At 42.1% G+C, this 72,089-nt stretch overlaps 1 long non-coding RNA gene across 1 annotated transcript; it reads left to right on the top strand.

Moving 5' to 3' along the window:
• The first annotated feature begins 11,540 nt into the window (after positions 1 to 11,540).
• On the top strand, positions 11,541 to 68,019 carry LOC142436592 (uncharacterized). The gene is made up of 4 exons (XR_012782018.1): positions 11,541 to 11,717; positions 12,012 to 12,054; positions 62,747 to 62,892; positions 67,907 to 68,019. It is a non-coding gene; the product is annotated as an uncharacterized LOC142436592 (long non-coding RNA).
• Positions 68,020 to 72,089: the final 4,070 nt, after the last annotated feature.

Raw genomic sequence — 72,089 nt, 5'->3', positions numbered from 1 at the left:
CGCAGTGGTACCCAAGCCCACAAGTCCAAGATTAACCCTCATGTCTGACACCAATCCATTAAGTCCTCCTCCACCTCACAAAATACACACAATGACTGGAGGAAAGCCAAATCAGAGAACATGTAAACATCTCAGTGCTGGAAGGGGTCTGCCACGGCTGCTCCAGGGCTGTATTGGGGTAGGTCCATGCGACTTCTCCTTGGGGATGTCTTGCAGGAAGTGAACCTTGTCAGCTTAAGCAGAGAACTGGCCAAGGCCGCTGCACCCTGGTCCGACCATCACAACGCAAGAGACCTGGGAACTAGAAAGGCAAGGCTCACCGAGTCATTTATCCCTCGGCCCTTCAAACAATCCCACATGTGTTTATCGGCCAGGTAGGCACAATAAACTAATTACCTTGAGTAGTTCGACCTTCAAAGGGGTAGCGACCCTCCAAGTTGAGAACCAGTGCTCTATAGGGTTTATATCAGTCTTAAGTGACTGGACAGATGTGAATTGTATGTTTGGGGTCCAGCACCTGAGATAGACCCAAGGTAACAAGGACAATCACAGTTAGCCATGTGTTCAAGAGGAGCATCTCCCCACTCTCATGTCTGAATTCCTAAGGTACTCTCCTCTGGAAACAGCTCCCAGAATGGACTCACTTGATTTGATTTTTCTAAATATAAATCAACCAGTTTTTAGGGAAGAGGCTGAAAAGAATTTATTTCTACATAAGTCCAATGGTCACAAATCATAATATGCTTCATAAAGGAAAGGCAGATGAACCACTCAAGAGAGATTTGAAAACAGTTTCCCCTTGCAAATTAATGGATTGAAACCTGAGGACACAGGCTTGAATGACCCAGCAAACTATAGTGAAGAGCAGTCATTGTGAACTCCAATGAGGCTAACCCTACTCTCTACCCCTGGTTTTTCCAGCTTTCCACCTGACCACTTTTTAGCACTTATTTCATGGAATATATTTGTTTTCCCTTTCCACAACGTTTTACCTTATGCTACTATTTCCTTTCTAAAGCTTTACAGCAATCCCTTTCTCGTTGTTGTTCTACTAATTCTACTACTTCTGCTTCATCTTCGTTTTCTTTTACATTAAGAGAAAATAGAATGGTTCCTACTGGAATTCCTACTAAATCTGTTGCTAAAATCCAAATTTTGTTTGAACAAAATAAACTAAAAACCACAGCAGACCATCCTATTTGTGCTCTCACTTGCACCTACTCCTGGATCCTGGGCCTGTGCTTTTTGGGCCTGAGCACACCCATTACCCTGAATTCCCTTCAGGTCAACCCCAACCCTGTGCTGCAGGGTGGTTTATATGGGAACTCACATTAACTTTCCCTCACTGTGTCTTCTTGCACAGTCATACGCAGCCGGGTCCTCCACGGCCACAGTGCTCAGGTGCAGGGAGAACTGGTTCTTGGATGTGTCTGGGTTGATGAATAGATGATCTCTGAAGGATGGTGTGTATTCGCTAAACCACTCTTACCTGTAGAAGCTCCTTCCTATCCACCCAGGGCCTCTCCCAGGGCTGCCTGATCTGCTCCCAAATAGCGCTGGTTCTGGAGCCTGAGTCCCCAGTGATGGTGCAAGTGTGCGTGAGGGTCTGTGATGCCCTCACCACCTCATGGTCTGACTCCTGCAGCTTCACTTTGGACGGGACACAAGGAGACTTACAAAACAAGTATTAAATATCCCACCTGTCATTAAAACTGCTGTGACCTACTGTATCTCCCTGCCACTGACACAATGGGAGACACAGTACCATCAAAATGAGAAAAAGAATGCAAGCAGACCTTTCTGTATCAGAGTCTCCCTGGTACAGCAGGCTCTGGAATTCTGCTGGTTCCAGAGGGGAATCTTGAGGGTGGGGTGGGTGTTCATATCATTTAAATAATAAACCACACCAGGCTTTTGCTTATGAGTGTTACTGGCTGTTATCAGGGGGTCAGAGGATGACTATTAAGAGTGTGCTAATTGACAGGGCTCACAGCTCCACATGGAAGCTTCTCCAGAGCTGGTTCTTGAAGCACGTTGTATGGCAGTGATATGTAAGCAATGAGAGTGGGGTGGCCCACAGGCATACACTGAATTTATACCCTCCCAGATCCTAATATTTGCAATCATAAAATTATCCGAGTTCCAGTGTACCTTGTATTGTTTGATTTGAAAAAATGCATCCACTAGTGTGTGCATTAATTTATTCATTTGAGTTCTGAGAGCTATGAACACGCCAGACATTCTTCTGCACTGAGGGAAAATCAGTAAACCACGCAACTGAGCTAGGAAATGAATGATCTCTTCCTCAAAAACTAAACCCACTGCGAGTGCACCTGTCCTGATTCATGGGAACCTTATAAGATTGATTAAAGCTGCTCATAGAAATTCTCTGACTGTAAATAATAACAGGAAAAGACAACCTCATCTTACTTAGGAGGAATGGTTGGCTGGTTTGTGGTGAGCAACCCAATACTTATCCCATTACATCACCACATCTCTGTATATCTTTATACTAAGAAGCCCATATTAAGGGCTTTTTAAATGTCACTTTGAGAAGCCAAGTGGTGATACTTTCAATATTATTATATGAATATGAGCCCTGGACTATGAATAAGGGGGTCCATAACCAAATTTATGGCCATTCACTTACCTTTTGGAAAAGAATGTTGAAAGTACCATGGACTGGGCTATCAATATAACAAGCAGATCTCTTGTGAGGGAAACATAGCCTGGGAGTTCCTTAGAATGAAGGATGGTGAGACTTAGTTCCATGTACTTGAACATGTTATCATGACACCAGTCCATTGAGAAAGACATCATCAATGATAAAGGGGATCAGTAAAGAAGAAGGTGATGGACTGACACAGTGGCTGTAACAATGGGCTCAAACATATTTATTGTGATAATGGTGCTGAACTAGGCATTATTCAGTTCTGTTTTGCGTTGAATCACTGAGATTTGAAATTGATTCTGTGGCACTTAACATCATCAAAATTAAATGAAAAGACACAATATTCTTCCAAAGTTGAATGACAGTGCTAGGGAAAGGATATATGTTTTATTTTCCGTAGCAAAAGGAAATATGTAACAGACTACACTCTTTATAATTGTTCTTATGTGGAATTTCATTTTGCCTTGGTTAAATATTGGTTGCAAAAGTCTTGTCTTCGTATTTATAGAACATTAAGCATCCAAGGTTGTTTGGGTGCAGGAACATAAAGACTCTTAGTGACCCTACATGAAAGAGAACTCTCTGAAAGGATTTTCTTTTCTGTAATAATGATGGGATAACCTTATCAGGTCTTTAACCAACTGAGTCACCATGTGGTTTTGAACTGCCAACCTTTTGGCTAGAAGTTGAGCATTTAATCATGCCCACATAGTTTTGTGGTCCAGGTTCTACTACATATAATTTACATGTATCTACTTTTACTTCCTACAGGTGAATATTTATGTGTATGTTGACTGGTCTTAAGACATTATGTAGAGTTCTTCTAGGTCAATACTATTACTATTATTTGTTCCTTGAGTGTTTAATATGGGATTCTGGCCAATGCATTGTGTGATTTTAGTAGTAACCCTGGGCACCGTCTTCAGTGCCAGAAACACCTCCCAGAATTGTGAAAACTAAGAGTGACTCCTGTAATGGCCAAATACCCCATAAGACATATCAAGGAATTGATGCATTTGGGTTATGTTGTGGCAGTTTCATCATCTCTTGTCAACTTGGGAAGGGATGGAGTCTAGCCTGTCAATGAGATCTCAGCTTGATGACTTCATTTGTAGGTGCAAAGGAGATGAATATCTCCCTGGAAGCCAGACCCAGATAGCATCTCTTCTTGTTGAGACATTCCTGTTTACAAAGCCACATGGAGCTACACTGATGCAGCTAGAGCCCTGGAACTGGAGGGGCCATGTGCAGACCCATGACAGTGCTGAGATGCTTCCATCACCATAAGAACCAGAAGACTTTCCACCCACCGGCCTGTTATCTACATCATTGCATGTGTTTCATGAATCTGAAGAAGAATTTATAGACTGATATCAGACATAGGGGCTAATATTGGACTTATGGACTTGATCTGAGCTGGGATGTTTTCTTAATATACAAATACTCTTTGATATAAAACTCTTTCTTACACACATGTGAGTTTCTCCCTGGATTTGTTTCTCTAGTATACCCAGAATAGCACATGGTGTTAGAGAATAATATTAAATCTGTCATGGGCTGCCTGAAGGACAAGCAGGTCTGTCTTGGAGTAAACACATCTTGTTTAATTCTTGTAATCATTCAAATAAGATTGTAACTCACTTATTTGGGCATGACATTAAGGAGAACCAGAACCCAGAGAATGATCTTGTACTTGGTAAAGTAGAATGTCAATGAAAATGTGAGAGACTTTCAATGGGACTGATTGTCCTAAGGCTGCAATGATGAGTCCAAAGAGAGGGATGATTGTAAGGATGGCGCACTTTCGGGCAGTATTTCATCCTGTTTGTATTAGTCTGGGTACTTTAGAGAAACAAATCCAACGAAACTCATATGTATAAGAGAGTTTTATATAAAGGCAAGTGCACATCAAGAAAACATCCCCAACCGGTGCTGCGCAGGCCCACAAGTCCAACATTAGCCCATACGTTCAACACCAATCCACAAAGTCCATTTCCATCTCAAAAATACATGTATTGACATCGACTGCAGGAGGAAAGCTGAGTCAATTAATGTGTAAGCATCTCAGCTCTGGCAGAGGTCTCAACATGGCTGCTCCAGTATCTAGGGTGCATTGGGGTGGGTTCATGTGGCTTCTTCTCAGGGATGTCTTGCAGGAAGTAACCCTTGCCAGCTGAAGCAGGGAACTGGCTAAGGCAGCTGCACCTTGGTCCAACCATCAGAAAACAAGAGACCCGAGAACTAGAAAGATGAGGCTCACCGAGCCATTTAGCACTCTGCCCTTCAATTAACACCACGTGTTTATCCGCTACATTGCACAATAAACTAACCACCTCACTGTTGTTCATGTGATCACTGTGAACTTAAGCCAACTTAAAGATCCCTAACAAAATATTATGCAGGTTATTGTAAGTTAAAATTATTACATAAACATATATTTGTGAGTATTCACTGGAATGAAAATATTGGACATGCAGCTGATGGATTGGAGAAAATTTGAGGCTCACATAAGAATTTTATACTGCATTAATATTTTTATAAGGAGTTTTGGTGGCATAGTGGTTATGCATTGTGCTAAGATTTGCATTCACCAGTTTGCAACTACTAGCCACTCCATGGAAGAAAGACAGGGGATTCTACATCAGTAAAAATCAGAAACTCACTATAAATTGGCATTGAAATAATGGCAGTGGGTTTGGGTTTGGTTTTCTTTTAATATTTTTAACTTGACAACAAATGGCACTAGTTAGTATCCTGAATTGTAAACTGAGATCTGAGTACATATTGTTGTGAAGTCTGCCTTTGGGTAGATGGTAAATAAAGGCCATCCCTATAAAAAGAAGTATGGTCAGATGCCTGGAGATTCCCTAGAATCACACTCTGCACAATGGTCCCTAGAGAGGTGCTGACAAGGCGAGGGAACCACAGCTTCTGAGAGGAAAGCATCACTGACCTAAGTCTCTTGCATCTGCTTAAACCATGACCTGATGTACTAAGGTTTGTGTCTGGGCTCACACTGACTTCCCATCACTGTGTCTCTAGCACAGTAATACACGGCTGTGTCCTCAGGATTCACAGAGCTCAGTTTTAAATAAACTTGGCTCTTGGAGGTGCCCAGGTGATGCTGACTTGGGCCTGGAGAGCTGGATTATAGTCTGTGCTCCCATCACCCCGTATATCACCAACTCACTCCAGTCCTTTTCCTGGGGCCTGGCAGATCCAGTACACACCATAGCTGGTTAAAGAGAATCCAGAGACAGTACAGGTGAGAGACAGGGTCTGTGAGGGCTTCACCAGTCCAAGACCTGACTCATAATTGCACCTTGGCCAGGATACCTGGGTATAAAGACAAACACAGTGAGTCGTGTGCTCAAATGCTGTAATCTCAGACTTCATGTACGAATCTCTGAAGCACTCACCTCCCAGAGTTGCCACCAGAAACAAGAAAAGCCATACACAATTCATGTTCATGTGGCTGAGATTCATGATAAAGGAATGCTCTCCAGGGTGAGAAGGCATATGACTTTAAGTACATGTATGCTGTGGTTTCATCTGAATGCATATTAGGTATTTGCATGTGGGAGGTGCGGTTGTATGTAAAAAGGTGGAAAGGGCAGAATGGTGGTGTCCAAGTGTGTAATCTAAAAAGACTTTTCCCCAGCTTTGTCTTCCCTAAAAATATGCCAAACATTAGAGGCTATTTGCCAGCGTATTGTGGGAGGTAATTGTTTCCATGGAGAGCCAGAGAAGTGGTCAAACCTGCTCAGTGACATCCAAAGTTAGGCTGCCATCCTGAATCTGAGATCCGTCCATCTTGGCACAGGTATACCCCAATCCCTCCCCTTCCTATTGCCTGTATACCCCTAGATTTTCATCCTCTCATTACTGTATTACCTATAGTATGACCCCTCCCTGTGATGTGTGTCTTTACCTGAAATTAGGGGGCTTGCACACCCTCAAAGGTATATAAATCTTGGTTAGAAATAAAGAATCTCTCTCCCGTGGTGCTCTCCTCTGCGGTCCTCGCTTCCGTGTCCCCTCTCCCCTTGTTCTCCTTCCCCTCACTCTCCTGCCCTCAGGTCTCCCATCTCTATGGGAATCACCGAGCGGGGCTACGGTGAGCATGCTAACATGAAATTTGTCTGATTCCATCATTTTACTCTTTCTTCTATCGCCTGTATTTCTCTATGAGTTTACTATAATCTTTAATTATTATCACTGTACAATTGTGCCTACCAGACCTGGGATGATTTGTGAGGCGCTGGCTACCCTGACAGCCATGGGAGAATACAGTCTTCTCCCTGAGGTCTTCACTCTAGCAATCATACAAACATCTGTGCAGATTTCATGTTTAATGTAGCTTTATGTCATTTCCATCAAAATACCCAGATGTTCTATTGAAATTAAAGACAATCTCTATCCTAACGATGTTTAGGTAACAAGACCAGGCCTACCTGAATCTTTCCATACATCTGAACACATAGGGAAACAAGAGTATGTCATCCATAAAGCTCCTTGGCCCTATGATATTTCAGAATATTTAGAAAGGAGTAAAAATACTTTAACCCTATGTTCTAGATTTAGAGTTGGAATAAAAGGTTTCCTAACAATATGGTTATTGTGTGGTTAAAAGAAACCACAGAAATAAGAAAAAGTGCATTTATCCTCTCATGAGTTAGTACCGAGGGTGGGCATTGGGCTCAGTGTATTTTGAGAGGCGCCTGCTAACAGCAAGAGGCGTTTCCTGGACTTACACTGTCTTCCACATCTGTGGGTACCTCAGCAACATTCTTTTCTGGTACTGAGCTTTCAGACTCTTGGTCAGGAGTATTACCTGGAGTTGTCTCTGCAGGTTTCCTGCCATGGGCAGTAGAGCTACCATAGTGGTCAGCACAGCAGTTCTAGCTGACCAGGCACTGCAGTCCTTACCCAGACTCCTGTCTTCACTTCTGTCTTCTCTTGGTCCAGAGCTGGTGGGTCCTTAGCATCCATGCAAGTCTGCTTTCTCCCTGAGACTGGTTTTCTGTCTGGACTCACACTGACTCTCACTCACCGTGAAAAGCTTGGGCCATAGAGAATGATACAAGTTGCGAACACTCTGAATTGGTTGCAGTGAAATGAAGTGAGATCGATTCATGTAGATATTTATATAGATATTGTTATGAGATATATGCCACAATAAAATATCAATCAAGAAAGACATTTGCCTGAAAGACAATCAAAGTATTAAACAGAGGTTAGGGTTCATTCTGTCCACAGAAATAGGAACCATACTTAAAGCAGATTTCTATTCAAAGTAATTCAAGCAAGAGAGTTATAGAGTTATTTATTCCATGTTAAGGAAGAAATTGTCAAGTGAGAATTCTTTTTATGGGTTTCTGTGATGCTTTTGGGAGGGAATTTTGCAGCTGTTGGTAATTGTTGAACACAATAATAATCTAATGCCATTTGTGTTAGTCTGGGTACATTAGATAAATGATCCACAGAAACTCATATGTATAAGAGAGTTTTATATAAAGGTTAAGTGCACATCAAGAAAACATCCTAACTCAGTGGTACCCAAGCCCACAACTCCAACATTAGCCCATATGCCCAACACCAATCCACAAAGTCTTCTTCCATCTCACAAAACATGCACAATGAGGTCGATGGCAGGAAGAAAGCCAAGTAAGAGAATGTGTAAGCATCTCAGCACAGGCAGGGTCACCCCTCAGCTGTTCTAGCACTCAGGGCTTCATGGGGGTAGGTCCATGCAGCTTCTCTTAAGGGATGTTCTTGCAGGAAGTGAGCCTTGCCAGATGAAGCAGTGAACTGTCTAAGGCAGCTGCACCCTTGTCTGACCATCAGAAAACAAGTGACCCTAGAACTAGAAAGGCGAGGCTCACCAAGCCATTTATCCCTCGGCCCTTCAATTGACCCCAAAAGTCTTTATCGGCCAGGTTGGCACAATAAACTATGTACCTCTCCATTGAATTATGTATGAGAAGAATGTTGAAAATATTATTTTGTAGCACATATATGATAAAAATAACTTAGAATATGACATAGTTTTCATTTTTTACTCACAATTAGAAACTGATGGAGAGTGTTGCTGGTACAACATTTCAAAAGACTAGCTAAAATATTCAATCAGAAAAGAGATTATGATATAAGCCAGAAATTTGAATTTATAAAAAGTGTTAGCAATGGAATAAATATTCTTTATTTAATATTTTATTTATTGTCTCACTTTTCCTCCAAATCTGTTTTATTGGGAGCAAATGCAGTTGTCATATCCATCCGTAGTTCAAGTGCATCAAGCAGTATTATACAACTGCTACCCCAATTAGCTTGAAAACATCATCTTCCTTTCTCAACTAGTGGCACCATCTCCCTTTATTCCACCACCACCACCACTCCACTGTAGTCCCAGAAACCCTTATTCTACTTGCTGTCTCTTTATGTTAATCAATTCTGGCTTTCATCTACCATCAAAAAGAAAAACATATCGCTGAAATTCAAGAATGCTATCCCCCAATGACAAAATACATGAGATAAACTCCAATAAGAATTTAAATTGAGGAAGCAGGCAGTCCAAGTGCAGTCAGCAGCCCTTCCTCGGAATCCATAACAGACCTAGGTGTGCTTCAGATGTGTCAGTCTGGCTACTGGAATGTGAGGATCTTGTCAGTTGACTGCCTTTCTCAGGATATTCTGGATCCAAAAGCACTCTTTAGTAGCTGGTGTCCTGCAACACGCCCTGTGGCTCATGCTGAACACGCAAACTGCTTGTCATATGCATGATATTGAATACAGCAAGAAACAACAAAAAACACCTACTCCCTGCCTTCAAGGAGATTTCAGCTCACAGCACAGCCTTATTTCTCTATGTTTGCTGTTCTTCAACTGCAGCACAAAGGAGGGATGCTTGCAAACCTCCCTCCCTGCACTGGCCACAGAGTGAAACCACTGGCTGTGAGGACTGCTGCCTACTCTGATGGTGAGCCGGCTCTGTCTCTTCTCTGTGAGCAAACTACTGTTGCACACAGAGCCTGTGTGTGAGCTGAGCTTTTGTCAGTGACTTCCGACACTGGTTTAACAGAAATCAACAGTTATATGTGTGCAGTACACAAGAAGGGGAGTAATTCAACTTGAAGGGAGAATAAGGTTATTTTTATAAAAGAACCTTGTAAATTGGAGCACAATCAGGAAAAATATATTTAAAAGGAAAACCATTAACATGTTAAGAAAGATTTTTAAAATAATATAAAAGATGTCACAGAAAAGGATGATATAATTAAAATGAGAATACGATATATGAAGTTTTGTGGAGACCAGGATGATGGAAAAAATAGAACAATTTTTAAAAATAGAACAATTCCTGATAATAATATGAAGTATGATTAAACACAATGCAGAATACACAGAAAACAAATTAATGGACATAAATAAACAAAACAAGATGCAAATTCAGAAATTCGATAACTATAAGCCATTGGCATCGTTGAATCCCGAATCACAGTGATTCTAGGACAGAGTAGAACTGCTCCGTAGGGTGTCAGACACTGTTAATCTTTTGGAGGAGCAAACAGCCTCATCTTTCTCGCTTGGAGGAGCTGGTGATTTCAAACTACTGACATTGAACTTTGCATCCCAATGTAAAATAGATAAAAAGATGGCAAAATGAAAACCTGTGCCAGGGGAGGCTAAGAGTTAAGTGAGAAAGCCCTAATTCCAACAGGAAATCCTCCCTGTCATCCATCTGTGCCTGTCTAAGGCTGGGTTCTCTGCGCCCCCTGCTGCCCAGTGTCTTCCCTGCAGGGGAGGTTTGTGTCTGGGCTCACACTGACTTCCCCTCACTGTGCTCCTTGCACAGTAATACGTAGCCGTGTCCTCAGCGGTCACGGAGCTCAGCTGCCGGGAGAACTGATTCTTCGATGTGTCTCTGGTGATGGAGAGTCGGCTTTGGAAGGACGGGTTATAACCTGTATTACCACCATAATCTATGCACCCCATCCACTGCAGCCCCTTCCCCGAGGTCTGGCGGATCCAGCTCCAACGGGTAACCACTGCTTGTTATGGAGAAACCAGAGACAATGCAGGTGAGGGACAGCTTCTGGGAGGGCTTCACCAGTCCTGGACCCGACTCCTGAAGCTGCACCTGGGACAGGACGCCTGCAAATTAAAAAAAGAAAATTCCATGTCAGTCACAACTATCTCCATAGACCCAGGTCGGATATCTGAATCTCTCACCTTGGGGAACTGTCACAGGCACAGCAGAACACACAGCAATAGCATCTTTAGACCACAGCTCTGTTTCCCAAGAGACCCACAGCCCTGTCTGAAGAGAACTGATAGTTTTCCCACCCCAAGGGTGAAATTGTACCCTAGTGCCTGAAAGATAATTTGCATATGAGGGAGTCCTGTCCTTATAAACAGAAAGTGATAGAGGCCAGGCCCCCCTTTATCTTCTGAGCCCATGGTACGGTAACTGTTTGAACTCATATGTTAAGCAGGGACCCTCAGTTCTTGCTTCAGCCCCATTAACACTTTGGCAGAGTTGGGGGTTTGGGTGTTTCCAGTTTGTTAGGAGGATGCACATCCACACCCAACGTACATGGTTCTATCTCAACCATGTCACCCATGCACTCCCTCTGCAAAGGGCCAAATTACTGGTGCCTCAGCCATTGTTATCTGAGTCTTTGCCGCTGGAGTTTCAGCCACAGGTGTGGACCCTTTGGCGTGGACCGCCTCTCTCCTCTCTGGCTCCTCCCCGAGCCCCGCCCCAAGCCGGCCAGGCCCCGCCCACCCCCTCACCAGGCGCCTGTGCTGGCATCTCAGCAGAAATGGGCGGGGAAAGAGCTGCCTTGAGAGGAAGTGAAGGCAGACCCCTACCCCTCTCTGACCCCGCCAGCTCCTCCCACCCCGGGTCACGCCCAGACAGGGCCGGAAGTGGCGGTGTCTTATTCTGAACTGCAACTCACTGCAAGGATTCCACTGTCGGTGCTCTGCTTGCGGTGCCAGAGAAGCGCCCACAGCCTGAGCACCCTGTTGCCGGCGCTCCCAGGTGGGAGGCTCTGGGCTCCGGGACATGTATGTGGGCGGAGGCTGTTTTAGTCCAGCTGACTAGGGTGCAAGCGCCCTTTCTCTCCCCCAGGAACCCTGCCAGCGCTTCTCTTGGTGAGAGGTGGGCGGGTGTCCCCAAGGCCGGTCCTATTTCCCTGCTTTCAGATTGGTTGTGGTTCATGGTGGGAGTCCCTGTTGGAGAAAGGGGATCCCGGCTGGGGTTTGGGGCTTCGGGGTTCCCTGATTCTCTCTTTGCGGGTCTCCTAACCCCCCTCCCTTGTTTCCTTCCGCACAGCGATGCCTCCTCCCGAGACTCCTTGCGCCTCCTCAGCTCAAAGGTGAGCCGGGGATCTTGTTCTGCTGACCTCTCTCTGGACCCGACCAGAGTCTGTTCTAGGCGCAAGATCTCTTGCTGGTCCGTGACAGAAACGTCTTCCCTGGCTTTAAAATATTGGTGGCCGCCCTTTCTTCTTACTCTTTGTTTTTATTTCTATCTATATATTACTAAGGTTTTTAAAATCATTCCCATTTCATTTCCTTTCTATTCTTTATTGTTTCTGTTGGGTTCAGTTTGTGAAGCACAAAAGGAGTGGATGCCTAGAGATGAAATAACATGCGAGTGTCTGTAAGGATGCCTGGGTGGGGTCGGGGTGGGTCGCTGGCGGAGTTGGGGAGGGTGAGGGGACTTGGGGAGTAAGAATGAAGGATTGAGGGGACTGAACACTACAACTGAAGGTGACTAATAAGTCTGCTTAAAGGCGATTTAATCATAGTGGGAAAATAGACGATGTGAAATCGATTGTGGTAATGATTGTGGAATGCTTAAGATGGCTGAATTGTGGGATTATGTGGGATATGTGGATTAAGTGCCCCAAAACATGTTAAAAAGAAAGAAAGATGCTCTCCATCACAAAAGTAATCTAACTAAACTATGCACAGAAGAATCAAAAACCAAACTGAAACAAAGGAACCAAAAACAAGGTAATGTTAAGGTGTTCAACCTCTATTTGGGGGATGAAACTGGAAGTGACCCTGAAATGGGCCCTTGGCGTTTGAACGTTGTGAGGCTGAAGGACAATTTATTTGGGGCTGGTGTAGTGGGCGTTGGCCCTGGGGCCCTTGGCCAAGGCGCCTCTGCCAGCTGTCCAGGCAGCAGCAGGCTCATGGTCACCAGGATGTCGCAGGCTGTGATGGTGGAGTAGTTTGGAAGGTGCCAGTTGAGATGCCTGGTCGGCGATGTGCCCAAAGGTGTCTTTGATCAACGAGTGCACAACGCTCATGGCCCTGAACGAGATACTGGAGTCTGAGTGGACCTACTGGAGCATCTTGTGCACATAACACACAGTAGGTCTCCTTGCCGCTGCATTGGCATTTCTTGCTGTGCTCCCTTTGAGCCTTAGCTGCAGCCTCCTTGGGACTCCTCCCTGGAGCAGGCAGGGACTTAGCAGGGTCAGGTGGGTTGTTTGACTGGGACGGTACACCTGGTAAAGGTAATGTAGGTGTCCTAAGGCGAGCTGAGGGAGGACAGAAACCTCCCCTGGAGCAGAAATTGTTGAAGCTCACTGGATCTTGATTTTTAGTAGGAATTTAGACCATGAAAGAAGGACCTCTAGATCCCTCTGACCTGTTGGGGTTTCAGCAGGAAGTGTTGGAAAAGTTACCACAGGGATAACTGGCTTGTGGTGGCCAAGTGTTCATAGTGATGTCACTTTTTAATCCTTCAATGTCGGATGATTTGATCTAATCTTCCTTGTAAGATGGGGGTGGAGGGGTGAGGGGCAGGAGTAGAGGAGGGAGGACAGGAGAGAGGAAGGAGGTGAGAGGGAATGATTGGAGCTGCCTCCACACTCCCTGATCGCCCCTAGCCTTGAACCCCGGGCAGCCACCTGCTGGAAAAGGTGTGTAGGCCAGCCACTGAGTGGGGACTTGTTTTTCTCGACACTACCTAGGTGGTCAATGAGGAGGTCCTGTTAGGAAAATGGGTTGGAGATGCTCACATTGTGCACTTGTGTGTCAGCATGCCGTTTGGATCCCTGGCCCGCTGTCGGCACTCTCCCACCCTGGGGTCCCCAGGCTTTCCCACCTGTCTCACAAACTTGAATAGTTGAGTTGGATCCCATTTTATTTTTGTAGATCTTATCATTGTTTCAAAATGTTTCACACACACAAAAATCTATTTTCAATTTCATTATTTATGTGATTTTGGTGTGTACATAAGTGCATGTGTGTGTACCATACACGTTTTTGTAGTATCCTTTTTGATAACAACTAAGGATGTTTACCAGTAGTTTTGTTAGGGCAAAATGTGTGCTACCTGCTAACTGCATATATAAATCTCCTAGTACTGCTTTTGCCCATTTTAGCCCTGCAGGCAGGCTGGCCGGCTCTCCCTGCTCTCTGGCAAACAGCATCACCTCCTCCTCCTCTTGTGTTTTAGAAGGGTATAGGTGTGTTTGAAAGATGGTCAGCATCTTAATATGTAAGGGTTAATGGTTTGGGAGTTGGAGATTAGCAGTTTATCATTAGGGATTTAAGTACCAAGTATTTTTGTGTGTTGAAATGTTGCCTAGAACATTTTAACATTTACTACCTATATATAGTATTTATGACCTATTTGGCAACTTTTAAAAAATTTAATAAATCTTTTTATTGGGGCTCATACAACCCTTATCACAATGCATAAATATATCAATTGAGTAAAGCACCCTTATACATTAGTTGCCCTCGTTATTCTCAAAATTCTCCTTCCACTTGGGTTCCTGGAATCAGCTCGTTTTCCTTTTTATCCCTTCCCTTCCCTCCCCGCTCTCCCCTCCCCCATGAACCCTTAATAGTTTATAAATTATTATGTTATCTTATACTTCCAGGCCTCTCCCCTCACCCACCTTCCCATTGCCCATCCCCCAGAGATTAGAGGAAGGTGATCACACAATGATGGTTTTTGTTCTTGGTGTCTGCCACCTGGTCCGTTCAACACCTTGTATTCGCTTAGGTTGCGCACTTCTCTGTGGGCTTTGTTGTTTCCGAGCTAGATGGCCGCTTGTTTGCCTTCAATTGGCAACTTTTTTACATGACATCTTCAATTTATGATGAATAAGGAATTTTCTTTTCTTCTTTTTGGAAGTCATTTTCTTCTTTTTATTAATTCTTTTTTTCTGATCAATCTAGCTAGTATCATTTTTAATATGAGTGGTGAAAATGGATATGTATGTTTATCCTGATTCTGCGATGGGGTGAACTTTTTTCTCTTTCTCTTACATGTGACATTTTCAAAGTTTTTTTTACAAGAATGTATATTAGCATATTGAGTTTTACCTATTTCATGTTAGATTTGTAGTTGTTTTTTTTTAACATGAAAAGCTTTTTACTTTGTTTATTATTCATTCTGTGTCAATTTAGATAATTGACTTTTCCCCCATCACTAGGCATATTTGAGTGTTCATTTTCTTGTGTTAAATCAATTCTGGGATGAATTAGAATTAATCTTGATGCATGCTTATTTTAATATATTGTCTGACTCAGTTTCCTATTTTAAAAATAACTTTTTCATTCAGATCCATTATCAACACTCGTCTATAGTTTTCTTAAAATATCGTCATCTGACATGGGTATCAGGTTATTTCTTGTCTCATAGAAAATGTTACTAAGTGCTCTAAAAACTATTGTTATGTTGGAACCCAATAAGTTGAACTTAAGCAACAAAACAGTAAAAAAGTGCTTATTAATCTTATGTGAATACTCTAGCTGCCAGAATTTTTAGTTTTCATCTATCTTACAGTTAGGCTGGAAGTTTCTCAAGAAATTTTATTTTGATTCAATTGATTATAGACCTTCTAAGCATCCTGCAATCCAGTGAGTAATTATTGTCAGTCTCTTGCTCTGCTGGATCCTCTGAACTTCCAGCTGAACCCTCAGTGTACAGGACTGCATGATTTACAGTTTCCTAGACAGACAAATAGCTGCTCACCACTTAGTGAGTGTGTTGTTTTAGACTAGAGCCCATGTTCCTGAAAGTACTCTGCCACCTGGCATGCTGTGAGGCCCTTAGAGAACTGCCTTCAGCTCACCAAAAGAATGGACTAATGAGGGGTGGAAATGCCTCAGTGATTTTGTTGTCACCTTGTTTGTTCCAACTTTTTTTAACTGAAGAAACCTCTTCCCTTTTTTTCATGAGAGAAATAATATCTTTTGTAAACATAACACACTAATGTCTTTGTGTTTGCGCTGGGTGTATATTTGTGGTTTCTGAGACTGTTGTCATATCATCTGTCATTGAGTCAGTGCCATCTCACTGGGACCCATTGCACAACAGAACAAAACATTGCACTCTCCTGTGCCATCCTCATAATTGAGGATGAACGCATGTTTTTTAAAAATTTATTTATTTTAACTCATTTTATCAGGGGCTTGTACAGCTTGTATTACAATCCATGCATATATCAATTGTGTTACACACATTTGTACATGTTGCTATCATCACTTTCAAAACATTTTCTTTCTACTTGAGCGCTGTATCAGCTCATTTTATTCTTCCCTCATGAAGCCCTGATAAATTATAATTTTTTATTGCTTTTTCGTGTCTTATACTGTCTGATGTCTCCCTTCACCCACTTTTCTGTTGTCCATCCCCCTGAGAAGGGGTTATATGTAGATCATTGTGTTCATTTCCCCTTTCACCCCTCACCTACCCCTTACTCTCCTGGTATTGCCACTCTGATTATTGGTCCTGATGGGTTTATCTGCCCTTGATTCCCTGTGTTTCTAGCTCTTTTCGGTACCCATGTGCATTCTCTGGTCTAGCCAGTTTCGTACAGTAGATTTGGGGTCATGATTGTGGGGTGGGGGGAGCACTAAACAACTAGAGAAAAGTTGTATGTTTCATAGGTGTTATACTGAACCCTAACTGGCTCATCCTTGTGACCCATTCTGATAGGTTAGTTTATTGTGCCAACCTGGCTCATAGGAACATGGTATAAATAATGTTGCAGTTTGATTGGAGGGCAAAGAGATAAATGGCTAGGCAAACCGTGCCTCTCTCTCTCTTGCACTCTTCTCATCAGATCAGGGTGCGCCTGCTAGTTCTCTGCCACAACTTGTGAGCTACACTAAGTGTTGGCCTAACAACCTGTGGATCATGTCGCTAGAGCTTGAGGTTCCTTTGAGAAGTGCTTCATCATGTTGCTGATGTATGCATCACTTGAGCTTGGGACTGTTGGATCCTATCTTCTTGCTCTTTGTTGATGATCTGCCCTTTGTTTGCTGCCTGTGTCCAGACTGCCTGCATTGCCGTACATAAGACTCACCTGTCTGCTTCCTTGACCTTGGACCCAGTGGCCCTCATGAGTTGAAGGACTTCCAGTATATTAAATGTTTCACGGAAGTGAGTTGAACTGAGCACTCTGGACAGCTGTGTGAACAAATTAGCTGCTCTATTCTTTTGTGCTTTATATGTCTATCCATTATATAGAATATATAATAATATATAATGGTTTTATATATAATGATTATATATTGTATATGTAATAGATGTATGTATGCACATATCTATATATATTCACAAGTGTCCTGGTTTTGTTTCTGTGTAACACACCCTTCTGTAAGGGGGTGTCCAATTGCCTACAGATGGACTTTGGGTCTCACTCCACACTACCCCTCTTTCAAATTGATAGGATTTTTTGTTCTGTGTCTCTGATGCCAGATACCTGATCCTATTGACACCTCATGATCACACAGGCTTGTGTGCTTCTTCCATGTGGACTTTGTAGCTTCTCAGTTTGATGGCCTTTAGGACCCCAGAAGCTATATCTTTTGATAGCCAGGCAGCATCAGCTTTCTTCACCATATTTGCTTCTGCACCATTTTGTCTTAATCGATTGTGTCAGGAAGCTGAGCATCATGGAATGCCAGGTTATTAGAACAAAGTCTTCTTTCATTGAGAGAGTACTGGGGTAGAGGTCCAATGTCTATCTGCTACTTTTATACTTAAAATTTAAATATATTTACATAGATATGTTACCCTTTTGTCATATATATGTGTACATATGTAAATGACTGTATTTAGAACTCTATAAATGCCCTTTGTCTCCTACTTCTTTCCTCTATTTCCTTTTACTTTCCTCTTGTCCCACTATCATGTTTGGCCTTCATCAGTTTTCAGTAATTCCTCTCATTACATTGCCCTTGATCACGCCCTACCAGGCATCCTACACTCTCCTCAACGTCGATTTTAGATCACTTGTTGTGCCCTTGACCCCAGGCTTACAGCCACTTCCTTTCCCCCACTTCCCTGTTTCCTTTATCCCCGCCCCCCCCAGAACCATCAGCCCCATTGTTGTCTCCTCTGGTGTGTTTATCCTGCCAATCTTATCTAGATAGACATGCGGAGACAATAATAAGCACAGAAACAAGACAGAACAAAATAACAACAACAAAAAAGGAAGCAACCACCGGAAAAAAAGAGAAAAGACTTAAGAATCATTCCAGGTTTGTTCGTTGATCATTAGGAGTATTTTACTGTTGGTTGAGTCTGATGTGGTACCATGCCTTGGCCACTCAGTCTGTTTTTTTGTATTTCCCGGGCACTTCATTGCTTTGCTCCTCTTGCTGCTCTGTTGCATGCCCTTAGAGTTTTGCCCCAGTGTGGTGAAGTCAGATCGAGCACATTTCCCACAGTGTGCCACAGTGTTGTCCCTCATAGCGCTGTGGGTCATTAAGGGATGCCGTGTCTTGTGATTGGGATGGCCCTATGGTCCTCTCTGTGCATTAGGCAATTTGAGCAGGAATATAATTCTTCGGGTTTGGTGAATCATTTGTCGCAGTCACTTTGTTAATCCATTTGGTAGTGGGATTCATGTTTTTCACTGCCCGTCATCTTTACCAAACAAAATATCCTTTTCGAGGAATGATCTTTTCTGATATATGTCCAAAGTATATAATATGAACTCTCACCATCCTTGCCTCTAAGTAGCACTCTGACATTACATCTTCCAAAACAGACTTGTTTGTCCTTTGCATGTCCATGGTATGTGGGACATTCTTGTCCAGAACTACAATTCTAATATATTCATTCTTCTTCAGCCTTCCTTTGTTCATCTTTCAAATGCACAAGAGTCAATTGACAATAGCCTGCTTTGGTCAGGTGAAACCAGTCCTCCAGGTAATATCTTTTCCTTTCAATACTCTAAAGAGGCATTGTTCAGCAGATTTATCTAATGCAATGATTGATCTCTTGACTGTTATACTTTCAGTATTCAGGATATTTGTTTGTTTGGTCTTTTTTCTATACACCAACCAATTTTTTTCTGGAAGGAGTTAAAATTTACTCAAGCTTTAGATGAAGAATTTTGATCAAGGAGGGGCTGTCGTAGCCAGCTCAGGAGTCAAACCGTCCTGAAAGAGGGGGAATGATTATTAGGGTAAAAAGAAGAGATTAAAAGTATTGGGAGGGCAACAGTGAATACTGAAGCTTCGGGTTTGTTTTACATACTCCTTTTATCCATGCAGAAACAACCCGGGGTTTATTATCTCATTGTTAAGCAAGCACATTTGCTACACATAGCAATTTTGTCTTCTGCCAAGGCAGACATCCCTGAGAAAATTAAACAACGTATCTTCCCAGACTTTGCATACTTTCTTGTTCTTTTTTTTTTGTTGTTCTTGTTCTTAACAGTATGTTCAAAACGTAAAGTCACAGAAGAAATCAGCAAACACTGACACATAGTTCATGAGAGTTATCAGCTGTTTCAAAGCTGAGTCTTAATGGCCTTCAACAGCCCCCGCTTTTTTATTTACTGAAGACGTCTTTACTCAAAACGTCAGCAGATCACTGTGTCTGTCTTAGGTTGTGAAGTCCTGAAATCGCCCTTACCCGTCATCAGTCACTGTCTGCAGGAGACTATGACCTGTCTTAGGTTGGAATACTCAGACTCGATTTTACCCGTCTGACTAACCAGCCTCTGCCTTATACTCCTGTTTGGGGAGGGAGTGAAGTATGCAGGTGTACTTCCTGTAATTTTGTTCCTAAAGCCAATAATTCAACCATAACCTTGTGCAGTATCATAGGGAGTATGCATAAGATAAACAATACACACACTCCCGCTGTGACTAGAGAAAAAGCATGTGAGGTAGGCCTCTGAGATTTCCTAACGAAGGGAAAGAATCTTGAAAATGCTGGAGCCAATCCTCAGCAACCTTGTCGACATCAAAATAAAGAGACTTAGCATCTTTTATGGCTAATATTTCTTGATGGAGTTGTAATCAATCTAAAGACTCATTAGCATTGTGCCAAGTACCTTGAAGATGATTCTACACTTTAATCCAGCTATACTGACTGTTAGTGTACTATTTAGGTGTAACACAGATCCATGTATGTACAGCATGGCACTGTAGACTAGACCTGGCCTTAAGCCCCTGCACCTCGTCTCCTAAATACATGACCATGTCATAAAGAGCATTTACTTTTTGTTCTAACTTCCTGTCTATATCTTCTTGAGTACCCAAAACATTAGTCACATCTTTGGATAATTCATTTCCACAGTGGGCAGTTTGTAAGATTTGTGAAAGTACAATTGCTGCAGTAGTAGCAGTAGCACCTAAACTTAATATAGCTAAAATACTTGCTATAAGCAAACCTACAAAACACTTAAATCTGGTTGATGCTTTTTCAGTCTCTTCTAATACCTGTAACCCTCTTTCTGAATACCAAGGCCCAGTAATATTCACTGGCAGCATAACAAAAGAAGGTTGATATAAAATGGCGATGACAATACCTTCAGGGGACCAGGTAATACAATTAGACAAATTGCAGTTATTACAAGACCTGTTAAACTTAGAGTCATCATGATCTATAGTAATATTCCCTGCCAAAAGTACATAAGGCGATGGTACGCAGGCAGTAACATTTCCCTGTGGTCTGGAGGTAGGGCCCATAAGCTTCATGTCCCCCTAAGCAGCCCCTATTTTCCACCACTGAGTTTGTGGAAAACCCAAATCTGACCACCAAAGCCCTGCAGACAGCCCCTTTTCCCATTTGGCAGTGTTTTTTTTTTTAGTATTGTCCTGGTTAACAGACCAATCGATGATATATCTCTCTTTTGTGACGTTATACCTGATGGGCTTGTCTGTGAGACACGATCTCCACAATATGGTTTTATTATTCTTTTGAATCTCTAGTCTACATGAGGAAAAAGACTGTGGAGTGGGTGGAATAACATTTCCTTCACTTTGTACAGGGAGGGCGTGAGTCATTAACCCACATCTTGATTTCCAGACCTTCCCAGACAGCAGGAAGTAAGAGTGGTGGATCAGAAACTTAAGCCTAGTACTTCTCACTGAGCCATGTCCCCAGAAGCACTCTGAGGCAAATTACCATCTGCATGGTTTGCAAACTGCACCAACCATTCAGGCAGCCCCCATGCTCCATCAGCATCCTGTGTAAAAACCCAAACATGCCCTCCTCCCCATATTAATAGCGGGTTGGGGCCATTCCTCCAGGCAAAACAAGCCAATGATATCTCTTCATAGGCTCTTTGAAGTTGGTGGAAGGGACACTAAAGGCAAATCTCTTACAATATTTTGGATCCAAGGGCGTGGTATAAAAACAATCTTTTAAATCTAAAATGATCTTATATGTATTGGCTGGAATAGCAGAGGGGGAAGGGAGCCCAGCCTGCAGGGCTCCCATAAGTTCCATAGTATCATTAACCCTCCTTTACTGTTTTTCCTTACAAAGCAGCTGCTATCGCAAGCCCCTGAGTAAAGAAAGGTTCAATGTCTGAGCATAGTCTGATATAATCGGACAGGTTGCCCTTTTTTCCAAAAGGTCTCAGCGCTGCCTGGCAGGCAGTATTTGCATTTTCAAAAGCCAATTGTTTCCATTCTGCGGCGGGAAGCACCTCGAAGGAAAGTGTATCTAATAAAGATTGAGTAAAAGAGGCAGTTGGGCCATATTGGGCACAAGCAACCTTGAGTTCTTTTAGCTGTTTGAAAGGAATAGGAGTAAGCCCTCTCCAATAGTTTGTGTTATTTTTCATCAGTTAACCTTATTTAGAGAGCTTGAACCCCATTCTCTGGGCAAAGATGATGGAAGATAAGTCATCCTTTTCCTTGATCCATCTCATTTACCTTTAAACTTCTGCATTCACGTTGGCTCTTGGCATCACCCATGTACCTACAACTAGACATCCTTTGAGTGTAGCGTGCATTCTTTTACAAAGGCTTTATCATTGCCATCCATAAACACAAGAGCTTCAGAGAGGAGAAAATAAACATCCCTCTGGGCCTGTTTCCTAGTTAAGGATGTCTCTGCATTGACTAGTTCACCTCTAGGATTTGCTGTTCATGTCCTTCTGTTTCTTATTGTCCACTTTAAAAAGAAGTTTCACGGATTAGCGTACTCTGCTGTGCATATTACTATGGGCCTCTAATGGATTCCCCCATGCTTAGTAATTTCTTAACACTCAATAAAGTATTTTATTCAAGGAGATGTGAGCTCATAAAGTTTGAAGAGCTCACATGGGTTGGACTGAACACACGCAAGCAGGAAACTCACATAATGACATTTGTGTTTTAACAGTCATATTAACATACACATGCCTACTATGAACAAATCAGCACATATACTAGAACTAACAAATCTTCATACAATACCCTCAGATTAATAAATATACATGCATTTACTTAAGAAAAAACCCACAAAGACACACTAAAATATACTAGAATTATAATAATAGAATCAATGCAGAACAGACTACAAGTTCTGTCACATAGTATAACATATTAAGGCACAGAGTAGTTCATGTGTACTAGCACATACAAAAAAACAGACAAAGTGCATACAAGAATATACACACTGAGCTACAAGAATGTGGAGGTGTGTGGCAGAGACATTTTCTCTGCAGGTAGAGGAAATAGGTACCTAATTTAACTAATCCTTCTTAGGCTCCTCTACATTTCTCCCCTGAGGGTCCCTGTTATCTGTGGGCTTGAGTGACCCCTGAGCCCCGCCCTCTCCCTGTATGGGTGTATGTGTCTGGGTTCCCATAGCCTTTCCCTCTGTGTGTGCCTGACTCAGAAATATGTGATCATAACTACAGCAGTCACAGTACTGATTGACAGAAAATCAGTCCCTGGGCATGTCTCTAGAGAAGGATATTCTGACAGAACTTGAAGGGAACCTGTGGGTGCCCTGTACAGAATAGGATGCTTATAGCCCATGCACAAGGGGACATAGGGCAGGAAGGGAGGTGAGGTCTGTGGAGGCATGTTGAGACTAAGCATAAAATGTGTCTTATCTCCCTTTTCCTACTCTTGTATCAATATGCACAACTGCTAAATTAAACAGCCTTTGGAGAAAAAAACACTGACTCTCAAATTAGCCTGTGGTGGACAAGGACAGACAGGAGCTGTGAATGAATAAAATGAATGAACTCAGAGAAGAAAGTCTCCATTTGGATGAATGGAGAGAGGTGACTTGATCTAGGATTGGGCTACTGGTGGTAAGTTCATGTAGTATGTTGTGTGGAAATATATATATATATATACACACACACACACATACAAAGATAATAAAGTGAGATCCTTTGCACAGCAGGGACTGTTATCCCGAGGAAGGAGGGAATACAGGAGGGTTATTGAAAGCAAGGGATAAAGTTTTTGATGAAGCCGATGATTTGAACAGAATTTGTCCTAGATGCAGGAATTACCAATTACATGGGAAATTTGAGACAATTCAAGGGAAAAACGAAACAAGCTAAGTTTGAAATCATCCTATCATCAGAGGGAGATTGGGTGAGTGTTTCAGAAAGACGGGAGGAGATGCACTGATTCCCTGAGGGATGCTGAGAAGGAGAAGAATCCCCAGACACAACAGGAAGCCAGTAGTGAAGCTCCATTTGGACCTGCTCCTGGGTCTGAGTCCTGTGCTCTGCAGATCCTGAGGGGTTCCTGCAGCCTAACCTCTTCCACTAGGGTACATTCATGTCTGGGTTAACTCTGACTTCTCCTCACTGTGTGCGTTGGTCTGGGTAGACTAGAGAAACCAATCCATAGACACACGTATATTGTGTATAAGAGATTTAATATAAAGGGCAATTGTACATTTAGAAAGCATCTTAACCCCAGTTAGGGCCAAGCCCATAAGTCCATTATTAGCCCATGTGTCGGATACCAATGTATAAATTCCTCTTCATACTTATGAAATACATACAATGATCCAGAATGCAAGATGGTCACAGGCCAGTGGGCAGAAAGTCTTTGGATCCAGTGGCATTGTAAGCTTTTCAGCGGAGACGGGTCTCTACATGTCTTCTCCAGAACCCAGGGCTGCATGGGGTAGGTCCATGTGGCTTCTATTCAGGGATGTCTCACAGAGAGTCACCCTTGTCAGTAGGGTGTCTCCCAGGGATTAGAGAATCTCTCTTCCACCTCCAAGATGGAATACGGGATTTCCCAGAATTCTCAGAAGGCCATGCCCACGCAGAGGCTTCATTGGCTATGATCCAATTGACAGACTCCAACCCTTCCCTCTTTATCCTCTGAAGTCCCAAATTCACACCAGATTATGTAACTACCATACTGTGCATCTTTTGCACAGAAATACAAAACTGTGTCCTTGAAGTTCAGGTTGTCCATTTGAAGTTATAGTATGTCCTTACCATTGTCTTTGGAGATGGTGAATTGGCCCTTCGGAGAGTCCTACCAACACTATTCATGTATGAAACCCACTGCTGCCCCTTCTCTGGGGCTAGGCAGATCCAGTGTATATTATAAATACAGGCAATGAATGCAGAGACTGTACGGGAGAATATCAGAGAAGCCTCCGACTGCCTCAAGTCTCCCTCAGATGCCATAGCTCCACCTCACACTGGACACCTGCAAACACACAGACATCCTGATCCTGAAAATCATATTTACTGCCTCTCACTCATGCCCCCTCATGCACACTTTCTCTGCATCAAAGCGTCTTTTGAAATTCCAAAAAGGAAAATTGAGCTCAATAGAGATTCCATTGTGACTTGATTTGTTCAGTCTTGAATGGGGGTACCTTGGAATTCCAGAGGTGGAGCAACTGTCCAAGAGCTTCAGAGTTGGGACTTGGATGGTTTTCCTCAGCAGGGGAGGGGTCTATTTGCATACCTTCTGCCTATATAGTCATAAGTAATGTTGAATGACTTCTAAGAGAGTCACTCCAAGAGTAGATAAGAATGTTCTAGATATCTTGGAAAGCCCTGCGTGTGGGGTTCATTATGCAGTGTGCTGCTAAATGCAAGGTCAGTCATTCTAAATCTCCAATGGCTCTGCAGGGGGAAGAATTCTCTACACACCCATGAAGATTTATAGACTCAGAAGCCTACAAGGGCAGCCCTATTCTATAGGGTTGTTAAGAGAAAGAATTGACTTAATGGAAATGTCAACCTACAGTTAGAGACAGTGCCTTGAAATGTGCCCTCCTCCTCTCCACCCCTTAAGTGTGGTGCTTATTCATTTCTTGATGCAGTTAAATAAATATTCCCCTAGAAATATATATTTAATCTGACACAAGCTTCCCTTGTCTAATTCTCTTTTAAATTATCTTTTGGAAAAGAAAATTCATATGCTAAAAGTAAAACCCTCCCCAGCCCCTTCTAGACCTTCCCTTAATTGTCCCCTTGAGCTGAATATGACAGTGGCTCCTGAGTCTCGCTCCTTCCCTGCAGGTTTGTCTTGCCTTGAATCAAGCTTGCCTTCCCTTCACAAATCTTTTGCACACCAAGAATTTTAAGGTACTGAGTTAAACTTAGAAGTTCTGTAGATGCTGAAGGTCTCTACATACCCAGAGAAGCCAATGCTGTCTGTGAATTTGCATAACACATCGGGACGTTTCCAGGGCATCTTCCAAAAACTAGAGGAAGTCTCCCATGCTTGAGGAGTTGATTGTGCTCTCCAAATCTAGGTATTATGCTTTACAATACTAATGCTTTCTTTTTTATTAAATACTTTTATTGGGGGCTCTTAGGGCTCTTATCACAATTCATGCATTCATCCATTGTCAAGCACATTTGTACATATGCTGCCATCATCATTTTCAAAGCGTTTGCTTTGTACTGGAGCCCTTGATATCAGTTCCTCATTTTCCCCTCCCTCTCCCACTCTCCCTCTTTCATGAACCTTGATGAATTATAAATTATGATTTTCATATTTTGCATTGTCTGCTGTCTCATTTCACCTACTTTTCTGCTGTTTGTCCCACTGGGAGGGAGTTCTATGTCAATCCTTGTGATTGATTTCCTCTTTCTACTCCCACCTTCCCATTACTCTCTTGATATCTCTATTCTCATTGTTGGTTCTGAGCGGTTTATCTGTCCTGGATTCCCTGTGTTGCGAGATCTTATCTGTAGCAGTGTAAATATTCTGGTCTACTAAGATTTATAAGGTAGGATTGAGGCCATGATAGTGGGGAGAGAAGCATTAAAGAACTAGAGGAAAGTTGTTTGTTTCATCGGTGCTGTAGTGCACCCTGACTGGCTCTTCTCTTTCTTGTGACCTTTCTGTAAGGGGATGTCCAATTGTCTATAGATGGGCTTTGGGTCGCCACTGCACACTCCTCTTCATTCACAAAGATATTATTTTGTTCTGGGTCTTTGATGTCTGATACATGATCACGTGTACACCTCATGATCATACAGGCTGGTGTGCAAAGAATGTATAGACGTGCTTTATACAATTGATGTATGTATATTTATGGATTGTGATAAGAGTTTTATGAGCCCCTAATAAAATGTAAAAAAAATAATTTGACAAATCCTGGTTAAAGGATATGTTTTTCTCAAGAGAATAATTACCTATTAAAATAATAAATATTGACAAAAATAATATACAACTGTCAATTATTTCAGAAATGGTAAAATCAGGTTTGGTTTGGTTTTCTCTTCACAGGAGATACTTGGGCTGGGATTCACACACATACAATTTCAACCTAAAGTAATTTGGAAAAAATAATTAGGATGGAGAGAAACTGATTGTGTTGAGTGAAGCACATGGAGGTCAGAATTTAACGGCATAGAGAGACTACCAGTCCTTCTGGGATTGATTTCAACTTGTCCCAAGTGTGATTTCTTTCTCCCCTGTCTTCTGAGGAAGAATATGGGCTTTTAATTTTTAGGATCTGCCCTCCAGGAAAATAAGAGGCATGCGAACCTAGTTGCTGAAGGTTCCTTGAAGTGGTCTTCCACATGGGTGAATTGGAAAACTCCAGACACAAGAGCAAAGAAACACTTGGCACCCCCTGCACCTGCTCCTGTGGCAAAGATTGAGTCCCATGTACCCTGAGCTCCCTCTGCTGCCCAATTAGGGTTGTGATGCTTGAGATGTTTGACCATTAAGCCTTCATTGTGTCTCCTAGTACGTTTCCTACATTTTACATGTCAGTGTCCTCAGGTTTCAGATTGTTAAAACACATGCAGCTGGTTGAGCTATAGTGGTTGCAATGCATCAATATGTGAAAACTGAGTTGTTGCTAAGACTCATCACAAGGCTTCTGTGCCACCTAACACAGGTCGTGTTTCCCAGAGCCTTTTAGATCTAGAAACATTGATATTTTCAGACCTGGAAGCTAGACATAGCACTTTGAGACATAGCACATAGCTTTCCCAACTCATGACTGGTCTGTAGCAGCTCTACCTGCACGATCACACCTAGGAATACGGGGGGAAATATAATTTAAAACCATTCTAAGATGAAAAGAACTGCTTTTGACATGAAGGTGCTTACAGGGTAGGACATTCATGTCACCAAGAAGAATCCAGAAGGGTGTCACCTCCACAGGCATCTCTGATTAACATGGTAAGGATGAAGGCCTAAGATACCTGACTTTCATGTGTGACTTGGAGCTCTGTTACCATATTTTACTGTAGGCGATCCACGTGTGCTGTGCTTGTGGAAGCAGAAAGAGGATGGCTCTGAGGAGGAGCAGTAATGGCCTCTAGAGGGGATTTTCCTGACCTGTGTTCTGTGAGGTCAATCTCTACCCTTCATCATTTGCACTGACTGTGGACAAACAATTTCTTCCTGAAAACCATGGGTAGATTTGTAGAAATGCAGACAGTTGGCCTGAGGTGTGAGCCATAATGAAGGGAATTCCTGGGGATACTATTTTCCTAGGAATGTTCCACTTTCTCTCTGGGCAGCCCAGTTCTACCCTTAGGACAAGGGTAGCCCATGAGATGTGCAGGCTGTTGAGTTAAAGTGGAAGGTAAAATGATGAACATTTCTGAGCATCCACTTCAAAACAAAACACTTTTATTAGAACTTTCCCCCTTATATAATTCAATACTTCAACCATATCAAGAAGAGTTGTATAATCTTTACCACAGTCAATTATAGAACAATTTCTCCCCCTCTGTAATCATTATTCATGTAATATATTTCACATACTTGCAAAACTGTATGCAACAAAACTTTCACCGATTCAACGCCTTCTACATGTGTAATTCAGTGCCATTGAGTATTCTTTTCAGGTTGTAGAACCATTATTTTTATTCCCCTGCATATTGTTTCACTGCAGTTAAACTTAATTTAATGCCCCCCTAAGCCAAATCTCTTCCCACTTCACACATGGTAACCATAGATCGTTTTCTTTCTTTCTTTCTTTCTTTCTTTCTTTCTTTCTTTCTTTCTTTCTTTCTTTTTTTCTTTCTTTCTTTCTTTTCCTGATATAACATTCACATTTCCATACTTAAAACACTTCTAAAAAAAAGTTGTATGCCCATTTTCAAAATAAGCTTAATGCTCCCTCCTGCTTCACAGATCCACTGATTACTCCTCCCCCTTCCATATAAACCATTGCCTCAGTTATGGTCTCTATTCATCCACTCCTTTACTTCCAAACTTGGAGATAATAACAAAAACAATTAAAAACAAAGATATAATTAAACATAAAGAAAAATTATAATGACATAAAGATACAAATAAGAGTAGAGTACAAAACAAATAGAGAAGGTACCTACTTCGCTTTTCCTGTCCTGCTCTTTATCTGCCTCCATGGTTGCTGTGGTAGTTGTATAATCTGCTGTCAATTTGAGACTTAAGATGAAGGGATGGAGTTTAGTCTGTCAATCTGGGTGCAGTTTGATGACATCATTTGGAGGCACTGAGGAGAAAAATAGCTCGCTGGAGGCAGGACACAGTCTCATGCCCTATGAGACATTCCTGTCAACAATGCACAAGGAGCTACGCTAGAGCCCTGGAGCTGAAGGAGCCACGTGGAGACTCTTAACAGCTTTGAGATGTTTCCACCCATCTCCACTGGATCCACAAGACTTTGCACCCACTGGCATGTGCTCTTCATGCATTCGGCATCATTGCATGTGTTGCATGAGTCTGAAGAATTTATAGTCTGGTGTCAGATATCTGGGCTAATATCAGACTTATGGACTTGAACTGGACTGGGCGGTTATGCCTTCTTAATGTACAATTTCTCTGTGATATAAAGTTCTCTCTTGTACACATATGAATGTCTGTGAATTTTTTTCCCTAGTCCACCCAGACTAACATAGTTGTGGAGTTTCACATGTTCACTTTCCAGGCACTAGTTAGAGGTGCCCATGGTATATGACAGGATTTAGCTAGATCCATCCTCTAGGTGATCATATTCTGGGTACAGGATCTTAACATGGCTCTGCTCAATACTTACCTTCATTGAAAAATCAATGAAGATAGGGGCATTATAGCAAAGTGGGGTGAAGAAAGCAGATGGTACCAGGGTATCAATTATCTGGGATCTAAATGGCTTGTCTTCAAGCAGCCATCTAAGTCAGGTGTCAAGGAAGTCCACAATGAAGAAGCACACCAGCATGTGTGACCCAAAGATAGTGACAATTCAAATGTGATGAAGGAAAAACCTTCAGAGCTCAAATTATGAACATCCAATTTGTCGAAGGGTAGGTGAACAGTGAGAACTCAAAAAAATCCATCTGAAGAATATTTAGTCATATTAAACCTCTGGCAGATCCCCTTGAAAAGCTTTACTCTCAGACAGAGATAACTGCGAACTTGATCACGGTGGATCAGACCATGGCATAATATGACAATTGGTCAGTTGACCTACCTCTCGATCCAACCTGTACTTGCTCTAAGGTAAAGCATTTCTCACTTGTTCCATGACAGGATTTTTTTTTTTTTTGCTGAACTTTAAAATATTGATGGTAGTCTTTCCTTCTTTATTCTTCATTTTCATTTTTATCTTTATATTATTATTATTTTCTTCTTGCTGTTTTATTTTGGTTTTGTTTTTTGTTGTTTCTATTGGGTTTCAAAGTTTGTAAAGCACAGAAGGCGCGGATCCCTAGAGACAATAACTGATGCAATGGTCTATAGGGCCCTAGGGGAGTAGAGGAGTAGGAAGGGTGAGGAACTTTCGGGAGCAAACAATGAATGTGGGAGGGGGAGAGAACCAAAGAATTCATTATTATATATATGCATATATACATATAGTACAACATTTTAAACATCTATGTAAATGAATACTATTTTTAAAAAACATTTTATTAGGGACTCAGACAACTCTTATGACAATCCATACTTACATTAATTGTATAAAGCACATCTGTACATTCTTTGCCCTCATCATTTTCAAAGCTCCCTCCTCCCTCATGTTCCCTTGACAATTTATAAATTATTATTTTGTCATATCTTGCCCAGTTCAGAGTCTCCCTTCACCCCCTTTTCTGTTGTCTGTCCCCCAGGGAGGAGGTCACATGTAGAGCCTTGTAATCGGTTCCCTCTTTCCAACCTACTCACCCTCTACCCTGCCAGTATCACCCCTCACACCCTGGTCCTGAAGGTATCATCCTCCCTGGATTCCCTGTGCCTCCAGCTCCTATCTGCACCAGTGTACATCCTCTGCTCTATCCAGACTTGCAAGGTAGAATTTGGATCATGGTAGTGGGGTGGGGTGGGGTGGAGGGAGGGGTGGAAGCATTTATGAACTGGAGGAAAGCTGTATTCTTCATCAGTGCTATATCACACCCTGACTGACTCAAGTCCTCCCCTAGACCGCTCTGCAAGGGGATCTACAGTGGCCAACAAATGGGCTTAGGGTCACCACTCTGCACTTTCCCCTTCATTCACTCTGGTAAGATTTTTTTTTTCTTATGATGCCTATACCTGATCCCTTCCACACCTCTTGATGACACAGGCTGGTGTGCTTCTTCCATGTGGGCTTTGTTGCTTCTGAGTTAGATAGCCGTTTGTTTACCTTCAAGCCTTTAAGACCCCAGACACTATCTCTTTTGATAGCCGGCACCATCAGCTTTGTTCACCACATTTGCATATGCACCTGTTTGTCCTCGGTGATTGTATCATGGAGGTATGCACCCAATTATAAAGATTTTTTTGTTCTTTGATGCCTGATATGTGAATATTATATACATCTATTTTTAAAACTATATAAAAACAAACAAAGCTTGACCAATGGTTACCATGGGTGAAGGTGAAATGGTTGTTGCTTAGGGGGAATTCAGTTTATATTATTGGTGATGGGATAATTTTGAAAAGGATATCAATAATGGTTGTAAACATGAAAAGTATCATCAAAGATACTCAATTGTACATATAACAGTGGTTGAATTGGAGAATGTTTTCTTGTGTACATTTTGCCAAAAATGTAATGATATGAACAAAAGGAAGAAAAAATTTAATCGATAGTGATGATGATTGTATGCCCCCCACTTTTTTTAAAAAAAAGAAGCATCTTTATTAATACAGTATTTATTTGTCTCTGTCAAACCTTGAGCCAATTATTTTCCCCAGGCTGTCCGGGGAGGTGCAGGGAAGGGAAATTTTGGGCAGAGAGACTTGGGACAGAGAAATGTGGGGGGTAGATATGGCTCCTTCACATGGTAAAAAGGATGAGGAAGGCCACCATCAGGCAGAAAAGCCCGAGGGCCTTCGAGAAGGCAAAGCCCAGGATGGCATAGGAGAAGAGCGGCTGCTTCAGAGAAGGGTTCCTGGCATAAGCAAGGATGAGGCTCCCAAACCCAGTCCCAATGCGGGCTCCAGAGATGCCACTCCAACTGTGGCAGCCCCAATGAGCTTGGCTGCTGTGTCAATGTCCTTTGAGATATGCTGGTTTGGAAGCTGTGACTAGGGATCAATCAAGTCAGGGAATGTAGGGATGCCAAGCTGCTGAAGCGCTCTTCTGTCAGTGTCTAGGATGTTTCTGCGCCACAGATGGGACACCTCATCAGCTGGAAGGCATTCCTGACCAAGGGATGAGTGGAGAAGAATTTGGCACTGGCAAAAATTTTTAGGGGATGAGGGGTAGTGGCAGGCAAGCTGCTCCTGCTGCAGAGAAAATCAAGACAGGTATATGCCTCTTCTTGATATGATTGAATTATATCATGTGCATGAAATTCCAATAAAACTGTTTTAGAAAAGAAACAGAAGATCATCTGTTACTTACACAGACCCTCATTGAAGGGCTTTGGTTAACAGGCTCATGGCCCAGTGCCTGTCTTTGTGAATAACATTCTATTAGCACACAGCTATGCCCTTTTCTCTTTCCTGCTGTTGTTTTCACAATCAGTAAGGTTGAATAATTGTCTCCAAGTCTATATGACCAATGGAATAATCAATTATAGTTTTCAGAGGTCTTTTTGAAAAAAGAAATTTACTGACCCCTGATCTAGGGGAAGAATCTGGATGAAAAACAGCAAGGCTTGATGAAAAACATAATTCTAAACTATGAAGACTGTTTGACAGGATATAATATTTTTTAAAAATAACTGATAGATAAGTAAGAACTACCAATCCTAATGGGACAGTCATGACTTGCCTAGCTGTTAAATGAAAATTCAGTCATTCAGACCCACGAACTGCTGTGTGGGAGAATTTGTGGTGGAATAATCTCATAAGGAAATACAGGCTTGGAAATCTTGTAGGAGCAGTTCTAGTCTGTCCTCTAGGATTACTATGACTTGGAACTGATCAATGTCAACAGAATTTTAGTTTGGGTGAAAGCAACTTTTTACAATATATTGTACTTGAATAAATGACACCACGTTTCAAACCACCAACTTTACAGCCATTAATTGAGGCCTTAACGGTTAGCACTCCACTGAGTCTTCCTGAAAGATATTCAGACTGTGGCAGTTACATGATCTCCTGTGAACCTGCGAAGGGGTGCAGTCTAGCCTGTCAATCAGGTCACGCCTTCATGACCTCATTTGGAGGTGCAAAGGAGATGAATAGCTCACTGAAGGCTAGATACACTCTCTCCCTGTGAGGCATTGTTGTTGACAAGCCACATGGAGCTATGCTAATGGCAGCCAGAACCTTGGAGCTGGAGGAGTCACGTGGAGGCCCACGCCAGCAGTAAGATGCTTCTAATGCCACTGGATCCACAAGACTTTCCACCCACTAACCTGTGATTTTCTTGCACCTGGCATTGTATCATGTATTGCATGAGTCTGAAGAGGAATTTACAGAATGGTATCAGACATATGGGCTAATATTGGCCTTATGGGTTTAATCTGCACTGGACTGGTGTGTTTTCTCAATATACCGTTGCTCTTTATATAAAGCTTTTTCCTATACACATAGGAGTGTCTATGAATTTGTTTCTCCAGTCCACCAGGACTAAAACACTGACCTTCTCAAAATACACGCTGATCACCCCTGGAAAATTTCTACTCCCTATGGGACAAGCTCATTTTGGTTGGTTGTTTTTCTCTCTATGAGAATGTTTTATTTTCTTACAATACAACTTTGAATTCACAGATATTAAGGGTAGGAACTGAATCATAAAAAGAAAACAAAACATAAATTCCCGTGTGAAATAGTGAGATGAAGAACCCTGGATCACAATAGAGATCCAGACTAGAAACTCCCTCTCCAAATGCACATGATCCAGAATCATTCCTTCTGTTCATGCCCTTACAGAGCCCTGCAACACAGCTCCCTCCCTGCATAGGAGGTTTGTGTCTGTACTCACTTTGACTTCTCTCTGTGTTTCTTCCCCACCATTATACATGGACGTGTGATTGACTTTTAGACTGTCCTTTCGCTGATACGGTGTGTTCTTGGCAATGTCTCTGGAGATGGTAAACCAGCTTTCATGGAATCTGTACAATATGTGATATCAACAGTACTAATAAGACACCCTGCAGGCCTGGAACTTGGCTCATACAGGTCATGGAAAAGTTACTAAATGTAAATCCAGAGTTTGCACATTAGAATCTCAAAAATGTCTTATGCTCCCTCAAGTTTCCTTCAGACTCAACCAGTTGCACATTGCAATTGCCATTTTCAAACAAAATATATGCCGGTCATGAAAACGATCACACATGTCAACTGTGTGCAACTCATACCCACTCACACACACTTGCTCTCAATAGCATTACTTATTAAAATAGCTGCCTGAAAAACCCAGCTTAGTACAGACTCCATGATGATTCTGTGTTCATACAAATTTCAGAACAGCGACTCTTGTAGATTATGGTACTGAGGATCTTCTCCAAGAACTGTTTTGTTGGGATTGGGGTGTTTTTTTTTATCAGCATAAGGAGGGCCTTTATTTGCATATGCTTCTCCTGGAGTGAATGAGCCTGATTCACAGATAAAGCAGTCACAAAACCCCATGCTTCAATCCCTGAGCGTTTCACCTCTGAGAGTTTCCCCAAGAAGAGGAAGAAACTGACATATTGGCAATGAGGCCTATTTTCCCAGGTGTATTAAATCAGAATAAGAGCTAAATTTGAGTAAATACATCATGAGACTATATCCAATGGACTATGTGCAGATTTGCATGTGAGTGGTAACTTTGTAATAAAGTTTAAAAGGGGTCAATCTGAGATGAGAATGTTGGCTGCTTCCTCATAGAACACATTCCCTTCCGTGACTTCTCCATTCTTCAAGAACAAGGCCTATTCTTTCAGGCCACAGAAAGTGATGAAGAAGATGGTTGAGGAGGGAGACACAAATTAAGTTTGAGAACAGCTTTGGGAATAAAGGCAGTAGTCCTCTCCTCTCAGGGACTTATATCTTTCTAAGATACTCAGAACAAAACCAAGAGCATTTAAATTGTCAGATACACATTTTCTCTCTGCAATAGATTATGTAAAATTAGATATTCAAATATTTGAAGGTCAGCTAAATCTAGAAATCTCATTGAATTCAGCCAAAAATAGCTCCCATTCAATGCGTGCTGTAAATAGGAGTGGCTTTTGTAAGTCACTAAGAAGGAAGAACTTTTCTTTGACAACTACACTCCTACATCTACTCAAGAGTTATTCTAGTGTGGAAAGAGTACATGCAACACTAAAAAAATTACCTTTGACACAGGAAGACATGTAGTATCCACAAAGTCATCATTAATAAAGTTATTCACACCTAATCTTACATTTCATACAGGATCTTATACCAAAATAGCTGAAATTCTTCACTTAAGGTTGTGTGTCAATGGATACTGGGAATGTTACCGGTATCAAACAACAAAATACTAGCAAAGCCACTAGGAGAAGGATGAGCTCATTAATAGGACAAATGTGGACCCTCTGGGTAAAACCAGAAGGAGTGGCCGACATTCTTTGGGGCTGTGAAGGTGAAGATACAACATCCAGCATGAAGAACTGAATGATCCCGTTTGGCCCTAAGCTCTCCCTGAATCCTGAATTTTCACAAAAAGGTAGTGTGTTTCCTGGACTATCATGGGCTGCAGGTTCTGAAGGATAGACTGATATAGGATATTAACACCCAGATAATAAAATGCAGTTGGCGAATTTATGTATTTTCAGATGGGATTCCAGAAAAGATACACACACACACACACAGCCACAAAGGTTAGGAAAAACAACCAAAGCTGTCCTGACCCCTGAGATTTCCCCAAATGTTGGAAACTTGACTGAATAATTTGTGGTAGTAGAGCCCTGCGTTTGCACTCTACCCTGGGGTAAAAAAAAGGAAAACAAAAAAAGCAAAAATCAGCAACAACAAAAATTGTGTCATTTGAAGAAACAATTCAATATAAAATAGGCAGACTGCCTATCTTTTATTAAATTATTAGCTAGATGATTGCCAGAATTCCTCAGAGTGTGCTGAAAGAACATACTGTTAGACTTTCAGCCAATACTCAAACACTTAATAGATACCTTTACCCAGGCACCATTTTCCTGAAGTCTGATTGGAAAATATTTTATCTGAGCGTCTTGAGAACTCTGATGCAGGGACCGCTGGCAAAGTCATTTCCTGTCCTTAAAGGTTAAGAAGCGGATTGTTGCTGTGGGACAGAATATAGTTTTGGTTACAATATAACTTTGAATTCACAGATGCCAGGAGTAGGCACAGAAGTATTATTTTTTAAATTAGAGATTTCCCACAAGGAACTGAGATTTCTGAGAATCCACATATAACCACAGGAAACCAGCCTTGAGCTCCAGCTGCTCCTGGGTCTGAGTCCTGTGCTTTGTGGGTCCTGCGCACCCCCTGGAGACCAATATCCTCCCACCAGGGGAAGTTTGTGTCCGGGCTCTCACTGACTTCCCCTCACTGTGTCTCTTGCACAGTAATACATGGCTGTGTCTTCGGCTTTCAGGCTGTTCATCTGCAGATACAGCGTGTTCTTGGCGTTGTCTCTGGAGATGGTTAATTGGCCCTTTACTGAATCTGTATAGTATGTACTAACACCAGTACTAATGCCTGCGACCCACTGCAGGCCCTTCCCTGGATACTGGCGGGCCCAGCTCATCCATGGTCACTGAAGGTGAATCCAGAAGCTGCACAAGAGAGTCTCAAAGACTCTCCAGGCTTTTTCAGATCGCCCACAGACTACACCAGGTGCACCTCACACTGAACACCTGCAAACAGACACTCTGATTAGATGACTTACATACAAACACATGCACTCACAATTATACACACACACAGCAAGCTCTACAATGATTACCATGTAAAATGGCCAAAATGAAAGCCACGTTTGGTACCAAATTCATTATGTGTCCTCTGGACTAGCTCTTGCTTTCAAAATATTAACAGCAGAGACCCCAGAAACGGGTACTGTCCTCTGAGAAGTCCCACATCAGGGCCTGTGGTTGTTTTATCAGCAGGCAGAGAGCTGCATTTGCATGTCCCCTGATATTTAGAAGCAGATGAGTAGAGAATATGGACAAGAGTTCTCCCTCAGACTGAACGAGCACTCCCAACAGAAAACAGCTCTTAAGCAGGTTGTTTATCAAGCATTGCTTTAATTTTTATCAATTATCAATCTTTTTAAAAAATAGTTTTCAATTTGTAAACTTTATATTACATACATAACAAACTTTCTAACTGAGTGGTATGAGCATTCACAATGCATCCTCTCTGATTCCCCTTATGGTGTGGATTCACATGATGATAGTGGACCATTCTATTACCTGTTTCTTGTGTGGGAACCTTACTGATTTTCTTTCCTTCTAAGCATTTCCATATTTCAGTGATATTTGTACAGTGTGGACAGGAAGTTCTTCATAAAGCATGTCCACAAAACATGCAGAATGGTGTCTCCTCTCCGGTTTCTGATCTGAGAGATTCCAGTCCTCCTGCTTTTGTGATAATCAGGAAACCTGGCTATTTATCACTTTTCTTCATCTTCTAAAAGAGTCAGTTTTCATATAATCAGCTTACTGGTTGTGTTCCTGTTATTTCATTTATCTTGGTTACTTTTTTATTGTCTCTCCCAGGCCCGTGCTACCTATGCCATGGATATTACCTATGCATACTCACCTTTTTCTAGTTCCATTAGTTGGAAACTGAAGTAATCAATCTCAGAGTTTTACTTCTACACTATACAACTGTGTGTTGCTATGAATTCCTCATTAAGTTCTCTTCAGATGAACCCCACGGTTTGTTGTCTTGTGATTTCATTTAATCCAGTACAGCCATCTAGGATGTGAAAATCATTAAACACATGTTCATGACACAAATAATATAGTATATATCCATATATTCATCACTCACACTCACTGCCATGAGCCAGTGCAGACTCATCATGACCCTATAGACAGCGTAGAATTGTCCTTGAGCACTTCTGAAACTGTAACTCTTTAGGGAGAAGAAAGCCCTGTTTTTCTACTGTGGAACAGCTAGTACTTAAGAACTCCTGAAATTTCAGGTCGCAGCTTAATGAGTAACCAACACACCACCAGGATTCATTTATGCATACATATATTTAAATGTGTTTATGCATACAACATATAAATGAATGAATATTGAAATTGATGTGGTGTTTTGTAATATTTAGGAAGACAAGATTCTCAGAGAAAATGTTTTGGAGGGAAAGGAAACCCTAGATACTAAGAGGAAGCTCCTTGCTCCCATGCCTCCCCCATTGCCCTTGCCCAGAAGTCTGGCTCCTGTGCTCTGTGCAGCTCATGTGATCCCTATAGACTAAGGTCATTATTACAGGGAAGGTTGTGCCTGGATGGCACTGAGTCCTCTCACTGTTCCTCTCACACAGTAATGGACAGCTGTGCCCTCAGTGGTCATTGCGCTCAGCTGCGGGGAGAACTGCTTGGTGGATATGCTTTTGGCGCTTGAGAGTCAGCTGCATTAAGGCAGGTAATTGTTTCCTGATGCTCAAACATATTGATAACAAGTGCTGCAAACTTTTCTGCTGGTTGTGGTAGATTCAGGTCCAGAAATATGGAGCCACAAGAGACAGCAAATCTTAGGGAGAGGATTTGTGAGGGATTCATCACTCCTGGGCTCAAATCCTGATGCTGTACCTGTCACAGGGCACCCAGGACAGGGAGGAAAAAAATCCATGCTGACAACTAATGTAAGTCTCTTTTATGTTAACCCATTTTTGGAGTCTCTTGCTATTACCAGAGACATAACTTCCAGGCCAAAGAATATATGAAAGAAAATAAAAACTTGCGGACAAGTTATACAGTTTCTGGATAATTGTGACCAGTGTGGTGCCTTTCACCATGTTTTGAACTTTAACCTGGAAATTGAAGGAGTGATCTGCATGTTAGAGCCCAAGGAGAACAAAGTAGAGATACTTTCAATCTTTTCTCAAAAAACCGAAAAGAGAGTCTAATGTCTTCATCTTCTCTGGAATTGGCTTCCATTTATTGAGAACTCAAGTTCCTTACACCAAAGAGTGGAGAAAATGTCTGGACACAGAAAGCTTAGAGAGTGTTAAGAAATTCTGATTTCATTAACCCCCAGCTGACAGTGGATATTACTTCTACTGTGTTCTCTCATTTCTCTGAATAGTCTCTTGAAAATTCAGTCCTCTTTCTTTAGCCTAACATGTAAATTAGCACGAGTTGTGATGGTGGACATGTACAGAGTTTTGAGATGCAAATGGGCAAAGGGCATGAATAGATACTTGACTAAAGGGGACATTCAATTTGCAAAGATACACATACAAATATGTTAATTCCCCTTACTCATTGGTGGTGTTATTGTTTATTTGGTTGACTTTGTTTTTGAGATCTTTTCTTGGAATGGTTACAGAATACCTGGCCATATTTTCTGGAAAACATTTTAAGCACTTTCACGGAATATTTTTTCTAAAACATATATGTTTAATACAACCTGTAGTGTGGTTTGTTTGTTTTTTCCATGAATTTTCATTGTGCATCACAGTAATACAGAATCATTGAAAGCTGTAGTAGTTTCTCTGTGCAACACGCTGTTCTGAGCAAATAACCTGAGAAGCTGTACTAACTGAAAACTATGACATCAAGATTGAAGGAAGCCAGGTTCATAATCCGGCACATGCAAATGACATAAAACTACATGTTGCAAGACAATATGACTTGTATAACTTACTGATAAAGAGCAGGGATTACTGCCTTCACTTTAGATTAAAATTCAATGTAAAGAAAATTAAACTCCCTAATATGGGACCAATGGAAAGTATCAGGATAAATGGGGATAATATTGAAATTTGGAAGAAGTTCATCTCTCTTGGATCTACAATCAATATTCATGGAAGCTTGACTCAATCAACTGCTGCATTTAGTTGAGGAAACCTGCTGCACAGACCTCGTCAAAGGTGAAGAGCAAGGAAGTCTCTTTGAAGACTCAGATGTACCTGGCCCAAATTATGAGGTTTCCAATTGTCTCATGTGCATGTCAAAGTCGGACAATGAATGAAAAGGATGAAAGATCAAACGATGTACCTGAATTATGGTACTGGAGAATAATTTGATGGTAGGATGGACCACCAGAAGAACAAACAATTGTATATTGAATGATGTGCAATGCTTAATAGAAAGAAGGGAGGAGGTGATTACTTCATCTCAAGTATTTCGGACATTTGTTAGGAAAATCAGAACTTGGATAAGGACCTAATGCTTTATGAAACATAAGGTTATTAAAAAAGGTAACCTTTAACAAGCTAGATTGGCACAGTAACTGCAAAAAAGGCCTCATACATCACAACTGTGAGAATGAAGCAAGACCTACGCTTCATTCTGTTTTCTCTAGTGTTGCTGTGGGTCCAAATTTATTTGATAGGACTTAAAACAGCAAAATGCAAGGTCAATGACAAACATTGAACTCAATGCAGAGTAAGTGAAGGCATTCACCTTTCAAATTGGAATCAGATAAGGCTATCATTAAATACCAATCTTAATTCGTATTGTGCTGAAACTGTGGTAGTTAAATAATCTGGTGTCAGCTTGAGAATATTGAAAGTGAAGGGGTGGAATTTAGCCTGTCAATCGGGTCACAGCTTGATGACCTCATTTGGTAATGCTATGGAAATAAATAGCTTGCTGGAGGAGGGATACACACTCACTCTAGTTGTGGGATACAAAATGCCCCCCAGCTTTGTCTCACACAAATTTCTGACAAACAGAGGTTATTTGAAAGCTCATGGTGGGAGGTCAGATGCTTAGACATATTCCTCCTGCAGGCATCTGTTCCACTCTAGGTGGGGTACCCACCCAACTGTTAATGGTTTCCATGGAGAGCCAGGAAACAGGTCAAACCTGCTTGGTGACATACAAAGTTAGGCTGCCATCCTGAATCTAGGATCCACCCATCTTATCACATGTAAACCCTTAATCCCTCCTCTTCCTATAGTGTATGTACCCCTATATCACCCCCCCCCCGTACCACTACTGTATTACCTATTCCACAACCCTTTTCTCTGATGTATGTCTTTACCTGTAATTCGGGGGCTTACATGCCCCACCCAAAAGAAGATATATAAGCCTGGGTTAACAATATAAAGCCCTCTCCCCTCACTCTCCCTGGCTCTCAGCTCTCCCTTCATCTCCCTCCATCCTTGCTCCCCTGTTCCCTTTCCCATTGTCCTCCTTCCTCTCCCCCTCTCTCCTGCCCTCCTGTCTCCCATCTCCACGTGGACCACCAAGTGGGGCTGAGGTGAGCATGCTACCAGGAAATGTGTCTGACTCCATTATTTCAATCTCTCTTCTAATCTCTCCGTATTCTCTAGGACTTTATTATAATCTTTATATATCTCAACTGTACTATTGTGCCTATCAAACCTGCAATTAGTTGTGGGAGGCTGACCTTTACCTCACACTCCCTGTGACAAGTTCCTGCTGATAAGACACATGGAGCTACACTAGATTCCTGCAGCTGGAGGATCCTGTAGAGACCCCTGCCAGCATTGAGAGTTTCCATTGCCTCTGGATCCACAAGTCTTTCCACCTACTGGCCTGCGATCTTCCTGTATCCAGGGTCATTGCATGTGTTGCATGAGTCTGAAGCGGTATTTTTAGATTGGTATTGGACATATGGGTTAATATAGGACGTATGGACTTGGATAGGATGTTTTCTCAATATACAATTGCTCTTTTATGTAAAGGTCTTTCTTAAACAGATTTGAGTGTCTATGAGTTTGTTTCTCTAGTCCACCCTGACTAACACAAACTTTGAACAATAGCTATCAGTCAACAAATGAAAACCAAATGCATCCTAAATGGCAACAAAGAGGTAAAACTCTCTATAATTGCTGATGACAACTCTCTGTAATTGCTGATGATTTTCTAAACATAGAAAATCCAAAAGCCCTAGAAGAAAATTGTTGAAAGCTCTGAAAAGGAAATCAGAAAATAATATCATTTACAATAGCTACCTAAAAGATAAAATAAATGGAATAAACCTAAGAGAACCAAAGTCTTGTAGAAAGAAGTCTATAAGAAAAACACTACTCCAAGTTACCAAAAGAAATGCAAATAATGAGACTAATGGACCATGTTCATGAAGCAGAAGGCTCAGCTTTGTGAAAATAACACACTCTAAGCAATCTATAATTATAATGCAATTACCATTATAATTAACTTCTGACCAAGATCCCAGTGTCTATCTTCAAGGACATGGAAATTACTGACCATATTTTAAAAGAAATGGGAGGAGATGAGTCACTCAGGGTTCAGTGTAGCAACAATGAAAATCAAAACCTTCCTCTAGTGCTTGAACGCTTCCTCCCCTCAATTCTCATGATCCCAATTCTGCCTTGGGGACCTGGTTAGACCAGAGGATGCACAGCGGTGCAGTAAGGATCTGGAAACAGGGAATCTAGGACGGATGAACCCCTTAGGACCAGCGGTGAGAGTGGCGACACCTGGAGGGAAGGGGGTATAGAAAGGGAGAACCGATCTAGGGGATCTACATGTAACCTCCTCTCTGGGTGATGGGAAACGGGAAGGAAGGTGAGGGGAGAGACCGGACAGTGTAAGATAAGATAAAATAATAATTTATAAACTATTAAGGGTTCATGGGGGAGGGGGGAGAAAAGAGGGAGGGGTAGGGGAAAAAGGAAAATGAGATGATTCCAGGAACCCAAGTGGAAGGCGAATTTTGAGAATGATGAGGGCAATGAATGTATAAGGATGCTTTACTCAATTGATGTATGTATGGATTGTGATAAGAGTTGTATGAGCCCCAATAAACTGATTTATTAAAAATTACTCTTCAACTTAAAAAAATGAAACAAATCCATCATAAAAAGGCCAAAACTACACAGACACTCCATACCTAGGAGATCCAGTGGTGTTGTAGATTACAAAATAGACTACTATTTGCAAGTTCTGCAGTTCAAGACCATCATCTAATCCTCAGGAGAAAGACAAAGCTTTCTGATCATGGAAGGTTTTACAGTCTCAGAAATCCAAAGGGGCAATGATGGTTTGTCCTGTACAGTTTCTATGAATCTTAATTGATTCAACAGCAGTTAAGTTGGGTGTTTGGGGGTGGGGGGACAATCCCTATAACTGCACCTGAGATTGACCTATGGGAAAACGGACAATCACAGTTTAAGTGGATCATCGCTAGACTTGTCTCTGAGTCCCTAAGACAGTCTTCTCTGGAAATGTCCACCTGGAAAAAAAATCACTCACTTGTGTCTCAGGTATTCTGGATGTGAATTAGCTAGTTTCTAGAGAATATACTAGAACAGATTGATCCATATATAAAGCCAAGGGTCACACAGCAGAATATGTTTCACAAATCCAGGCAGATGAACAACTACCTCAAGAAATGATTTCAAAATACTTTCCCTATGCAAATGAATGGATTGAAATTGAGGACACAACCTTGTATGAGTGTGCAAGATAAAAACAAATTTTAAAAATATGTCCCCAAACAAAGCAACACACTCAGGGAATTAAAATAGAGATAAAATGACTCCAGGTGGGAATACACAGTTAAAATGGAGTCGGCATAAGTCTAAACATAGGACAAGCTGCTAGAAACTTCTTCAGAGGAAACAGAAATTTACCTTTGGGCAATAAATAAGCAGGAGCAGCTCCCACACTCCCCCGGCTTTGTAAAAATTAAAGAAACAACGCAAAATTCTTGAAGAGTGTATGTGGGAAGGGAGATCTTCCGTACTTGGCTCTTGCCCTTCTATCGAGACCAATACGCTTTCCCAAAGAAAGACTGGCCTTCACTTTGGCTGAGTTCCTGCTCACTGAACCCCATCTTTGTACAGCTGGGCCTGTCTCTTTCTCCTTTTACTTGCCACCTGCCAGACTGTTGACTGATAGCCACCAACCTGGGTCACCTCGCTTGAGGCCTCCAGTCCTGGAAGGACTTAGCCCAGCTACCTGGGAATGCCAATCATGTCTCAGTGCGCCGTGCGTGCGCTGGAATATCACTTCAACAACCTCAAGGGTGGGTGTACTCCCCGCAGACACCCTACTGGCTGGCAAGGAGCCAGGGCATTTCCAGACCTGGGTTCTCCCCCCGCCCCGCTCCCCGGGGAAAGTTACTGCACAGGTCACAACATTGGGCAAACCTCAGGAGGAAGCCCTAACGTTCTGTGCACCAGCTGCAACCACTCGCTTCCTGAATAGCGTTCACTTCTTCATAGCGAGAGAAGAAAGGGACCCGGGGCTCATCTTTGAGCTGAAGATGTTCCAGGAGTCTCGGGGAGGTGGCACACTGTATGGAGACAATGCAGGGGGCTTAGGAGAGACCTGCAAAGCGACTAATCGGGAACACAGACGCCCAAAGCCAGTCTGGGATCCCCCTTTCTCCAACAGGTTTCTCGCAAGGAATTCCAACCAATCCCCAAACAGGGGGATGGGACCAGTCTCTGGGACACCCTCCCACATCTCACCGTACAAGGGGAGAGGTACTGGATAAGAGGAGGTGAGGGGAGAAGGGTGCTTGCACCCGAGCCAGGCTGCTGTGTGCGGCAAGGTCACCCCAACTGGTCACCAACACGACCCCAACGTGGGCGCGCCGACTACACAGAGCTCAGGCTGCAACACTTCTCTGGCTCCACACCGTGCACAGCAAGTAGGAACCTAGCTATGACCCTCACTTCCGGCTAGGACACTGCCACTTCTGTCCTGTCTCAGCGTGACCCGGAATAGGAGAAGCATAGTCATGGGTGTGATTGGGAAACACATAAGTGAAAATTCAGTCAGGACAGACTTCATTAAGCACAGATATTCAGGAAAATATGGATGTGGTAGAGGTTAATATGGATGTGGCAGAGACATCAAAAACAGTAGTTCCTGGTGCTTAAATTCCCACCAACGTATCTGAAAGTTTGTTCTTCATAACACTGACCATACAGGAAATAATTCAGATGAGTTGGAAATAATGCAATGTGTAGGTCTTAGTGGGGAAACCCCCCCCACCAGATTCTTATCCTGAAAAACGGTTAGATTAGTATTACATATATGATCAAAGTCACATATCCCATACAGCACTGAGCTAAAAGCACCAACCTGTGACATTCAGTATCCACATCGGAAAAGGTGACGCCTGAGTCACTGTGATAGTGGGTCAGGATGTCATTCTCTTACAACCAGAATCTCACAGCTGTGCTCAGGGCCTCATAAAACAATTAACAATACACTTCTACCATATCGACACAGTTGTATACAAAATAAACTGAATATGTTCTTCAGCTCTTGGATAGTCGAGTACATTTTAACTTCCAGGTGGTGCTTATACATGTCTGAGACTGAGAAAATCAACCACTGCATCACCTGTCTAGTTTTGGACTATTGTCTATAAGGACACTACTTGCTGTGGTAAAGATGAAACATGTTCTATAAAATGTAAAACACAAAAGCCTAAGGAGCTGTTTCTCTGCTCTCTGTGGTTCTATGAGTCAGAATTCACACAACAGCTCTGACTTTATTGTTCTTCTTTTAAATGTATTTTCTTATTCCATATATGTAAAACCTTTAGAGTTTTGTGTATTTGCAAACCGGAGGCAAAAACAAGAGATATATCACTTCAACCATGGAGCTTGGTAAACAAGAGGAAAACTTTTTAGATTGAAAGAGGCTGAGACAATGGGCTCAAATATAAGAACAATTATGAGGACGGTTTAGGGCAAGCCAGTGTTTCTCCCTGTGGTGATATGGTCACTATGATTTGGAACTAACTTAGTGACACCTAACAACCTCTCTTGTACAGGGACTGTATGTACAATAAGTACTGAAATGTTAGAGTGTTTCTTTTTAAAATAAGCAGTAAAGTAATAATCATTCCAGAATCTTGTTGAAAAAAAATATAATCATGGTTTTAATATGTATACCTGCAATATGAATCAATAGTAAAGGACAAAATTGAATAAATATAGATTTGTACAAGAAACCTTTTTATTAATGCATGAGAAACTTTAAAAGAAAATTTTATGACTACAGAGAATATGGGGTAAAATTATTTATAAAATACACTCTACAACAGAATATATTATACTAATATTTTAACAATAAAGGAACATATTTGATGATTACATAACTATTGGTTTAGGTGAGTGAGTAGATCATACATCAGACCAGTTTATCTTTACATTTGTGGGAATGGGATGGATTGAGTTAGAGAGCGCCTATCCCTGACTTTGAGTTCATATTTCAACTTGATTAAGTGGGATTATTACCAGGGACACAAGAATGTTTCGATATTAGAAAAAATTAATGTAACCAACCACATAAATAGGACAAATAATAAGAACCATATCATATTAATAGATGCGTAAAAGGCATTTGACAATATCTACTACCTATTCCTGATAAAAACCCTCAATAACATAGAAATAGAAAGGAGAGACCTCAACACATGAAATATATTAAAGGAAACATTCTGTGTAGGACAATTAGTTGACTGTAACTTGGTCGAAATAGACACTTGTTCACATAGAAAGGTTTCATAAAAACCTATGTGAACATAAGAACCCACAGATTGGGGGGAAATAAATCTTAAGCAGTGCTGGGAGAGAGAGAGAGCAAGGGAGGAGAAGAAGACAACAGGATAACTGGCATTTTCAGGGATTCCCCATCTTGATGCTCACCTGATCATACACAGGGAGCAGAGCCTGAAATCAGTGTCTGAGTTTCAGAGGCGTCCAGGTGAAAAGCAGGAGAGATGTGGTCAGGTGGAGCAGATGGCAGCAGATGTTGTCAAGTGTGTGTCTCTGTGGCCCTAGCTGCTGGAGTGTCTCTTGGGGAAATTCTCACTTGGGAAGCATGCCTTCCACCCATCACTTTTCTTTCAGTTTGTCTTTGTGCCTGGACTTGTGTGGTGTTGGGATTCAAATGCAAACGCTTTTCAAATGCAAGCTGGGCCACCCAAAGTGCTCAGATTTCAGCAGGGCTTCCAGACTAAGAAGAAACTACTAAGAATGAATCCTTTGCCTTGCCAGGCCCTGAGCCTCACCTCCAGGAACCTCCCTCCACGACACCCTCATTACCTCCAGGCCCCGCCCCTTCCCACAGAGACCACCCCACCCCCTCCCCAGGTGATAGTTTCCTGCTGAACCCATTTCCTCTGAGTGAGAAGGATCCAAGAGTGCGGCCCAAGAGCTTCTGTGGGTGAGTTTCTGTGTTTCTGTGCTGATCCCTGGCGCGGAATCCCCTGCAGGCCTGGAGTCCCAGCTGTGTCCGGGTTCCCGTGGACGTTACACTTCCCGCACCCCATACAACAGTGTTCCAGGTCGCCGCGACCCCCTGGGACATTTCCAGTTAAATCCTTATTGAATTGGTTGCAGGCCTTTGCCTTCGGGCGCGGGAATACTCTGGCCGCTTTTTCTGCTCAGAGCTCCTCCGTCCAGAAAGGCGCGATTGCGTGTTTTGTTTTTGTTTTTTTTTGGGGGGGGGTTGCCTGGGGCCTGTCCCTTCGTGTCAGGTCGCGGGCATGAGAGCATGGGGACCCCAGAGTGGCCTTTACTGAAAGGAGAGGCAGCCTTGCAGTCATCAGGCCACCCCACTGATGACCGAGGTCTGTATTAGAGCTTAACTTCTCAGCACCCTGCTTTGCAAAGGGGTACCAGAGCAGTGACAGCCCCAAATCCCCGCACAGATCTGGTCCTTGCATAGATTGCAGAGCCCCACATGGAGTGAGCCTCTATTGAGTGGTTTCTGCCCAGGAACCAAGGTAGTAGGTAATCTGGCCCTCAGGCTTTGCAGGGTGGCTTTGCTTCACCTCTGCAGGCAGCCCATGGAGAAGCAGTTTCTCTTGGAGGTTTGCCTGAGTGTGTGTCCTTGATGGAGGTCACCAAACTGGAGACAGTCCAGGGGACTCCTAGTCAGGAGCCACTTGCTTTTAGCCTTTCCCTGACTGCATTGGTCAGGAGGCCCTGGACCCATTTTGTAAGCCTGCTATCTAAGGATGGAATGTCTGCCATTGAGATGCATGCTTTTGTGAGTTTCCTTTGCCCCGCCCCTCCCCCACACCCTCTTTGGCTCACATCTCAGTTGTGAACCTTGGAAGCCATTTCCACCTCCTGTTGGTGGCTTCCTTCATTCAGATGATGTGTTTGTGCCCTTGTGCTGTCTTTGTCTCATAAGATTTAATAGATGTTCTCTTTAAACTATATTTAAAACGCGGTCTCCTTTTTACTCTACTGCATGTTCTTAACCATTTCTGCCCATCAAAAACTAGCTTGTGCTCTGATTTGGACTACAAAAGGAACTCCAATCTCAAATATAATTTACGGAGAACATTTATTAATTATTAAAAGAGACAAAGAGAATACAAAGACGCGGACCCATCACCGGATGGAGATCATAGTGCAGTTCAGGGAAACAGTCAAGTCGGGAATCGAATGAAATAAGATTGCAACAGAGGAAACGGTCACATGTTTCTGATTGGTGGAGCATCAGTACAGCATGTTATAAATGGGACTACAGAAGCAGGGACAGGACTGTAACTGAGCCACCTTCATTGCCAGATAGAGCATTTTACAAGATTGTTCCAAGTCCTTCTGACCCAGGCAGTCAGGGCTCAACTGCTAAGGCATTTTGGGCTCCTGACTATAGGACCCTCTGCATTACCTGGAGATCAGTGAATGGTGTTCACCTTCCCAGTTCCTCTGTCCCTGGGCCAATTTAATCTATGTCCTTGCTTGATGATCAGAAAGAATTCAATGGAGGCTTAATCTACAGCCATCTATCCTATAGCGCTTTACTCACTGGAGTGCTAAGACTTTAATCTCTAATACAGCTCCTGAGATTTGTGTCTGCGGATGCTGGACTTTTCCACTTGGAGTGTGAAGAGCCCCAGGGGGGGATGTTTCCCCTATAAGCCTCATCTCAGAGATTGGTTGCATTGATGGCTCATCTCTCTTTAAACTGCCACTTTCCCCCCTGCCGCCACCCTCTTATGATCCTTCTTGGCTCTTAGAGCTTGCTGGCCCAGATTTAATATCCACTCATATTTTTAATAGGGAGTTTTGGTTTCCTTTTACATCCTTTTGATTTGCAGGACCCAGCAATTATTTTACTTACTTATTTTCAAGTCATTTTATATATTAATGTGGAGAAATAATAGGTCTTCCCCTGTAGTGTTTCAGTTTTGAAAATCCACAGGGCAGTTCTACTCTGTCCTCGGGGGTCACTGTGAGTCAGAATTGATGTAAGTTAGTGGCACATGTGGTCAAGGTCAGCACTTTTTGGTAATTTCAGTTATTTTATTTTCACAGTGACATAGATTGAAATCCATCATTTATCCTACTGGATACAGAAAGCGTTTGAAATATCCTGATGTTTATTAATTAACCAGATGAATTTAGCTTCTATATTTTCCAGCTTATGCTTGAGTTGGTCCCCATCCTCCCCAACCCCCTCTCCCCACATGATTTATTTTGAAATCATTAATAGTGGACATACATCCACATCCTAATGGCTGCATACTGTGACTGAACTACCCTAAGTCTCATTTGCTAACCTGCTGACACTCGCCTCTATATTTCCATTGCTTAAGCTTGCTATTTCTGCATTGGTCCCCGGACCCACCAGATTCAAAATGTTAGTGGGCTGCTGCCCATGCCCATGTTGGATATCAGCAGGAAGTTCCCTAGCTGCTCCACCCCCCTTAGTCAGCGTGTACAGTTGTGATCGGAGGAGAAAAGTATTCCCGACCGTTCGTGGTTTCTTGCTGTATAAACCAGAGTTCAAGTAGTGCGCTTGGGGCCCGATGGATTGAGCGCCAGCTGTTTCCTGGCGGCCAGCTCCAGTGAAGCTTTGCATTTGATCCTTTTCCCTGTGGCCCTGATTAATCTTTTGATTTACTTTTTTTTCATATGTTAGCTCTTCAATTTGTTTGCATTTGCTGTTCAAGAACAGAGTCCTACTACTAGCTCCTCCTTTTAAAATTTGTGTCATGATTATTTCTAATAGAAGGCAACCTCCAGATATATAACTGTTATATATAGTAAGATAGCATGTTATTTTCTCTGTGCCCCACTGCATGGTAATGCTTGAATGTTCTAGCCTTTTATCCACGCGTTCTTGATAAGAGGCTTGTTTTGTCCACTGCGCTACAGTGGATTCTGTGAGTGATGTCACAGCACCTTCCACTCCTCGTTGGGGTTTCTAGGCTATAATCATGCGTTACCAGATGGCCACTTCATGGAGCTGCCAGTCCTTTAACCACTGGAGCAGTGGGGCTTCTTCACGGACTAATTTAGATGGGCCACACTGACATGTTATTCATTGCAGACATGGTGATTCTTAATGGGAATTATATTTGTTTTTGATTTAGTCATAATTTCAATGTAATATCCATGTGTATACATAGACAAGAATATGTGATCATGTTCAATTTCCCCTTTGGTTAGGTGTCATGGAGTTAGTTCCATCTTATGGCTATGTCATGTGTTATAGAGCAGAACTGTTCCATAGTTTTTCTGGAGCATCATGTTTGTGGAAGCAGATCTCCTGTTCTTCCACAGTAATGCGGGCTGTTTACCCCCATCAAGCCTCAGGGGAACAGTCTAGTGCAAGCTGTTTGTGCCACCTAGAAACTTTGTCCCACCCCCCAAAACAAACTCACTGCCACACAGTCAATTCTGACTCATAGTGTTCCTCCATAGGTATCTGATAACAAAATCTATACAGAAGCAACCAGCCTCATTTTCCTTTTGCAGATGTGCTGGTGAGGTTGAACTGCCAGCCTGCAGAGTAGCAAATGATACCAGAATTCATTTTTCCCCCAAAGGAATGAACCAAATCAAGCATCTGCCATCAAACCCACACCAACTCCTGGGGACTCCATGTGAGTCAGAGTGCAGGGATGTTGCCGAGGGGTTTCAGTGACTGGTTTCTCAAGTGCATCACCCAGGCTTTCTTCCCTGGAGACTGAGTAGACACAAACTTCCAGCCTTTCCATGAACACCTATCCATGGTAACCATTATCATGCTCAGGGACATAAAAAACTAAGCAAGACACACATGTGTGTATGTACACACATGCCAGAACCTATGAAACCTGGCAATCTATCAAAGAAGGAAAATTCAAAACTACAAGGAGATTGAGTTTCTAACTATAACATGAAAAACCACACAGTTGAATTTGTAAAATTTGCAGGACCCAGAAAAATAAAGTCATTCTGTAAATTTTCAGCTCTCAAGTTTTTATGTGTATCGTACATATATACGGTAACCTAACTGGTCTCTTTACCATAGATAGAGAATAAAATTAATATCAGCTTTAATAGATCTTTAAGAGAGATGCTGTATGTAAATAGCTTAGTATTCTTTCTGAATTATCATGGAAGATGAACAGGGATCCTAAATACTTTTAAGATGTACAATATTTGAGGAATTAAAAAAGATTTATGACATTATTCTATTTAGCATAATTTTGCACTGTTTAGCATAATCTATTAGGAAAAGATATGCAGTAGCTTCCAAATGGAAAAATTCCATTATTTTTATTCCATTTTCCCATGGCCTTTTTCAAAAACCCCTTGTGCATTCATGGCATGAAGGATTGGCTACCAATGAGCTCCTTGTATCTCAATTAAGTAATACTTGTTAAATATCAATCATTTTGCCTACCATTGGGTTCCATATGGTGACCGTATGTGGTTTCAGAGTAAAACTATGCTCCGTAAGATTTTCATTGGCTAACTTCAGAAGTTGTTGATTTCTTCTAAGGTTGCCTTCAGTCTCTAATCATTTGTTTGGTAGCTGAGCACTCTGTTGCTCACACTACTCAGGGACTCCATTTAGGGACCTGCATCTTGAAGTGTGAGTGCTTGCAGGCAGAGCCCTGTGTAGCCTGATGTGTCAGGAATTAGCTTCCCTTACAAATTGGTGGGCCTTTCTGGAGCTGCTTTTCTTTTTCTGTAGATCTTTCATGAGTTCCTGTAATGATACTTTATTGTATGTGGGACACGTGAACAAAGGAGTCCTTTTGTCCAGTGGGTTAAATATTGGGCTGCTGACTGCAAGGGCAGCTGTGCACACTCACCAGAAATGTGCAGAGAAGATGAGTCTGCCTGCTCCACTAAAGATGTGCAGGCGTGGGAGTCCTACAGGGAGTTCTGCTCTGTGATAGCTCTGCTGTGAGTTGGACCAGATGTGGTGGCAGGGAGTTATGTGCGGATAATGCCAACCCTTGTTCTTGACCCCTTATTAGCTATTTGAGGCTAAATGCAATTTGATTCACATTTTTTGTGGACTCTTGTGAAGTGCAAAAAATAGAATATTTTTTGTTGACAGTTTTGGGAACTGATATATTAGTGGAGGAGAGTTTTTTGGAACATGCTATTTTTTTTAATCATTTACGTTGGGCTCAGACAACTCTTATCACTATCCATACATCCATCCACTGTGTCCGATGTCTCCCTTCACCCACTTTTCTGTTGTTCATCCCCCATTTGTCTTTAGTGATCTTATAGGGAAAGTGAGCACACAATGGTATGAAATTTTGGAACATGCTACTTTTTTATTGATTTCAATCTTTTTGCATTTCTTCATTGAAATCCCAATGACACACCTTTCTGACTTACTTTATCCTTATAAAAATGTATTTGTTCAACCTGGGCTTTGACTGTCCTTAAAACATAGCAAGTACATTTCTTCCTAATACCCTGTGGTCTGGTATTTTCTCCTCTAGGAACAAACTCTTTTGGACTACCCATTAGTTAATCCCATCACATCCTTCAAATCACTGTTTTCAATGAATGCAATTGATTAGACTACTAAGGGCAGATAAGGAAAACCACTTGTAAACAAAAGGGCCCCATAGGCAGGTACACAGAATGATTTCACAATGAAATCAGCTGAGAGAGTACCTGTTTTCACCGCCCCTCTGTATTGAGGACAGATGTTTGCTCTGGGTCCTAACTAGAGTAATTAATTAGAGGCATTTAAAAGGATGCTTTTCTTGTTGTTAGTTACCATCTAGTTTTCACCAATTTATTACAACACTGTGCACCCATGGTGATGTAGTGTGCTATGCGTTGGGTTGGTACCCACATGTTTAGCCATTCAAAACCGCTCACTGGTCCATAGTAGAAGATGAGGCTTTCTACTCCCTTAAAGAGTTGCAGTTTCAGAAACGCGCAGGCCCTGTTCTACTCTGCTCTGTGGGGATGCTTTGAGTCAGAATTGACTCAATGACAGTAATTGTTTAAAAAAATGTACACCAGAAAGAAAAACATGCCCTGTGACCTCCGTACTCTGACTTCAACATGGTCAGCTTTTATCTCTGAGACTGGAATGGTGACTTTGAGCTCTTCACATATTGGTCATAAACCTGAACGTCCTCATTTGCATTTCTTTTAACTATTGCCTCTTTTGTTTTACTTTCTTGCTGGTGCTTCTTCATGCTCCACTTATTTTCCAGTGTGGGAAGTTCCATGAATGCTTATTGCTAACGAGCTTTTCATTTAGTTGCTGACCATGGAGCTTCCCTCTCTGGCCCCTGAAGACCTGGGTGCTCTTTGACTCCTTAGCCTGTATGTTTGAGAAACGGAAATCGAACTGAGCATTTGCAAATTCATCACAGAACCTTCCCATGTTGTTAGAATTTCCTTATCATGCCAGGGTTCTCTGGCTAGTGTTTCCTAAAGTGATCATTTTATTTCTCCCTACACTAGCTCACGAAATGTAAATATGTATGTGTTAATGCTTAGACTCCACCTCTGTTGCATTTCTCATAAGAGTTATTATCATTTGGCCTTGTGCTTTTGTTCTTGTTATTTACTGTGGAGTGTTTTCAACTCATAGCCACCTCATGTGTCCAGGGTTGAACTGTTGGTTTTGGAATGGTGTGCCCTCTCAGAACACATTGGTCTGGTTTTGTTCTGATTTGCTCAATGGTTTTTTATTTGCTCAATCAATCTAATAATTTCTTATATGCAAGAGCCAGTTGTACGGCCCTGAGGTAAGCAGTATTGTCTGAGGGTCCTGGCTTTTCCAGGACAATGCGTTCCAGTTATCTGAATTGAATAGATTGTTTTCTTCGTCTCCTCTTTGTACTACACAGAAGATCCAGATCATCTCTGTAACTGATGACTGACAGAATAAAAAGCTCTGGGCATATGAACAGAAATGTAATTGCCAGGCATTTAGTTGTACACACATGGACCTGCATGCTGACCTGGTTCAACAAGTTTTCAATTGAGCAATACTGAAATTGTGAGTTATGTTGGTGACTTCAGCTCTATCCCATTGGGAGCAACATCTGCTTAAAAGTGAGTGACAAGAGGACTAAATGAGCCAATGTGGCCAAATCTTTTTGGAAATTGCCTCAGAATCGTGGTTGCTGAATAAATGCAGTGTTTTATCATGAACATGTTGTGTGAAAGAGGCCCTAGTGGTTCACTGGTTTAATCGATGCCGCTGGCCAGACCCTTTGTGGCTCCAGCATTCCAGGCCCATCAAGGGAGGCCAAGGAGGCTGCGTGGGCCCGTGAAGATTTACAGACTTGGAAACACTAGCGAGCAGTTCCACTCCCTGTTTTATGGTCAAAATGAGTTAAAATGTACTTGACCGCAGTCCATTTGGTTTTGGTTCATCATGAAGGAATGGGAAGGCTTTAAAACCCGGCACCCGATGCACTGCTGTGGATGAGATTTTGAAAGGCTTATTGGATCGACACTAGGTTACACTGTTGTAGCAGAATTGTGGAGTGACCGTGACAGCTCATGCGACTTTATGCCATAGCTAGTTGGCCATGCTGTGAAATCTTAGCATAAAGTGCAACCTTTTCTATGTTGTTGTTAGGTGGCTTCGTGTCCATTCCAGCCCCTAAAGCCCTCTATGTAACAGCGCGACACACTGCCCTGTCCTGCACCATCCTCACATGTTCCCACGTTGGAGCCATTGCGACAGCCCCTGTGTCGATCCATGTTGGCGAAGGCCTTTCTCTTCTTTGCCTCTCTCTCCCTCACCAAGCACCATGTCCTTCTCCAGGGACTGGTCTCTCCTGAAAAGATGCGGGAACAAAAGTATGACAAGTCATGGAGGCCAGTCCCACAGCTGAGAGAATGCTAGTGGTCATCATGTTCAGCTAGTCGTCCTTCCATGATCTGCAAATGTGAAAAAATCTTTAAAAATCTAAAATGTGAAAAACATCTCAAAGCCTGGTATGTAAGTCCTAGTATCCTAACAGTTTAACATTGAAATGCACTGAAGTTCAGTCAACTTATAAGAAAATTGGAACCTAAGTACATTTTCCCAATCAGCAAAAAGGACATGCTATTATGATACTGAATATATTGTGCTCTTTTGTCAGTATATCCTATGAGCTTAGTGTGTATTGATGTGCGTATCCAGTATTTTTTGAGGGGAGCAGTCCATAATAATTACATGACAGTAGCTTTGTCTCAGTGGGAAAATTTTCAAGATATCTGCATATATTCTTTTTTTTAATCATTATATTACAACTCATCACAATCCATACATCAATTGTGTAAAGCACATTTGCACATTCATTTCCATTATCAATATCAAAGCATTTGCACTTCACTTAAGCCCCTGGCATCAGCTCCTCATTTTTGCCCCTCCCTCCCCACTACCCCCTCCCTTATGAACCCTTGATAACTTATAAATTATTATTTTGTCATATCTTATACTGTCCAAAATGTCCCTTCACCCACTTTTCTGTTGTCAATCCCCCAGGGAGGAGGTTATATGTAGATCCTTGTAATCAGTTCGCTCTTTCCACCCCACCCTCCCTCCATCCTCCTGGTATCGCCACTCTCACCACTGGACCTGAATGGATCATCCACCTTGGATTCCTTGTTTCCATGTTCCTATCTGTACCAGTGTACAGAGGGTATCTATATTCTATTGTTACCTTTCACTCTTGCCCGGTTTCCCTTTTCAATAGCTTGTCCTATCTCATTGAAAATACAAAATACACAAGCGTGCAACTGCAGAGTGACTGGAAAGTAGGCGAGTAACATAGACACTCTATAGAAAATTTCATAATTCCCCAAATAATCATCTCTATCACCAGGTAACACGTCAGCTCTTGATCACGTAGAATTCTCCAAGAGGATACCATGACTCCAGGGCTTTGGGTCCCTACTTTGTTAGTTCATACCAGCAGCTCTCCAATGGCTAAGGAGGGGCGACAGGGAGAAGCACAAATTCTGCAGTGTTTCCTAGTTGTCATCTTCCTTTCACCCTGTGCTTCCTGTTCTGATAAATATTCTAATTTCAATCCTCCCTCCAATGGAAGAGAGGATATGAATTTGGAATCGAGGCTTTTATTTTTGATCATTCATCTGATTTATGTGTTCTGACTGTTCTCTATTCTGAAACAGCTAGATAGAAATAAGGCTGCAGTTGGTCACAGACAAACTGTACAGAGATAAACTCATTATGCTAGAAGCATGCAGTCCTTGGGATAACATGTAATTAGTGAGGGAGTGTGTCTAGTGCAGTGGTTCTCAACCTTCCTAATGCTGCAACCCTTTAATACAGTTCCTCATGTGTGCTCACCCCCCAACCAAAAAATTATTTTCATTACTGTAATTTTGCTACTGTTATGAACGGGAGAACCCTTTGAGAGGGTTGTTCAACCCCCAAAGGAGTTGCAACCCACAGGTTCAGAACAGCTGATCTAGTGGGTGAAGTGGGTTAGCTAAACCCTGATGGAAATCCTTAGAGCAAGACCCCTGTGTCTAATGCCCATGTGAAGTCTCTGTTTCCCCAGGACTGTCTTCTTCATCCTTTCACATAGTGGAATGCATGGTACCTTGCCAAGCCAGAATATACGGGATGTTTTAGGACACTGTGGCTGTTGAGGAGGTGGCTCTGAATTTCTCCGAGGAAGAATGGGCATTGCTGGACCTTTCTGAGAGGAAACTATAGAGACACGGGATGATGGAAACTTTTAGAAACCTGGCCTCAGTAGGTATGAATATTTTCATTAAAAACGGAAAGATGTGTGCGTGCGTGTGTATATGTATATTTGTGTATGTTTCATACTCAGTGATGCTATTGCAGTATGTGAGCTGAGTAATGGGAATACTTTGTTATATAAACAAGTGTAGTACTTTCCTCTCAGGAGCATGATGTCATGTTTCCCCATGAATATAAGGCTCTTAGTGTTATACTGATTTCTTATAGCAAGTGTGACTATGAGTCTACTAAGTTTCCTTACGTGTTATAAATGTGAGTGTTGACCTTTGGTGCAGAGAGGCTATGTGTGCATTGTGCCTTGTAAGAGCTCTGTGTTTTTTCAAGGTTAACATGATAGCTTTATCTATTTATTATCTATTTATCCATTGTGTGTCAAGCACAGTTGTACATGTGTTACCTCATCATCCTCAAAACATTTGCTTTCTACTTGAGCCCTTGGTATCAGCTCCTCAATTTCCCCCCTCCCTGCTCACTGCCTCTCCATCATGAACCCTTGATAATTTATAAATTATTATTTTTTCATCCTTATACTGTCCGATGTCTCCCTTCACCCACTTTTCTGTTGTCCATCCCCCAGGGAGGGGGTTTTATGTAGATCCTTGTAATGGGTCCCCCCTTTCTGCCCCACCTTCCTTTCACCCTCATGATAGCACCACTCTCACCACTGGTCCTGAAGGCATCTTCTGTCCCAGATTCCCTATGTTTCAGGTTCCTATCTGTACCAGTGTGCATCCTCTGGTCTAGCTGGATTTGTAAGAGAATTAGGTTCATGATAGTGGAGGGGAGGAGGAGCATTTAGGAAGTAGGGGAAAGTTGTATTTTCATTGTTTCTACACTGTACCCTGACTGGCTCGTCTCTTCCCTATGATCCTTCTGTAAGGGGCTGTCCAGTTGCTGACAGACGGGCTTTGGATCCCCAATCTTCACTCCCCTTCATTCACAATATGCCCGATACTGATCCCATCGACACCTTGTAATCAATCCATAGGTTGTGTGCTTTTTCCATGTGGGCTTTCTTGCTTCTAAGCTAGATGGCCACTTGTTTACCTTCAACCCTTTAAGATCCCATATGCTATATCTTTTGGTAGCTGGGCTCCATCAGTTTTCTTCACATTTTCTTTGCACACAGTTGTCTTCAGCTATCATCTTAGGAAGGTGAGCATCGTGGAATGCCAGGTAATAGAACAAAGTGTTCTTGCATTGAGGGAGCACTTGCATGGAGGCCCAATGTCCATCTGATACCGTAATACTAAACCTATTAATATATGCACCTAGATCTATTTCCCCACCCTAATATAAATATATTTACATATGCACATGCTTGTATTTAGACTTCTGTAAATGCTCTTTGTCTCCTAGTTCTTTCCTCTATTTCCTTTTACTTTCCTCTTGTCCCACTATCATGCTCTGTCTGTAGTTCAGTAATTTCAGGGTTTCAGTAATTCTTCTCAGTTACATTGCCTTGATCAATCCCTACCAGGCATCTTACACCCTCCTTGCCACTTATTTTGTGTCAGGGGAAAGGCCAGACCCTAACACATCACAGCGGGTCGGTTGGTGCAATTGTACAGTGATAATAAATAAAGATTATAGTAAAGTCATAGGGAGCATGAGAGATAGAAGAGGGATTGAAATAATGGAGGCAGACACATTTCATAGTTGCATGTTCACCTCAGCCTCACTTGGTGGTCCACATGGGGAGAGAAATATTTATTGCTAACCAAGGCTTTTATATCATCTGGGGATGTGCAGGCCCCCTAATTACAGGTGAAGAAATCCATCACAGGAAAGTGTTGTGCTATAGGTAATATAGTAATGGGAGTGGGATGCTGTAGGGGTTCATATGCTGTTGGAAGAGGAGGGAGTAAGGGTGTGCATGTGACAAGATGGGCGGACCCGAGATTCAGCATGGCAGCCTAACTTTGGATGTCACTGAGCAGGTTTGACCTGTTCTCTGGTTCACTGTAGAAATCATTATCAGTAAGGTGTACTGTAAACCCACCTTGCAGGGTCTAAATTGAAGCCTTTAGGGGGAAGTATCCCATTGTCCTTAACAGCAGGGATGGGCCCTATATGTGGTGGGACTAGACAGTCCTCTGACAGCTGATTGCCTTCAGGGAGGTAACTTGACAATTATTTACCATTAATTGTGAGCAGTGTCCTAAGTCTAACATATATTTGGGGGAGATGACTTGGAGAAATCTTTCTGTTTCCCACTATTTTGGATCACTTATTGATTGTTCCCTTTTCCCTGGGTTGGTTAACACCACTTTCTTTCCCCCACCTCCCCTTCTCCCATGTCATGCTCCCCGCCCCAACCATGGGTCCTGTTGCTTTCTCCTCCAGATTGTTTATCTGGCCTATATTATCTAGTTAGAAGTGCAGATATAATATGCACACACACACACACACACACACACACACATACACACACACAAGCACACATACACACAAAAGAGCAAAACAAAATGACAAAAGAAAACAAAACAACAGCAACAAGAAAAAAAGGGAAAAAAGAGAAAAGCCTGTAAAAAGTTAGAGGTCTCTATGTTGACCTTTAGGAGTGCTTTTCTGTGGAGTCTGATGGGGTGCCACGCCCTGGCCCCCGAGTCTAATTTTGGTACTCTTGGGACTTCCTTGCTCTACTTCCCTTGCTGTTCTGTTGCACAACACCCTTAGTGTTTTGCCTGGGTGTGGTGGGGTCAGATCGGATGCAATTCCCAAACTGTCTCCAGTGTTGTCCCCTATAGGGCTATAGGTCAGTGAGGGATGTCATGACTCATAGTCGGGGCAGCCATAGTGCTTCTTTTTGCATGGGCTGCTCAGAGCAGGCATATTGTCCTCAAAGCTTGGTGGGCCAGGATGTGTGCTCCACTCTCTCTTCCTCCCCCTTCATTTTCTCCCGTGTGCTCTGATCAGACATGTCCCTTTCCCTGAGCTGTAGCTTCAGTGTTGTCCTCTGAAGTAAATTCTTCTGGGGGAAGGGGCAGCTGTCCTCTTAGTTGGGATTGGGGCTGGCCCCTCTGATATTTTTGTTATAAATAGATTTTCTTCCACCAAAATTCCACAGACCTAGAGGAGCATAGGACTGGCTCAGTGTCAGGGAATTGTTGATTATCTTTTCACACTTTCCTTGTGATGTGTTTTTCTCCAAGAGCAGCATGTCAGGTACACCTTTTCGCCCTCATATGACACTAATGTGATGGGGTTCTGCCTTAGGCTGGGTTCTCTAGAAAAATAAAACTATAGACACTGACATATGCATAAGAGAGAGCTTTTCATCAAGAGAACATCCCAGCCCAGTCCAACTGAAGCCCATGGGTCCAATGCTACCTAGAGCATCCATGGCTCAGTGTGTTCAAGTCCCCAAACTTCAGTTTTTGGGTGAGCATCAATCCTATCTGTTGTCCAGCTTGATATATGTGTGTGTATCACATACATATATGTGTGTGTATCACATACATATATGTGTGTCTATATAGTCACTCTAATATTATATGTGCACACGAATGCCTTGGTTTAGTTTATTAATTCATCAGTATATGAGGACCTTCAACACTACAGAAAACTACAGGACTCTAAATTCATGCTTTCATCACAGAATGGGTGGAAACAAATTCCCTGTTTCAGGGTTTTAATCTGAATACATTTGTACTTCCTTTTCTGTAAGATAAATGCTATAATTTTGATCATGCTGTATTTCTTTTTTTATTAAATCACTTTATTGGGTCTTGTAGAACTCTTATCATAATCCACACCTCCATCCATTGTGTCAAGCACATTAGTACATTTGTTGGCATACTCATTCTCAAAGCATTTTCTTTCTACTTGAGCCCTTGCTGTCAGCTTCTCATTTTTATTCCCCCCTCCTCATGAACCCTTGATAATTTGTAAAGTATTATTTGTTCATCTCTTACACTGCCCTATGTCTTCCTTCACCCACTTTTCTGTTGTCTATCCCCCTGGGGAGGGAGTTATACGTAGATCATTGTGATAGGTTCCCTCTTTCTCCCCCCACCTTCCCCTTCCACTTCTGATTAACAATTAATAGTTAGGGAGTTAAGTACCAAGAGTTATTTCAGCGTGTTTAAATGTAGCCTACAATGTTTTAGCATTTATTAGCTATTCATGGCATATCGTGAATATTTTATGGATATGATAATTAAATTATGATTAAAGGAATTTTTATGTCTTTTTGGAAGCCTCTTCCTTAAAAAAAAGTGAACCTGGTAGCTCTAGTTAGAACATACAGTCAATTTTTAATATCACTGGTAAAAGTGGACATTTATGGTTGTCCTTTTTCTGACGTGGGGTGATGTTTTTTCAAGTATGACTTTTTCTTTTTAGGAATGTATATTAGCATATTAACATTTTGAACTATATTTGTTTTATGTTAGATTTGTAGAGTTATTTTTCCTTAGCATGAAAAGTCTTTGACTTTGTTTAGTAAGTTTTGTGTCTATTTAGATTATTAATTCTTTTTTACATTAATTGGTATATATTACAGTGCTCATTTTCTTATATTAAATCAACTCTAGGATAGATTCTACTTAATTATCATGTGTAATTATTTTCATGTGTTTTCTGACTCTATTCCCAATGTTTTCAAGAACTTTTTCATGTAGATCCATTATCAATATTGCTCTACAGTTTTCTTGAAGTATCATTATCTGACCTTGTTTACAGGTTATTACTGGTCTCATAGAAAATATTAATAAGGTTACTCTGACAATTATTGTTATGTTTCACCCAATAACGTGAACTTAGACAAAAAGAATAAAGCGTCTATTCATATTGCGTGAATACTCTCCTGTCTAGCTGCCAGAATCTTCAACTTTAATCTGTCTTACAGTTAGCCTTGAAGTTTCTCATGGAATTGAATTGTGATTCAGTTGATTGTAAACTTTCTGAACATCCTGAAACCCACTCGACTCTCATAGATCACTTGCTCTGGCTGGATCCTCTAGAGTGATAAATGATTTACACCCCTCTTGACGGGACAAATCGTCACTCACACCTGAGACTGTGGATGGGACATCCTTGAACCCAAGCCAATAAGCCCACTACTACAGTGTGTGTTGTTTGCCATCAGTCAGCATTACCTAGAAAGCTTGGAATCCAGAATTTAGGTCAAGATGACAAAATGGTTTGATCAGTCATCTCTTTTCTGGATCCATCTTGCATTTTTAAGCATCTTCCCTCACCTTGGCTCTTACCATGACCCCTTGCCATTCCATGACTGTAAGCTGCAGTCTTTCCCAAAGGCTTTAAAATCGGACATCTGTAAACACAAGAGCTTAAGAGAGTAGCAAATAAGGATTCCCCTGGCTTGTTTTCTTGTTTAGAATATCTCTATCTTGGCCAAGGTACCTCTAGGATGTGCTATTGGTGTCGCTCTGTCTCTTGTTGTCCACCTGTACAAAAACTTTCTCTAGTTACTACACTATTGTGCATAAATGGGCTACCCAACCATAGGGATTTCTTCACACAATAGATATTGTAAAGAATACCCAGGATGCAAGGGGATTGGAGTAGGTTTTACTTAATGAGAAGCTCAGCCTGAGTTGGAGTGGCAGATATGAGCGTGATTCAGCTTGATCACTTTCACCAGATATGTCAAGGGTTTTGGTCTGAGGTTCCGTTATGGGCTTTTAAAGAACATTCTTCATAAAATATTCCGTTCTTCAGTTAGATTGCTGGTGAAAAGAAGATATTTACCTTCAATGGAGCTTGAGAAATTTGAGGCCTTAAGTACTTCCACTTTGTGGATCCAAAGTTGATCATGATATTTGGGAAATTAGTAAAATTGCTCTGCAAAGATAGAGTGGACCCTTGTTTAATGCAAACCCTCAGCTTTGAGCAGGATTTTGATCCCAGGTGGTGGGGGTGGTCACTATTTAGCGCAAGAAGTACAGGCCAAGAAAGTGATATGCCTTTTTCAACATTGCCTCCTCTTCTGTTTCAGAACAAAGATTTGCCACAGAGAAATACAGTCCAGTCTAGGGAGCTAGAAATCTGGTACTAGTGTCTTGCACATTGAAGCATGACAAGGAAGGACTTCAACTTCTGACTGGGTCGTGAACCAAATCCATTCACCTGACTCCAAGCAGGGTGAGCATCCCTGGGGTTCCTGGGGTCAGCACTGGGCAGAGGAGTTTGAGGGGAAGCAGGAGGGATCTGAGCTTTCTGGGGTCTGAACCCAGGAAACACCAGTGTACAAGAACCCAGGCTGCCCCATTGGTCGGGGTCCGAGCAATTTGCGCATCTCCCGGAATGATAGAATTTGCTGATAATGTAACCATGTATAATTGTATTAGAACTTAAATTGTGAGCACTCCAATTTGCAAAAGGCGGGTGGCATAGTGGTTACAGATTGGACTGCTAACTGCAAGGTCAGCAGTTCAGAATTACAAGTCACCCCTGAGGAGAAAAACAAGGTTTCCAATCTTGGTAAGAGTTATAGTCTCCGAAATCCACAAGGGGCCATTCCACCTCCCTTTAAAGGGTCACTGTAACCAGAATCCACTCTGTGGCACTGAGTTGGGTTTAAGGTTTGCATTGCTGATGACAGTCCATTTGCTGCCTCCCCAGTTTGATTAAGCCTCCATTGAATTCCTTTTGATAATTAGCCAAGAATGTAGATCATCTTACCCTTGCGGAAAATGCCTTACAAAATAGATTGCCTGCACTCCTCTCCATCCATCCCCCTCCAAGGGCCTGCCTAGATGTATCCTTGATGGAGCTCACCTAAGCGAGGACAGCACAGGGGCCATTGTTATGAGTCTGGCCTTGATTGCCTCAGTTTGAAGGCCCTGGACCAATCTTTTAAGTCTTTCTATCTAATAATGTGCATGTCCCAATTATGGTCCCATTCCTGCTGCTGCAGTCCCACCTGTATCTGATGTATTGCTTTGCCACCAATCATGATCTGTGACATGGCCTTTTGTTCTGTGTCCTATTTATCTAGGGTCCCGACTCTGAATCCTCAGTTGCATTTGAACTGCTAATGGCCTCCCTTATCCATATGATGTGTGTGCGTATCTTTTGTTGTCTCTTAACGTTCAATAAATGCTCTCCTCAAATTATGTTTGACAAAGAAGTCACTTTTCCACCCTAACACACAATTTAGCATCATCAGTGCCTCAAGGTACAGTTCTCTGGGACAGCATCTTGACAGCCGTACCTGCAGGTGAGGTCAGGCCCTACAACCCCCTGGCTTCTGTCCTAAATATACAAAAATTACAAAGTTCTCTTAGTTCTGCGGATAAATTCTCTCTCTGCACCTTAGCCTTATACCAGACACACTTAGCTCTATGTGGGTTGGCAAATCTAGTTCCCCAGATAAGAACTCAAATGTACCCCTATTTCACCTCTAACCTCCTGCCCAAAGGCACTTAGCTCTCTTGTTCTGTGGTCTGGGAATGCCACTGCTCTGTCTCAGGCTCTTGGTTCTGCTGCCACCATGTCTCTGTTGCTGCTTCTTCCCTTCATGTCCACTCTTGTGTCACAGCTGCCTGTCTGCTGGATTGAAGAATTTCTGTGAAAGAATCTGGGATCTAAAGGCCCCTACTCCTGGTTCTTTTTTTTTTAAAGTCATTTTATTAGGGACTCATACAACTCCTAATACAATCCATACATATATCAATTGTGTAAAGCACATTTTTACATTCGTTGCCCTCATCATTCTCAAAACATTTGCTCTCCACCCAAGCCCCTGGCTTCAGGTCCTCAATTTTTCTTCTCCCTCCTCACTCCCTCCTCCCTCATGAACCCTTGATAATTTATAAATTGTTATTTTGTCATATATTTCTGTGTCCCATTTTTCTGTTGTATGTCCCCCAGGGAGGAGGTCACATGTAGATTCTTGAAATAGGTTCCACTTTTCCAACCCAACCTCACTGTGCCCTTCAAATATCACCACTCACACCACCAGTCCTGAGGGGATTATCTGCCATGGCTTCCCTGCATTTTCAGTTCCCATCTGCACCAGTGTACATCCCCTGGTCTAGTCAGACCTGCAAGTCAGGATTCAGACCATGACAGTTGGAGGGGGGAAGGAAGCACCCAGAAACTTGATCAAAGTTGTATTTTTCATCGTTGCTACATCACACCCTGACTGTTTCATCGCCTCCCCAAGACCCTTCTGTAAGGGAATGTCCAGTGGCCTACAAATGGGCTTTGGGTCTCCACTCCACACTCCCCCGCTGATTCACTATGGTAAGATTTTTTGTTCTGATGATGCCTGATACCTGATCCCTTGATACCTTGTGATTGCACAGGCTGGTATGCTTCTTCCATGTGGGCTTTGTTGCTTCTAAGCTAGATGGCCGCTTTTTTACCTTCAAGCCATTAAGATCCCAGATGCTATATCTTTTGATAGCTGAGCACCATCAACTTTCTTCACCACATTTGCTTATGCACAAATCTGTCTTCAGTGATCATATTATCGAGATGAGCGTGCAATGTAATGACTCTTCTCCATCTATCTTGATTGATAATTTGGCTTGGTAGCGTATTCTTGGGTTTGCATTGTTTTCCTTCAATTTTTTGAAAATGTTACTCCACTCTCTCTTCTTCATAGTTTCTGCTGATAGGTCTGATCATATTCTTATTTGGGAACCTTTATATATGATTGCTTGTTTTCCCCTAGCTGCTCTCATGATTTTCTCCTTTTCCTCAAAGTTGGATAATTTAACTATTATGTGCCTTGATGACTTCTTCTTGGGATCCAGTCTTGCTGGGATTCTTTCAGCTTCCTGAATGGTTGCCTTGTTTTAATTCACTAAGCTGGGGAAGCTTTCCTCCAAGAATTCTCTCACTACTGTTGCAGATGACTTCTTTGTTGTGTCTTCCTCCAGTAAGCCAATACTTCTAATGATGTACCGCTTCATAGCATCAGACTTAGTTCTTAAGTTTTCTTCAGCTTCTCTGATGATCTTATTAGATTTTTGTTCTCGTTTGTTGAAGTCTGCTTGGCTGTCCTCCAAGTCACTGATGCGGGCCTCTGATTCTTCCAGTTGCTTGTCGAGGTCCATGAGTGTGCTACTGGTTTTTGTTATCTCCTCCCTAAGCTCCTGTATTTCTCTTTGATTTATGGTTTTTACCTTTTCTATCATTTCATCATTTTTCTGTATTGTTTCCCTCATATCCCCTGACTCCAAGTAACATTCTGAAAATTTCTTTCTGTGGCAGCTCAATGTCTGCTTCCTCTATGCATGCATTATGTTCAGGACATCTTCTGGCTTTGCCTTTTGTTCCTCTCCTTTTTTTGTTGAGGTTTTTGGGGCTGATGGCTGCTTGTGTTGCGTTGTTTTAGATGAGCCAGGTGCCATTTTCCAGGGAGTCGAAGAGCACTGGCTCTCTCTGGGAGACTTTGAACTGCCTATAGCTTATTTCACTATGGAATTAACCTACCACTTTGTCCTCCTGTGGCTTCCCTCTCGGGGGAGTGACCCAGAAGGGTTGCCTGCTTTGGTGTTGCAGAGGTTGGGCAGAGGCTCCTGCAGTAACTTTTGTTGAGGAGTGTTGGCCGAGCTGCCTTATGCCCCACAGGCACAAAGGCTGGAAGGAGTTCCCCAGTCAGAAGTTGAGCAGAGTATCCCCTGTTGGGGGCCAGCAGGGATTTTTCCAGCCTGCTAACTACACAGGGTGGAGCTCACCTAGCTGCGTGTGGCTCAGGTGTAAATGCCCTAAGCTAAGGGAGTGGTCTGGAGGTTAGCAGTAGAGTGTGAGAGACCAAGAAAGAGGAAAAGAGGAGAAAAAAAAGTTAAAAAGCAAGCCAAATGTGCCCATGAGGGGCGGGGGAGGGGGAATATAGTGAAGAGATGGATAGAAAGCAACAATGTAGCTGAGCCCTTATCCAGGCCAGAGGAGCTGCAAGGGTTTAATCCTTGTTCGGAGGTGGTAGCAGCAAGCTGTGGCTGTGTTGAGAAAAGGCTGCTGCACAGCCCTCCAAGGCTGATAGGGTGACAGAGAGGAGATGCAAAGGTCTAGTGCCTGCCCCAAGGCAGGTGGTGGCAAACTGTGGCTGTGTTGAGACCAAGCAGCCCTACAGGCTCCAAATGGTCCTGGCTCTGGCAGAGACAGTGGCGGGGCAAAGGTCAAGCCCCAGCCGGCCTCCACTGAAGTAAACCAAAAGCCCCCAGCCCCTCAAAACCCCATGGGTCTGTGCCTACTTGTCTTTATGATGCTCCTCCTGCATTCCAGCAGTGTTCAGTTATCTCTAAGTAACTCTCCTAGCTTGAATTCTGTGGAGTTCCTCTGGTGTTTGTTACTCCTTCGCCATCTTGCCGGAAGTCCCCCTGGTTCTTCTTTTTTGTTGGTAGTGAGATCCCAATTTCTGTCTCTGAAATAACTCAATTAGTTGTAACATGAATTCCAAAGTAACTAATCTGTAGGTTAGGTTTCAGACAGTTTATTTACATAACCACAAGGCACAACGGTACCAATGTATTGTTGGCCAAGCTGCCCGATTGTCTTATATGAGACTGTAACTTTATAACGGAGTAAAAAGCCATGTCACTCATGCTTTCGAGGAGAAATTGGTGGTTTCCAATTGCTGACCTTGCAATTAGCAGCCTGACAGTAACCACTATGAGGGACAACTTTTCCTCGTTCACATTGGCAGGCGACAAACCCAGGTAAATAATTTGGAGGAAGTTAAGGGGGCATAGCTAGACTGTGTACTTGTATAGACCACCTGTCTGACTCAGTGATTCTCAACCTTCCTAATGCTGCGACCCTTTAATGCAGTTCCTCATGTTGTGGTGAAGCTCCAACCATAAAACTACTTTTGTTGCTACTTCATGACAGTAAGTTTACTACTGTTATGAATCAGGCAACCCCTGTGAAAGGGTCCTTCAACCCCCAAAAGGGTCTCAACCCATAGGTGGAGAACCACTGATCTAACTGCATTAGGTACTACAAATAATGGTATATTAAAAACATTATCTATATTGGGATTCAAAAGTGCACTCATTATTGGGGGATATATACTTCTTCATTTACATTTATATGTAATTTATATATGTATAGATATAAATTTCAATCTAATAAATGTCATATAAATGTTTATTATGGAGCCTTGTTTTTGACATGTGTTAAGTGTTGGACTTCTATCCTCAAGGTCAGAGGTACACACCCATTAGCATCCTGTCATGGCTTTAGAATCTTGGAAGCTCTGTACAGCAGTTCTCCTGTGTCCTATCTGCAGCTTATATGTCTAACTCTACTTGATGGTGAGTTTAAAAGTGTTTCTAAAGTTATTTTACAATTTATAGTTCTCCTATAAAATAATCTTTAGTTTATAATAGCTCTTTATATATCCCATGTAAAATGTTTCCAGATGCTTTAATTAACATAATCATCTTAAAGGTTCATTGATTTGTCATTCTCTTTGAGAGTCACACAGTAAGGAATTGGTAGTTTGTATGCTGTGGGGTAGGGATCCAACTCTTTGTTTATTTTTTTATATTTATATTTGATTGCCCAATCTCTATTTGTTATAAAATAATCTTTTATTCACATGTGTGAACATTATGAGTTTTAGATTTTATTGCTCATGGTATAAGCATGTTTCCCATTACTCAGTAAGGACACCGTTAACAGTATTGGGGACTTTGGGTGTTTAGAAGAAGGAAAGAGCAGTAACAGCACCTGGACCTATTGGTTATGTGTTACACTGTATTCTCCCATCAGCCTGCCGATGGTGCATCACCAGCAGCTTAGAGGAAGGAGGAAGAGTGCCTTGTATTATTACTTTTGGGATTTCCTCACGAGAGATTGAAATTTGTGAGCATCATTAGAGCTGATCCAGATAAGACAGAGCATCCCAGTTGCCTGTAGTGTCCTAAGGACCAAAGAAAATGGCCAAGGCTCAGGTGCTTCTGATGTGTTTTATCCTTTTCTGTATTTTCTACTGGAATTGTAGGAGCCTGAATAATACTGATTCAGTTCATTGGAAAAGCAGAAATTTGAAATAGTAGAACTTAGAGCTAAACTTTTACTCTGATTTCAACATTTGGCTGGAGAAGATTAGGAATATATTGATCATAGGATTAACAATAAACTATTGACATTGAACATAATATAGCACTGAGGATTCTTTGGATAACATCTTCCAGCTCATAATTTATTATTCTATGGCCAGCATATCTTTCAAATTATATGCTATACATGGTTTTTAAGGAGAAATAAAATCACTTCTTTAGGAGAGTTCAGTAGTCCATGGGATTTTTGTTTGAGTAACTTTCTTTAATGCTTATTTCTGAAGGTGATATGTTAAATACTCTCCCACTCAGCAGCATTCTCATCAATGCATCTAAAATGGGTCTTGTTGCATTAGTGGTTTAAAAATGAGACAGCATCTCACCTCCTCTAACTAGAGATGCAGGAGAGAGAATTAACTGTCAACATCAGCTCTGATTCATATGAGGCAGAGCTTAGACAGACCTGTACCCTCCAATGGTTTTCCAGTCTGACACCAGTATCTTTGCCACACTCCTCTCCTACTCAGCTTATTCTTTTTTTTTTTTTTTGCAGTGGCCATGGACTAATTACAGTCCAGAGTCACAGGTACAAGTTTTACTCAGTAACAGAGTATAATTTGGTATCAGAATTAGTAGGCTACACATTGACTTTCATATTAAAGAACCATGTAGGCACATTTGCTCTTCTTCAGGGAAGGCCTGTTTTCCCTGTCCCCTATCAGACATTTTTCCTTCTAAAGATAGGCTCATTTCTTAGTTCCATCTTTATATGGTCCTCTCAACTACTTTTGAATATCCTCTTCTTGATCTTGCCTGCCTGTCCCACTTTCTTGGCTGAAAAGCCCTTTCTGGACCTGACACCATTGGCTCTGTCACTCTGTCCCTTCTGCCCTGGTCATTGTCTCCATTGGTGCAGCTCTTGACCCATGAATAGTACAGTTCATTTTGCAGGAGCAGCAGTAGACCCATCCCTATGTGGTAGAGGTTCAAGATGGTCCATGATTTGCTCAGCAACATCTCACAAAACTCAAAAGTCATCAAGTAAATAAATCGCTCTTCAAGATGTGGAAGCTGGTGAGTTCCAGATCTATATAAAGGTCAGGAATCAGTCTGTAGGTTTTTCCTCATTGATTTGTTTATAAATGCTGATGAACCAGATCATCAGGTCAGACCACAGTCCACTGCCTCACAAAGAGAAGTTGTTGAATCTCGTCAGCTAATAGGTTGCAGGGGCTGAGGAACCCAAATTGGAAGGTCAGACAGCAAGCTAATGGCTCATAGAGTGGAGGAAGCTCTCAAGTCAGGTCACACAGGCAGCTCATAGTTGCCATTCAAGGAAATGCCACATTAATTTTTTGGAAGCTGCAAATCCCTAATCCATGGGTTCATTCTGAACTGTGTGGCTGCAGGGGCTAATAAACCCAAATCAACAGCTCAGATGACAGGATAATGCCTCACTGTCTCCTCTCAAACCATGCCTGCAGGCAGTTCTCTCTCTCCCTCTTAATATGTTGGCTTCTTGGGCCAACCCAGCATCTTCCCTGCCTAGGCAAGATTAGGAAGGCTCCAGAGATCCACCCAGCAGAATTAGGCTGGGGGCGCCTTGGAGAGCATGTGGTGAAAGATGGCAAGTTCAAGAGGACCTTGCAATTAAAGTTAAGATAATTCACTCCAAAGGTGGCTGAGGAGAATTTGTCCTAAGGTTGTCAAGAGGAGCTTGTCCTAAGGTGGCCTTTAAGAGCTTAGAAAGTTGTTCTGCACTCAGTAAGGGAGATAATGTCTATGAACATTCTGATCTTGGTTCTGACTTATAGCTTCTTGTTCCTGATCCCGAGTTGTACCTTGTTCATTAATAGACCACTTTGATCTATTGAGTGTTGTGTGACCACAGCAACAGATTATCAAACCCAGAAGTGAGACAGAGTGGTGTGGAAGGATTGACTTGTTTTAGAGTTGACAAAAAGTGTTGGAGAGTTGAGGTATGTTTGACCTCCCCCATCTGCACTGTTCCCAGTACTTATTGCCACTGAAGGTACCGAGCCTCTAATAATGGTGATGCTGGTAGAAACCCTAATGCCATTTGATAACAAATAGGTCTTTATCTACCTTGTGTGATTATAAAGCTGAGCTATTTCTAGAACATTCAGATAATGTCACTGGAACTCAAAATTCTAATGTTAAGAGTGGGTGCATTATTTTCAGGCACTGGGGTCCCCAACACTCCAAAAGTGATCCTCAGGAGTGACATTGCAATTGTGAAAATATTAAAAGACAGAGAGCAGACAGCTGGACACAGGGGCTCTCTTCCCATGTCAGGCCTGAGAGAGTGAATATATTTTCCAGTGGGTATATATAATGGAGCTTACAGGTCTTTCCATAAGGCGTTCGTGTCATGCAGTTAGCATGTACATAGTTAATGGGTCATATCATAAGCGGGTAAAATTCTAAACAAGCAAGATGCTGAGTTACCATCTTGACCTAGTGTTAGTTGACTTCAAACCGGCCCTGTGCCCTCCCCAGGTGTTTGCTACATTTATGTTGGGCTGGCTCTAGAACCTGATTGCTCAGATATACAGATAACCTTCAGGCATAGTGAAGTAGCCAGGTACAGAAATGATTCCTCTACTATGGGAGCTCCTTTAAGCCTGCTCCTTAATGTGGAGCTAGCTATTGTGGGGGCACAGTATTTGACCTGGAGAATGTATTTGAAAACATTTATTTCTCAGAACACTGGAGATCTTTCTAAAATTAGGGCTAGTTTTCTCGGCTGATGGTCGTGAATGTAGAAATAAGGTAAAATATTTTGTACCAAGTCCTCAGTTAATGACACATTATGGAATGAACTACCACAATAGTTTTTATTATTGTTTTGCTTTTTTTACTGTAAGATATATATTTTTTTAAATCTTCAAATGGAAAATACTTCATTAAGTAGACCCCTCTTACTACAGGAACCACTGACATTCAACGATGTGGCTGTAAAGTTCACCCGGAAGGAATGGCAGCTCCTGAACTCTGCTCAGAAAACCCTATATCAGGATGTGATGTTGGAGAACTATCGCAACCTGGTTTCCATTGGTGAGGAGAATTCTCAAGTCATTGACCTCGTCACTGGCTTTTCCTGTCTTATATGTTAAAAACTTTGCGGTGTTTGTGGTATTCTCAAAGAGGTAGATTCTCATTGCATTTTCTCATCCTAGGTTAGTGGGTTAGGTCTTCTACCCTTGAAAGAATGCTATTTACTTTGTTCCTTTGAACATTATTTTTCTAGAAATACAAAACTGCAGTCTTTACAAACTTTACGTTAATTTTGGTGTGTCC

This window comes from Tenrec ecaudatus, unplaced genomic scaffold (assembly GCF_050624435.1).
Source record: "Tenrec ecaudatus isolate mTenEca1 unplaced genomic scaffold, mTenEca1.hap1 Scaffold_435, whole genome shotgun sequence".
In the NCBI taxonomy this organism is placed as follows: Eukaryota; Metazoa; Chordata; class Mammalia; order Afrosoricida; family Tenrecidae; genus Tenrec; species Tenrec ecaudatus.
Note: the sequence above shows the minus strand (reverse complement) of the source record. Positions and strands in the feature narration are given on the sequence as shown.